Genomic DNA, 72,089 nt, shown 5'->3' with positions numbered 1-72,089 from the left:
CGAAATAATGGATCGTGAGGTTAAAAGACTTAAGCAAAACAAGATACCAATTGTTAAGGTTCGATGGAATGCTCGTAGAGGACCCGAGTTCACCTGGGAGCGTGAAGATCAGATGAAGAAGAAATACCCGCATCTATTTCCAGAAGATTCGTCAACTCCTTCAACAGCTTAAAATTTCGGGACGAAATTTATTTAACGGGTAGGTACTGTAGTGACCCGAATTTTTCCATGTTTATATATATTAATTGAGATTGATATTTACATGATTAAATGTTTCCAACATGTTAAGCAATCAAACTTGTTAAGACTTGATTAATTGAAATATGTTTCATATAGACAATTGACCACCCAAGTTGATCGACGATTCACGAACGTTAAAACTTGTAAAAACAACATGACGATATATATATGGATATACATATGGTTAACATTAGATTATGATAAGTAAGTATTTCCATAAGTATATTAACAATGAGTTATATACATATAAACAAGACTACTAACTTAAGGATTTCGAAACGAGACATATATGTAACGATTATCGTTGTAACGACATTTAAATGTATATATATCATATTAAGATATATTAATATATCATAATATCATGATAATATAATAATTTAACATCTCATTAGATATAATAAACAATGGGTTAACAACATTAATTGAGATCGTTAACTTAAAGGTTTCAAAACAACACTTACATGTAACGACTAACGATGACTTAACGACTCAGTTAAAATGTATATACATGTAGTGTATTTAGATGTATTAAAATACTTTTGGAAGACTTCAAGACATATATCAAAACACTCATACTTAACGAAAATGGTTACAGTTACTTTTCCATTCTTTTCTTTCATCAAGAATTCTAGTCGTATTCTTACCCATATTATACACAGCTTCAAAACGTACTTACTATGAGTATATACCAATAGGAACTAGCATGGGATTCCACTCTTGATTATGTCATGTATGACTAATCAATTTTAACTTCTACCATGAGCTAGTCAACTAACTAGAACTCCTTTTAACCCCACTCACCACTCACCAATTACCACTCATCATTCACTCCATTTCACTTCCAATGCTATTTCTAATTCTCTCTCAACACACACACACACACACTATTATGAACGTATTTTTCCAGTAGTTAATCATCATCTTCATCAAAAATCACTTCAAGAATCAAGCTATAATCATCATAGGAAGAACACTTCAAGAACACTTCAAAAATCCCTTCAAGTTTACTAATTTACTTCCAAGCTTTCTAATCCATTCCAAGTAATCATCTAAGATCAAGAAACCTTTGTTATATACATTAGGTTATCTTTCTTATTCAAGGTAATATTCATATTCAAACTTTGATTCAATTTCTATAACTATAAACTATCTTAATTCGAGTAAAAATCTTACTTGAACTTGTTTTTGTGTCATGATCCTACTTCAAGAACTTTCAAGCCATCCAAGATCCTTTGAAGCTAGATCATTTCTTGTCACTTCCAGTAGGTTTACCTACTAAACTTGAGGTAGTAATGATGTTCATAACATCATTCGATTCATATATATATAACTATCTTATTCGAAGGTTTAAACTCGTAATCACTAGAACATAGTTTAGTTAATTCTAAACTTGTTCGCAAACAAAAGTTAATCCTTCTAACTTGACTTTTAAAATTAACTACACACATGTTCTATATCTATATGATATGCTAACTTAATGATTTAAAACCTGGAAACACGAAAAACACCGTAAAACCGGATTTACGCCGTCGTAGTAACACCGCGGGCTGTTTTGGGTTAGTTAATTAAAAACTATGATAAACTTTGATTTAAAAGTTGTTATTCTGAGAAAATGATTTTTATTTTGAACATGAAACTATATCCAAAAATTATGGTTAAACTCAAAGTGGAAGTATGTTTTCTAAAATGGTCATCTAGACGTCGTTCTTTCGACTGAAATGACTACCTTTACAAAAATGACTTGTAACTTATTTTTCCGACTATAAACCTATACTTTTCTGTTTAGATTCATAAAATAGAGTTCAGTATGAAACCATAGCAATTTGATTCACTCAAAACGGATTTAAAATGAAGAAGTTATGGGTAAAACAAGATTGGATAATTTTTCTCATTTTAGCTACGTGAAAATTGGTAACAAATCTATTCCAACCATAACTTAATCAACTTGTATTGTATATTATGTAATCTTGAGATACCATAGACACGTATACAATGTTTCGACCTATCATGTCGACACATCTATATATATTTCGGAACAACCATAGACACTCTATATGTGAATGTTGGAGTTAGCTATACAGGGTTGAGGTTGATTCCAAAATATATATAGTTTGAGTTGTGATCAATACTGAGATACGTATACACTGGGTCGTGAATTGATTCAAGATAATATTTATCGATTTATTTCTGTACATCTAACTGTGGACAACTAGTTGTAGGTTACTAACGAGGACAGCTGACTTAATAAACTTAAAACATCAAAATATATTAAAAGTGTTGTAAATATATTTTAAACATACTTTGATATATATGTATATATTGTTATAGGTTCGTGAATCAACCAGTGGCCAAGTCTTACTTCCCGACGAAGTAAAAATCTGTGAAAGTGAGTTATAGTCCCACTTTTAAAATCTAATATTTTTGGGATGAGAATACATGCAGGTTTTATAAATGATTTACAAAATAGACACAAGTACGTGAAACTACATTCTATGGTTGAATTATCAAAATTGAATATGCCCCTTTTTATTAAGTCTGGTAATCTAAGAATTAGGGAACAGACACCTTAATTGACGCGAATCCTAAAGATAGATCTATTGGACCTAACAAACCCCATCCAAAGTACCGGATGCTTTAGTACTTCGAAATTTATATCATATCCGAAGGGTGTCCCGGAATGATGGGGATATTCTTATATATATGCATCTTGTTAATGTCGATTACCAGGTGTTCACCATATGAATGATTTTTTATCTCTATGTATGGGATGTGTATTGAAATATGAAATCTTGTGGTCTATTGTTACGATTTGATACATATAGGTTAAACCTATAACTCACCAACATTTTTGTTGACGTTTAAAGCATGTTTATTCTCAGGTGAATACAAAGAGCTTCCGCTGTTGCATACTAAAATAAAGACAAGATTTGGAGTCCATGTTTGTATGATATTGTGTAAAAACTGCATTCAAGAAACTGATTTCGATGTAACATATTTGTATTGTAAACCATTATGTAATGGTCGTGCGTAAACAGGATATTTTAGATTATCATTATTTGATAATCTACGTAAAGCTTTTTAAACCTTTATTTATGAAATAAAGGTTATGGTTTGTTTTAAAAATGAATGCAGTCTTTGAAAAACGTCTCATATAGAGGTCAAAACCTCGCAACGAAATCAATTAATATGGAACGTTTTTAATCAATAAGAACGGGACATTTCATACATATCACTAATTAATCTTGTTTTGTCTTAATGAAATACTTGCATAATAATGGGCTAATTAGTCCATTAAGAAAGTAGGGTGGGCTTCCAAGTTCATGTCCATTAATAAAAGCCCAAGTATGTAACAAATTAAATAAATAAGCCCAAGTAATTAACTACTAACATTAGTCAATTAAAAATGATTAATAATAACTAATCATGTACGTAAATAATATCCAAAATATTATTCGTGAAAAGTACGTGTGTCACAAAGTCAATTCGGAACATGTAAAGTCAATTACGATAACAAGTAAATGTATAAAAATACATTTATTAACACGCAAGTATTAATAATAAATATTAATAATAATAAGTCGGAAAATCCAGGGTCGTTACAATATGGATACAGCACTACCCGATTCATATCCGATCCATTGCAATTCCTGATATAACTTCATATGTTTTAAAGTAAAAAAATTATAAAATACAAAAATGCCATATAAACAATAGAAAAAAGACAACTGTTTTTGGCTCCTTGAGCTATTCTTTGTTATAGAAATAAATAGGTGGTAGTTAGTTTAATATTTTCTTTGTTATGTTAAAATTTGTGGATGGATTTATAGATGGTAGTTGGTACGGAGTATTTGTTAAAATATCATGTTTTTCTTGACCAACAAATTTTTTTATATATAAACTGTTGGAAAAATAGTGTTGAAAAGTGTGTTTTCACCAATATTTGGACACAATTTAATATATGATAGAGTGATATATATTAATGGCTAGTTAGTGGGTATTGTAGCCTCTAACGAGGGCTTTAAAACGAGCCAAAGCGTGTGTCCAAAACGGATTAAAAGTGAATGAGATATCGAATTTCAAAGTTGCTAGTTTGGTGCAAAATCTAGATAGTTTTTGCATTTGTCCCACATCGGAAGTGGGAGCAAACCTAAGACATTGGTCTCTACTATAAATAGAGGCCTTAAGGTTTGTAGAAAAATACACCAAAAACTAAGAGCACTGACTCAATTAGTTTTTCCTCTCAGCCACAACAAGGTCTTCTAGTTCCGATTACCTTTCAGGCAAGCGTTCAAGTCCGGCAGTACGCTGCTTCAGACCGGTATACCCTGGGAACAGACGTCAAATCTGTTTAAAGAAATTGTGTCAAACACAAGCCCGGTTCAACCTAATATCGGTTACATCGTTTTAACTTTCTCCTTTTGATTATTTATTAGCAATCCGATTATTACGTTTGGGATTACTTGTTTAGTTATTTCAGTTTTGTATACAATATTTGGTACAAACTTAAACAGATTCTTTATACGAAATTGATATGTTTATAACTAGATTAAGAACGGCCGCGCGATGTTGCGGCTCGTAGGATACAGCGTTTTGTTATGTAGAAAGGCATATTTACGTTGAATAAATAGTTCTAGTCATACTGAAGTAGTAGTGGGGCTTTGATATGTAGCATGACATATTTATGCTGAGAAAATAGTTAAAACAGTTGCAATGTTCGATTTGGTCATTGAAACAAAATGGGAAGTTTTTGTCGCGGTGGTGCTATTCCCTTTTTTCGTATCTTTGCTATCTTTACCTGTGCTGATGTACGTACGCATATGTTATTTGAGTATAAATGGAAAAAGTTTGAACCGTGCGTTGCGGCGGTTGCATTTGGATATACGTTGTTTGATACCCGTTTGTAGTATCAGCCGATATTTATGTAAAAAATGCCTACGTATTTTTACTACTTATTACATACATACAAAATGTTGTACATTCGTAAATTTTAAAAACACGATATTTAAAGAAAACACGATATTTATAAAAGTAACGTTCTTTTTACTAAATATTTCACTTCTTTATCTGTATCAAAACCAACTACTGGCACCAGCATGCATTATAGTGTTTGTTTTAACTCTTCTAAAAGAAAATAAAATATTTTAACGTCTTTTATGAAACTAATGTTGAGCGAAAACTGAGAAAAAAATTGCGGAAACAAAAGAAAAAAAAGGGCGGGCAAGAGGACTCGAACCAAGGTCTTTCCCTTACAAACTCATGAATTTACCATTTGCTCTAGCAATTTATTTGAACTGATTATATAGAAGGTTGAAAAAGATGAGAGACGGTAGAGAAATTAAATCGTCGCAACGGAAAAAACGGGGTCGAGACAGATGTTGACTAATGTTGACTTTTGATATATTTCAAACATAAACCGTTGCAACAGTAGCATGGTAAAACCATTGTGACGCCCGTTGCAACACCCGTTTCGTCCATTTTTTACAACACTAATTATATATAGAGTAACTTATCTAAAATGTTTCTCTTTAGAATTAAAAAAGCTCCGTTTCGAACGTAGTTAGTTGCGTTTTGTCCGTAAAATTATTTCGAGTTGAACGGTGATGACGGAGAAACCTAACTCGCAGGGAAAAAAGAGATAAATCCTGTCAAAATATTGGGTGGATTTTATTTAATTTTTATTATAATAAATTTGGAATTCACATTCTAGCCCTCAAGCTACAAATTTTACCCCACTCTGACCCTTGAAAACTTACATATTTTATCCTTTGAATATAGGTTGTTTGACAAAAATCTTCCTTGGAAAAAACTACATTGATCAATACATAATACGACCAAAAATTTTGTGACATTTAGTATATATGACATTTTGTGACATTTTGTGACATTTTTTACAACACTAATTATATATAGAGTAACTTATCTAAAATGTTTCTCTTTAGAATTAAAAAAGCTCCGTTTCGAACGTAGTTAGTTGCGTTTTGTCCGTAAAATTATTTCGAGTTGAACGGTGATGACGGAGAAACCTAACTCGCAGGGAAAAAAGAGATAAATCCTGTCAAAATATTGGGTGGATTTTATTTAATTTTTATTATAATAAATTTGGAATTCACATTCTAGCCCTCAAGCTACAAATTTTACCCCACTTTGACCCTTGAAAACTTACATGTTTTATCCTTTGAATATAGGTTGTTTGACAAAAATCTTCCTTGGGAAAACTACTTTGATCAATACATAATACGGTCAAAAAGTTTGTGACATTTAGTATATATGAAAATTAGATCACAAAACTATGATTAAAACGGACATGTTACAGATTTTGATCGATATTGAGCATACGATTTTATTTTCTTATAATAAGTGACTTTTAAACATACACGAAACTGATTGCTTTAAAAGATGGAGTATATGATATCCGCTACTTTATATCTCGCACTGTTGTTGATTAAATTTAAATCAATCTTGATTTAGTTTAAGTTTATTCTAATTACATGCTAATAATTTTGCAAATATGTGCATATTGTGAATGCTCCATTATCTATGATCGATCATAAATAGATCGAATATAGTTACGGTATGCGATATGAAAATTGTTGGTTTTTTATTCATATAAATTGTTATATAAATCTTTTTTCCAGCGGTTTTCAGTTTATATGAATTGTTTGGAATAATATATCACAATTGCTATTGATTTGTTAATATCTCATTGTAAGTTTAATTTTAAGAAGTGTATATGAGATAGAAGTTGTCGATTAACTTTGATGCAATTTGTTACACATATTAAATATTGATGATTTTATTTAATTATTGGATGAATCATAGTTACTATGCATCATAGATATGTATGTTTACCGGCTTTGTATTTTGCTTGGGACATTGAGTTATATATAACTTTATATATGATATGATGTAATCAATGGTGCTATAAAATGATACATCTTGTTCGCATATTAAATTGAACGCGAGCGTGCTTTTTGATCTATATAAAAAGACAATTATAGTGTTTTATGTTTTAAAAAATAATAATTATTATATAATGTTTTATGACTATATTGATTGGAATAAATTAGTAGATACTTTGAAATTAATATAAGCACGTTGATGAACGTTTATTCATCCACCTTTGATCTATTTTAGATATTGATTTACTATCTTGTATTTCTCGACGAATACACGTATGTTGTTATGATTTATTTATGTATACCAAATGAGTATTAATTTATGTAGATTTGCTACCCTGTACTGATGGACTGATATATGGAATAATTTTATTAAATTCATTTTATGCATAAATGTATAGATTTTGTGGTACACTTGTTGTGTGAAACGAGTATGTGTATGCAGTTCTCTCATGTTGAGAAACTAGAAAAGTTTACTTGTGTGAATTTTAAACGTTGGCAGCAAAAGATGTTCTTTTGCCTAACTACGTTGAACCTTGCGAGGTTCTTGACTAAAACTGCTTCTGAATGCGGTTCTTACTCATGCTAGAAAACCTGAGAATTTCATGTGTGTGAACTTTAAGCACTGGCAATAAAAGATGTTCTTTTATCTGACCACGCTGATCCTTGTGGGGTTCTTGATTGAACCGCTTTCTAAGTTAAATGTGGGAACATAATGCGGTTCATACTCAGGCTGAAAGACTCTAGAAGTTCACTTGTGTAAACTTTAAGCGTTGATAAAAAAAAAAAAGATGTTCTTTTATCTAAGCACGCTGAACCTTACGAGGTTCTTGACTAAAACCGCTTCCCAAGTTGCCAAAGGGGAACATGATGCTCAAATTGTGAGTGCGATTCAGGCTTGGAGTCATTCTGATTTCTTGTGCCGCAAGGTCTTGAATGACATGGTCGATTCATTCTATAACGTGTATTCAAACAATTTTCGAACCGTTTCTGAACTATTTTGAACAGGTTTTTCAAAATGTTTCCGGACTGATTTCGAAATGTTTTCGATATGTTTCCAGACAGTATTCGACACTGATTATAGACTGTCTCTGGGATAGTATTCGGGCAGTTTTAGACTGTTATTAAACCGGATTTAAACTTATTTGTTTAACAGTTGGGCTTAAACATGTTTGGTTGAAATGGTTTAGTTTAATCGTTTAGTATAAACCTTTTGGTTTTAACATGTTTGGTTTACATGTTTGTTTTTAAATATGCTTGGTTTAACTGTAGGATTGAAACCTCTTCGGTTTGACCAATTGAGTTGAAACGGTTTTAAGGTGATACCTGTTTAGTTACCCGTTTGAGTTTAAACCTGTTTGGTTTACTTGTTTGGGTCGAAGCCTATTTGGTTTACTCGATTGGGTTTAAACCTGTCTGGTTCACTTGTTTAGGTTGAACCTGCTCAGCTTACCTATTTGGTTGAAAAATGATTGGTTTAACCTAGTTGAGTTGAAACATGTTTGGTTTAACTTAGTTTGTTCACGGTAAAATGAAACTTTTATTTGGATTGAAAACTCAAATTAGTTTAGTTCACGTGGTATTTGTTGACTGAAATTTTATGTTTTGCTAAAACTATTTATTTTAGTTTATATTTCAGAGTGATGATCCTGGAAATTGACTTCTAGATAGGAACTCATATTGAATAATGTGTTGTATGTTCCCGAGATTCGTAAGGAATCTGGTGTTCGGATGTTTGTTGAACAAGTTTGGCGTTTAAAAAAAAAGTTGGAAAGTATGTTGACCAAGAGTTAATGTATATTTAAAAGGGTTGTGCCCTATAAATGTGAAACTTGTGTTGGAGCCAAATTAACGAGATCATCTTCGGTTAAACGAATAACCGATCCTTGGGATATGGTCCACACCGATGTGTGTGATTTGAAATCCATTCCAACGAGGAATGGTAACAAGTACTTCAATACGTTTATCTATGATACCACGAAGTATTGTTATGTTTACTTGTTGACAAGTAAAAATGAAGCAACTGGGAAGTTTATTGCTTATAAAAATGAAGTTGAAAATCAACTTGAACGGAAAATCAAGGTCGTTCGTGGTGATAGAGGTGGTGAATATGTCGCACATTTTGCTGAATTTTGTTCACAAAATAGCATTAGAAATGAATTCGCTGCTCCTTACTTACGTCAATCGAATGAGACTATTGAACGAAATAATAGAACCACTATTGAACGAAATAATAGAACCTTGAAAGAAATGGTGATTACTATGTTTATGTGTTCTGGTGTAAATTTGTGACAATCGTTCCAAATCCATATGGACGAACACGTCATTCATCGATTTCATTGCGAGGTATTTGACCTCTATATGATACGTTTTGTAAACATTGCATTCTTTTGAAAAGGCACACCATTAATGAATATTTAAATCAAAGGTTTTCCACATCTGATGATTTCTACATATAGACAATCACCGCAAATAATAGTTTATAATAGTACTTCCGTTGACAATGCAGTCAAAATAAGATACATGGTGATGATTTGGTGAATGCAACGTTTCCTTGAAAAATATGCCATGTAAGACTCCATGCACATAGCTTGTCTAACATATAAGCAAACAGCGGAAGACTTCTAGGGAACCTGAGAATAAACTTGCTAACAAGTGTCAACACAAAGGTTGGTGAGTTCATAGTTTTAATGTTTTGCATAATCTTTACATAAAGGTAGATCACAAGATTTCAGTTGTTTCATCCAGAAACGTTTATCAAAATATTCTAAAAAATTGAGCACCCTAGGGTAACTAAACTTAACGTATATATAATTTATACCCTTTGTATAATCATCTTAATAATACACGAAAACCAACGTGTACGCTTCTCAAATAGCATACGTCCGTTAAAAGGTTAGTGCTCTAGCTCGGACGGGAATATCAAGCCCTATGGATCCATATACTACTACTCGCGCCCACCAGTTCTTATAACTGGCAGTTACTAGTTACCAAAGCTAAGGGATTTTCGGTTCAAACTCAGTGTAGAATTTAGTATGTACTTGTATCCATTGCATTTAAAATAAAGTGCATGTATTCTCAGCCCAAAAATATAGATTGCAAAAGCAATTAAAAAGGGAGCAAATGAAACTCACCTTAACAGCACATAAAGTCGTTCACCGAAATGTGACCGAAACTCGGAATACCAAATAACCGTAGATCTCAACCTAGAGAACATATGTTGGTCAATAAATGTCTATCAAACTAGGTCAGGTCATAGTGTATGACAATCCTAATGCTCGAGATCGACATACAAAAGTTATCCAAAGTCGTTTCAAAAAGTCAATTTTGACAATAGTTCAACAAAACGAGACGTGCCTTATATAAGGATTCATTTACTCGGCTGGTAATATTCAAAAATCCAATTTATCAATCTTATAAACAAGTTGATTAAATATCAATTTGCAGATTCAAAAGCAATTTCAATTAATGTCAATCATAATTCAGTTGACCATATCTTTTAATTCGTTCATCGAAATTACGCGATTTCGAAATGAAAAGTTGTTGATTTTTCGCCAGCTTTCCAAAAACATGCATATCATATACCTTTTATCAGTAATCTATGTATTTAATTCGTGATTCATCATAAACTGTCTAACGACGAAATTTAGCATAAAAGCATGCATAAACATATATACTCGAGCACTAGACATTGATACACTATTAATATATAAAAATTAAGATATGAGTGCTCACGTATCAATATTGTGATTCAATATTGCAGGAAAGTACGTAGACGCAACAGAGATGATAAACACTAGGTTTGATTTGCGAACAGTACCCATGAATATTACCCATAACCTCCATAGCTATAACTCATAGTTTCCTTAGCTCTATCCCGCTTGAAAACCATTTTTGAAATCGTTTGGACAAAACCTCGTCGTAGTATTTTATGTATAATACTAATAATAATAATAATAAGATTAATAATAATAATAATATTAATCTTAATAATAATAATAATAATAATAATAATAATAATAATAATAATAATAATAATAATAATAATAATAATAATAATAATAATAATAATAATAATAATAATAATAATAATAAAAATATAAATATATAATACAGAGAGCAGAGATATATGTGTGAGTTTTGTGCCCGAGAATAAAACGCGTTTTATAGATGAGTCCTGAAATCTCCTGCCATGCGATCGCATGGCTTGAAGGGTTAAATCCCATGCGATCGCATGGGTGCCCATGACAGCTCACAATCGTTTAACTTTTTGTTTGTCGACATAATTTTATATAATATATATAATATATTTAATTTATATAATTATTTATATATTATATTATATTTACGTGCATAGTTAACTTGTAACTTTTGTTCCGATAAGTCGTACGTCATCACTCGACTTATGTCCCGGTTTCGGTTTTTCGAATTTCCCTTCGTACGCTGAGAAAACTCGCTCTTTACGTTTCGTGACTCGTACCTTTGTAAAAAGATAGTCTTAAATTATCAATAAACTATATCACTCAAAGTGTATCTTAAAATTTCGAGTGTTTTGGTCATTTACTTCTATAAATCATCGTCTCGTAGTATATACATATACATATATACATTTTCATTTTGAAATAGTGTTTTACTGTAGTGATTTTCGAAAATACTGTAGCTTTTTGGGTACTGTAGCAATTCGAAAATACTGTAGCAAATTAGTGTTTTACTGGTTCATCTTAAACGTTTTAGTTAACTTATCTAAATATCAATCGAATCAATAATCGAATGTTACTATCGTTTACTAAATAACTTGAAATCATATTTTAACGCCTAGAAACGAGTAAAAATTTTTTTTTTTTTTTTTTAAAAGTTAAGTCACTGCCCGGACAAGGCATTTGCCGCGGCGCGGCTTGCCTTGTCGCGGCGCGACACAACACAGGGAAAATCATACATCTTAACTCCATTTCTGTTACCCACATTAGACTATTGCCGCGGCGCGGAGCCTCTGGCCGCGGCGCGACATATCACGGGCCCAGGGTCTGACCTGCAACATTTTACTTAAACCAATTTCTACACATTTTCTCATTCTCAAACACCATCAAAACTGCATACATCGTACACAAACTTAAGAAATCAGTTTCTAATATCATTTAAACATTCACAAACATCTCTTAAACATCAAAACATGTTTTCATAATCTAAACCATCCTTTGGTCCCAAAATTTGACGATAACAAACATGACACATTCAAATTACTAGGCGTTGATAAGCGGTAACCGTAGAGCGTGTTTACAAAAGGGACTTGCAATACCACTTACACCAATGCCAATGCTCCACTAGTGCTTCAAACGGGCTCCTTACCTTCGCGATGAACTTTAGTCCCTAAAAACATAAAACACCATGGGGGTAAGCTTTTACACTTAGTGAGTTATAGGAAAGTAGTAAAACATAAAACGTAAGTCATTTGGGCATAAATCATAACACTTATCCTTCAACCCATCGGTTGCTTGCTTACTTTCGGATCCAATTCATTCATACCATAGACATGACTTACTAGGCCAACCCTAGTAATCATGCCTAAGCTAACCATAGGCATACTAAATATGCCTAAGCTATCATCATTTCATTTCATCATCATTTTATACATAGACACTTAATGTGTCTAAGCTAAAACAAACCATAGGCAAGATTACTAGCAATGTAATAACCTTGCCTAAGCTAAACATCAACCATAGATACAATTATTAGGCTAACCTAATAATTCTATCTAAGCTACATATCTAGTGCACTTAGTCGTTACTCTCTTGCACGGATGCAATCCGAGAACACTAAGCCACTCTTGACCCGCCCATATTACCCCCTATAAACTCACCTTGCTTACACAAAATTCCTCGATCACTTGCAACCTCTTTTCCTTGATTAGCACCTATACATGAGCTAATCCCATTAATCACATAACTCAATCAAAATCACAACTTTCATGAATCTTCATATCTTTCTATACTTATACATTCACTTAACCCCCTAATCACAACATACATACATCTAGCTTTGATCTCATCTTTTCTAAGATAAGAATATTACCAATTAGACTTCATAACTTTAATCATGTACATTACTTGTTTATCTCTTTTAGCAATACATGCAACTTTCCTTCAATCCTTTTATTATTCATCAAATGTGCATAATAATCCAATTTCATTACTAGCACCCTTAAATTATCAAATAATCAATTTCTATGACTTACAACATTAACAATAGCTCATACATGAACATCCTTCATCATAATTTCTAACTAGAACACATAAACTTCTCATTGAGACATTTTAACAAACACTTGGTGTGCATGACTAGAAATTTAACTAGAACATCACCAAATTCATCATATTCATACCATAAATCCATAATGCAAGTTCATACTTAATTCTTCTTCCAAAATCAATAACAATTTCATTCTAACTCAAACAATTGTGCACAATTCAACAAATAGCAACTTCTTAAGCATAAATCTCATCATTAACACACAATACAAGCAATACTTAGACATAAAATTCATACCTTGACTTTTAGAGTTCAAGAACCCTAATTTGTGCACAAGAAGAGAAATAAGAAGAATTGAGACTTGCTAGTGTGCTTAGAATATCTTAGATTTCACCAAATTGAGCTTGCATGAGTCTAATTTCAACAATTTGTGGTTCTCCTTCTTCTTCTCCCTCAAAGTCGACACACATACATATACAGGAAGCTTTTCTGTAATTTTTTTTTGTGAATAAACTCAATTTCCAGCATTTTATTCTTTTTATTAAAATAACTTTAGCTTATTTGCACTTTCTACCCTCCCCACCACAACTATGGTTAGAGAAGTCCTTAATCTTAACTTTGCACCCTTAGTCCTTCCTAACTTAACCAATAAACTTAACTTTTGTCCATTTAACATAAAATAACCTTTACCATTTAATTTCTTAGCAATAAAAATTCACATAAAATAATACCTTAAATAATTGGGATGTTACAACTCTCCCCCTCTTGGATCGTTCGCGTCCTCGCGAACCATTCTTGATGCAACGACGGATAATACTTCATGAGCCATTCTTCGGGTTCCCATGTACATTCGGAACCTTTTCTAAATTGCCATAACACCTTCAATAATATTACCGACTTATTTCTCAAGTGCTTAACCTTTTGATCCAAAATCTTTATTGGCTTTTCCGCATATCTTAACTTATCATCGACCTCAATTTCATTCAAAGGAACATAAGTTGATTCATCCGCCAAGCACTTTCTCAATTGTGACACGTGAAACGTGTCATGTATATTACTCAATTCATTGGGTAAAGCCAAATGGTAGGCTACCTTCCCAACCTTTGCCACTATCTCAAATGGTCCCACGAACCTTGGACCCAATTTTCCCCTCTTTCTAAAATGAATGATGCCTTTCCATGGAGAAACTTTTAGCATCACTTTATCACCTACTTGAAATTCTATTGGTTTTCTCCTTTTATCCACATAAGATTTTTGTCGATCTTGTGCCGCCTTCATTCTTTCACGAAATTGGTCAATCATCTCGGTGGTTTGTTGTACTATTTCCGTGCTTCCTAATTCTTGTTGACCCACTTCGCCCCAACAAATCGGGGTTCTACACCTCCTTCCATACAACATCTCATATGGTGCCATTCCAATTGTAGAGTGATAACTATTGTTGTATGAAAATTCAACTAAAGGTAAATGAGTATCCCAACTACCACCAAAATCGATGACACATGCTCTTAACATATCCTCAAGAGTTTGTATAGTTCGCTCACTTTGGCCATCCGTTTGCGGGTGAAATGCGGTGCTCACATGTAACTTAGTACCCATTTCCTCTTGACACTTTCTCCAATATCGCGATGTAAATTGGGTGTCTCGATCCGAAACAATGGAAACCGGCACTCCATGCCTTGCAACAACTTCTTTCATATACAACTTAGACATTGCTTCCGATGACGAAGCTTCTCTTATTGCCAAAAATAATGCACTCTTAGTCAATCTATCAACAATAACCCAAATTGCATCATGTTGTCGAGGGGTCTTAGGCAACTTGGTTACTAAATCCATTGTAATATGCTCCCATTTCCAAACCGGTACTTCTAAAGGTTGCATCTTACCGTAAGGCATTTGATGATCGGCTTTCACTTGAAGACAAGTAAGACACTTGTGCACATACTTAACTATATCTCTCTTCATTCCCGGCCACCAATAGTCTTTCCTTAAATCTCTATACATTTTCGTAGCACCGGGGTGAATTGAATACTTAGATTTGTGAGCTAAGTCAAGGAGCTCACTTCTAACACCACTTTGCAACGGTACCCAAATTCTCCCATATCTAAGCCTTAAACCACGAGAATCTACCACAAAATCATCAACGTGCCCCTTGATCCTTTCTTTTCTCACGTTTTCGGGCGATAATGCTTCACCTTATGCAACTCGAATATCTTCAAATATTTGAGGTGATATTACCATAGCCAAACTCGTTATCTTAATCGGTTGGTGACTCGACTTCCTACTAAGAGCATCCGCTACCACGTTCACTTTTCCGGGGTGATATAAGATCTCACAATCATAATCTTTCACCAAATCGAGACCTCTCCTTTGCCTATCATTCAAGTCCCTTGATCAAATAAATACTTTAAGTTCTTATGATCGGTATAAATGGAAAACTTTACACCATAAAGATAATTACGCCAAATCTTTCAAGCAAATACTACGGCCGTCAATTCTAAATCATGCGTGGGATAACGTTTCTCGTGTTCCTTCAATTGTCGGGAAGCATAAGCTATGACCTTCCCATTTTGCATCAATACACACCCTAAGCCTTTCTTAGAAGCATCACAATAAACCGTCATGTTCTCATTCCCTTCCGGTAAAACCAAAATAGGAGCTTGAACAAGTTTCTCCTTAAGGAGTTGAAACGCTTGTTCTTGCTTTTCTTCTCATTTCCATGGCACACTTTTACGGGTCAACTTGGTGAGTGGGGTGGCTATTCTAGAAAAATCTTGTATAAACCGTCGATAATACCCCGCTAAGCCTAGAAAACTCCTAACCTCGGTAGGATTCGTAGGTGGTTCCCATCTCATAATTGCCTCTATCTTTACCGGATCAACACAAATACCCTTCTTATTAATGACATGACCCAAAAATTGAACTTCACGAAGCCAAAACTCGCACTTAGAGAACTTAGCAAACAACCATTCTCTTCTTAAAGTCTCTAATACTTGTCTCAAATGCACCGCATGTTCCTCTTCACTCTTAGAATATACCAAAATATCATCAATGAATACAATTACAAACCTATCAAGCATCGGTCGACAAACTCTATTCATCAAATCCATAAACGCGGCCGGTGCATTCGTTAACCCAAACGGCATAACCACAAACTCATAATGACCATACCTTGTTTGAAAGGCCGTTTTAGGGACATCTTCTTCCCTCACTTTCAATTGATGGTAACCCGACCTTAAATCTATCTTTGAAAAGAAACTTGCACCTTGTAATCAAGGTTGCAAAAATAGGAAAAATCGGCCGAATCTCGGTCAAATCTCGATCAAATCTCGGGTATCATAAAGATTATCCCAAAAGTCAACGAAAGTCAACAGTCGAGAACTCCCCGAGTTCTCCGAGAACTCCCAGAAATGGTCTAGCCGAGAACACCCCGAGTTCCGATTTCTTCAACCTTGCTTGTAATTGATCAAACAAATCGTCTATCCTTGGCAACGGATACTTATTCTTAATAGTGACTTTATTCAATTCTCGATAATCAATACACATTCTCATAGTCCCATCCTTCTTTTTCACAAACAAAACCGGAGCTCCCCATGGTGAACTACTAGGACGTATAAAACCTTTATCTATCAAATCTTGTAATTGAGTCATCATTTCTCTCATTTCCGACGGGGCTAATCGATAGGGAGCTTTGGCAATTGGCGTGGCCCCGGGTATTAAATCTATTCTAAACTCTACCTCTTGCTCGGGAGGTACACCGGGCAATTCACTTGGAAACACATCCAGAAACTCGTTAACTATTGGTACATCATTTAATTCAACAACCTATTTCGAACTATCAACCACGTGTGCCAAAAACACACAACACCCATGAGACAAAAATCTTTTAGCCCTAGCATACGTGCATATAGGAATAGCACGCCTAGCTCGTTCCCCATAAATCCATATAACTTTTCCACTTGGTGATTGAACTAACACAATTTTCTTACGACACAAAATTATCCCTTCATTGTCATCTAACCAATCCATGCCCACAATTACTTGTAATTCCCCCATATGCATGGGTATTAAATCAATGACAAACTTTTCATCATCCAAAACAATTTCACACCCCTTAATGATACTATATACCATCACAGTTTTATTATCCGCTATTTCAACCTCTAATGGGTGTTCTAACATACTTGGAGTCATATTAAAATGCTTACAAAAAGAATACGATACAAACGACCGCGTAGCACCGGAATCAAACAAAACATGCGCAGGTAAAGAGTTTACAATAAAGGTACCTGACACCACATTTTGGGACTCCTTCGCTTCGAGTGCGGTAATCTGATGAGCTCGGGACCTTGGTCGGCTATCGCTAGCCTTCGGTTCCGTCTTAACCTCTTTCTTAACACTACCACTAGCTAAATCCTTCTTGTATTCCGAACATTCGGCTTGAAAGTGACCTTTCTCAAAACAATAATAACATTGCTTACCTTTCTTAGGACATTCGGCGGCCCTATGACCCGGCTTCCCGCAAGAGTAACAATCGGTGGTACCCGCTTTGCATTCACCCGTATGATTCTTACCACACCTACTACACGTCTTGGCTTCTTTCCCACCGCTCTTACCCGACACAAAACCCCCTTTTGACTTGTGCGGGGACTCGGAACCAAACTTACCCTTCTTCGGACTAACATTTTGCATCGCCTTAGAGTCTTGATCTAACTTTCGCTTAAACACCGCCTTCTTCCTAAGTTCATGTTCTCTAACAAGTGCTCTATTCATCATTTCGGCTAAAGTCTTATACGTGCTCTTGTCGATAAACTCACTTATCTCGGGATTCAACTTCTCATGATAATGATCCATCATCAACTTGGGACTTGACACAAAGTCCGGACAAAAATGAGACTTATCATTGAACTCGGCATTAAACTCGGTCACCGACTTACTTCCATGCTCTATATTCATAAACTCAGATTTCAACCTACTAACCTCGGCGGGTGGAGCAAATTGAGTCATAAACATTTCACGAAACTTATCCCACGAAAAACTTGTAGCCACGTCTCGCCCATGAGACTTAACTATGAAATTCCACCATTCATAACCACTACCCTTCATTTGATGAGCCTCATAAATTACCTTTAAATGCTCGGGGCATTCACACAACATAAAAGTTTCTTCAATCTCGTCTATCCACCTTTGACTAACGATTGGGTCAACCTTACCATGAAACTCGGGGGATGGCAATTTGCAAAGTTCTTAAATTCAAAACGATCATCCTTCTTCTTTGGGGCTTCTACCTCTTCTTGTCTTACCCCACTACCACCTTCACCTCTTAAGGTAGGGTTATTAGCAATAAGAGTCTTTAACTTCTCGTCTAGTTGGTCATTAATCAACGTCTTAATCTTTTCTAAGAGAGTCGGGGTGTATCGTATTAAAGCTTGCCCTATTTGCCCCGATATATCATTCGGCATATTAACTTCATCGGATTCATTTTGAGTTCCTTCATTAGATTCCATGGATGGAGTGTGGACGTATTCATCGTCCTCATCATTACTTCGGTTGGGTGACACAATAGCCATTCTGAAAATTACATTCAACCCATTAGTTCAAATACCGGTAACACCATTATCCATCAAAGCCAAACAATTCGAAAGAATTCCTAACTCGATTCACCATGACCATAGTAGACGTTCATGTGTACTAAAATGAAGTAATAACAATGGCCTGTTGTTATTACACCATTTTATTACACATTTAATCTACTACGTCATCATGGCTAACGAGTATCAAACTCCTTACATAAACCAATCATAATCTCAATCATTATACTACGGGTCTTGTCAATGACTCTACCCTATGGAGCATGGCACAACTATTCGACCTTAACACTTATGCAAGTCCTAAACCGCTTATCCTTTCACAACAATGGTTTAAGCCTAGATAATCCCTATCGTGGGTTATCCAAGTCCCTTAAACCACAGCTCTGATACCAACTTTTAACGCCTAGAAACGAGTAAAAAAAATTTTTTTTTTTTTTTTTAAAGTTAAGTCACTGCCCGGACAAGGCATTTGCCTCGGCGCGGCTTGCCTTGTCGCGGCGCGACACAACACAGGGAAAATCACACATCTTAACTCCATTTCTGTTACCCACATTAGACTATTGCCGCGGCGCGGAGCCTCTGGCCGCGGCGCGACATATCACGGGCCCAGGGTCTGACCTGCAACATTTTACTTAAACCAATTTCTACACATTTTCTCATTCTCAAACACCATCAAAACTGCATACATCGTACACAAACTTAAGAAATCAGTTTCTAATATCATTTAAACATTCACAAACATCTCTTAAACATCAAAACATGTTTTCATAATCTAAACCATCCTTTGGTCCCAAAATTTGACGATAACAAACATGACACATTCAAATTACTAGGCGTTGATAAGCGGTAACCGTAGAGCGTGTTTACAAAAGGGACTTGCAATACCACTTACACCAATGCCAATGCTCCACTAGTGCTTCAAACGGGCTCCTTACCTTCGCGATGAACTTTAGTCCCTAAAAACATAAAACACCATGGGGGTAAGCTTTTACACTTAGTGAGTTATAGGAAAGTAGTAAAACATAAAACGTAAGTCATTTGGGCATAAATCATAACACTTATCCTTCAACCCATCGGTTGCTTGCTTACTTTCGGATCCAATTCATTCATACCATAGACATGACTTACTAGGCCAACCCTAGTAATCATGCCTAAGCTAACCATAGGCATACTAAATATGCCTAAGCTATCATCATTTCATTTCATCATCATTTCATACATAGACACTTAATGTGTCTAAGCTAAAACAAACCATAGGCAAGATTACTAGCAATGTAATAACCTTGCCTAAGCTAAACATCAACCATAGATACAATTATTAGGCTAACCTAATAATTCTATCTAAGCTACATATCTAGTGCACTTAGTCGTTACTCTCTTGCACGGATGCAATCCGAGAACACTAAGCCACTCTTGACCCGCCCATATTACCCCCTATAAACTCACCTTGCTTACACAAAATTCCTCGATCACTTGCAACCTCTTTTCCTTGATTAGCACCTATACATGAGCTAATCCCATTAATCACATAACTCAATCAAAATCACAACTTTCATGAATCTTCATATCTTTCTATACTTATACATTCACTTAACCCCCTAATCACAACATACATACATCTAGCTTTGATCTCATCTTTTCTAAGATAAGAATATTACCAATTAGACTTCATAACTTTAATCATGTACATTACTTGTTTATCTCTTTTAGCAATACATGCAAATTTCCTTCAATCCTTTTATTATTCATCAAATGTGCATAATAATCCAATTTCATTACTAGCACCCTTAAATTATCAAATAATCAATTTCTATGACTTACAACAATAACAATAGCTCATACATGAACATCCTTCATCATAATTTCTAACTAGAACACATAAACTTCTCATTGAGACATTTTAACAAACACTTGGTGTGCATGACTAGAAATTTAACTAGAACATCACCAAATTCATCATATTCATACCATAAATCCATAATGCAAGTTCATACTTAATTCTTCTTCCAAAATCAATAACAATTTCATTCTAACTCAAACAATTGTGCACAATTCAACAAATAGCAACTTCTTAAGCATAAATCTCATCATTAACACACAATACAAGCAATACTTAGACATAAAATTCATACCTTGACTTTTAGAGTTCAAGAACCCTAATTTGTGCACAAGAAGAGAAATAAGAAGAATTGAGACTTGCTAGTGTGCTTAGAATATCTTAGATTTCACCAAATTGAGCTTGCATGAGTCTAATTTCAACAATTTGTGGTTCTCCTTCTTCTTCTCCCTCAAAGTCGACACACATACATATACAGGAAGCTTTTCTGTAATTTTTTTTTGTGAATAAACTCAATTTCCAGCATTTTATTCTTTTTATTAAAATAACTTTAGCTTATTTGCACTTTCTACCCTCCCCACCACAACTATGGTTAGAGAAGTCCTTAATCTTAACTTTGCACCCTTAGTCCTTCCTAACTTAACCAATAAACTTAACTTTTGTCCATTTAACATAAAATAACCTTTACCATTTAATTTCTTAGCAATAAAAATTCACATAAAATAATACCTTAAATAATTGGGATGTTACACACACACATATATATATATATATATATATATATATATATATATATATATATATATATATATATATTGTTCGTGAATCTTCGAGAACAGTCAAAGAATAATTTATTACATGAATATAGTTCCAAAACTTTGAGACTCAACATTACAGACTTTGCTTATCGTGTCGAAAACATTAAATCATTTAAAGATAAAGTTTAAATTTGGTCAGAAATTTCCGGGTCGTCACAGTACCTACCCGTAAAAGAAATTTCGTCCCGAAATTTGAGTGAGGTCGTCATGGCTAACAATAAAAATATTTTCATGACGAATATGAGTTGATAATTAGAGTTTCATCACCGTTGAATTATATGGATAAAACAATCCAATTACTCGAAGCGTATGAGAGAAATTATCGTAAAAGGGTGAAATGAAGGAATAGAGATTCGTCTTAATTTTTGACATAGTAACGATTGATTTCCGAAATTTAAGGAATATAAAATCTTCATATTCTAAATAAGATTTGATTCTTTGAGAATTAAGGAGATTAAGATCTTCTTTAATTAAATGCGTAATCTGCCTCGATTGCTATGTCTGATATTTCACTATAAATTGACCTCTTCCGTTTCATTTATTTTCACCACTCCTATAAGCTTCTTCCTTATTTCATACTTCCTAATAGATTGTGAAAATGCTTAATCCAGTTCTGATTCTTGATATTTTCTTGGCTATCGTATCCTTCATTCTTCTTTTTCATCTGCCACCAGAGGAGGTTATTTTCTTCTACTATTACCTTGGGGTTATAGTGTTTTTCATTCTCCTGTGTCTTTATATTACTATACGCATTGATATACACAGTTTGTAATTTCGGGTTTTTATCGGGCTTTTTATTCTCCATTATATTTCGGAACTTCATGCTTTAGTTTTCTCTTCCCGACCTTAAGTCAAGCGAATAATGGTCCAGAATTCGTAGGTATGGAGTTTCAGATGAACATAACTAATGTTATAAGAAAGAAATGGTAATAGCACGATCTTGAATTGTCAAATTACCAGAATATCCGGAAAAGACCGAATCATCAAGAAAAATATTTTCTTAATATGTTTAGAGGTTAAATAGAATGAAAGAGTTATGTAACATGGTTCATGATGAGGGTGTGATATGTGAACCTTTATCACGTTCCATTAGAAACTCAGCATGACTTGCTGTAATATAATCACGTTGATCAAGTGTCATTATATTATACTAACTCATGCTTCAGTTCCCAACACTGCTTCAAAATATTCATAATTTAAACTCGAAGGTTTACAGAATATAGAAACTAAACAGTTTCCTTTATGATGTAATACAGATAACTAGAGGATATAAATGATTTCAGATAAGGATAGTTATGAAAATATCTTCAGAAATATCGAGGATATTTATAATGAAATATACGATGATATCTTAAAATTTCTAATATCGAAGGATGATGAAGAATATTTGTCCGTAAAAGTTTAGAGTCAGGAGCAAGGTATTCGTTAATATCTTCAGCAGATACTGAATCATTTGGATTCTTTGAAGGCAGGTTTAGTCTTTGTGATTTGTCCACAGCATCCTTCATGATTTGCTCAATCCGTTTTTCAGTACCAAACTTTCTATTTTTCTGTGCTTTTCCAACACACTACTCTTTATTATCAAACTTTTGACTGTTAAAGTCATTTACAGTTTTTGCTGCTTCATCAGCATTTTTCCAAAATTTGGAGAACTAATTTCGCAGTTTGGGGTGTTTTTCAGAAACTTCACATTCGAAGTATGTAAGTCTATAAGATAGACATTATATGTATATATATAACTGTTGGCGTAGAATTGTTGTGAAATTCGAAATACTGATTGCTAATTCCTGGTAGTTGGTATGGCAATTACCGTTACAAGATGTGGATGAGTACATGATAGGGTTTCAATGAGTATAATGATTTTTCGGAAGGTCAGGGATCAATGAAGTTGTTGATAAATTTACTGCTAATGTGGTGGAACATGAAAGGTTCCCAAGTAACAAGAACGTATATGTCAAGGTTATAATAAAGCTAATCTGAAAAGTCGAAGCTGACTAGTTGGAAGTGTGATAAAACTGGATACTTTGAAAAGGAATTGCAAGATTATTTTCGGTAATAACAATGCTAAAGGATCTTTCACAGTTTTGAAGTCAAAGTATAGCTTTGAAAGACGTAGAGATCTAAAAATGATGTCACTTGTTAAATCTTGACTTGAATTCTGTTCTGTATTTGAATTTGAATAAGAATGGTTGTTCAGATTTCTATGAACGAATGTATAGCGTTGTAAAAGTAGTGGGTATAGTCAATAATTTTTGAATCAAATTGAAGAATGTACAGTGTAATATATTAATTGTGAACTTAAATATTTCCCCGAGTATTACCTACCCGTTAAAGATTTCACAATTAATACTTTGTACAAAAGAATTTTTATTACCGTCTTTATGAAAATATATGTATGTATATTTTCTTCAGATGTAATACAGATTTAATGAGTTAATATCATATTAAGCTCATTTGATTTTTGGCATAACTTAGAAATGATTAATCTCTAAAACATTAGAGATTACATAATTCTCGTGGAGTATTTCACTAATGAAATCAATACTTCATTATTTATTCTTATTGATATTTCTTGGTATCTATAGGGCGTATGACGTTGATGCTCGTGGGATAGATTGTGAAGTTAAGGTTTGCGGTGCGGTTTATGGTGGTAATGGTACTGTTGGTGTTGTTGTCGGTGGTATTATTGATGCCGGTGATGCTGCTGGTGCTTGTAACCTTTGCACCATATTCTCCAAAGCCACTACCCGAGCGCGAAGCTTGTTGACTTCTTCTATTACACCGGGATGATGGTTGGTTCGGACGAGCGAATGAATAAGATTTAGAATATTGGATATTACGTAATCGTTGCGAGCTGTTCTGGAAATGAGGGTGAAAATGGTGTTACGAACAGGTTCGCCGGTAAGTGCTTCAGGTTCTTCGCCAAGAGGTAAATGTGGTGGATGGAAGGGATCGTCTTCTTCCTGTCTCCAATGATTAAGTATATTACGAACCCATCCCCAATTCATCCAGAATAGATGATGGCTAATTGGTTGATCCATTCCGGTTACGCTGCTTTCGGAGCTCGAGTGGAAATCCATATCGGAATAGCTGTCGGAATCTAAGGAATTTGAACTAGATACAGGATCCATTTTGTGTAATCAAGGAAAAGATTTTTGGAATGAAATAGATTATAGGACTAATTTGGTACTCCTCAATACATAGTTTACATATGTATTTATAATACCAGAATCCCATAAGTTACGGAGGATTTTACGGAAGATGTCAGGTAAAGTTTTCTGTAATAGATATGCCAAGATATGAATTTTGTCTATACTATCTATGCAATCAATGCAATAAGACGCATTTAGACTTAAGATGATAGACATGTAATTTTTGACAATAAATGATAAACAAAACTTTTGACATGCAGACACGGTCGAAGTCCAGACTTACGAATGTATCCTAACAACTATCAGTTAGACACACTAATGCAAGACCTGGTTCACTAGGACCAACGCTCTGATACCAACTGTGACAATCGCTCCAAATCCATATGGACGAACACATCATTCATCGATTTCATTGCGAGGTATTTGACCTCTATATGATACGTTTTGTAAACATTGCATTCTTTTAAAAAGGTACACTATAAATGAATATTTAAATCAAAGGTTTTCGACATCTGATGATTTTTACATATAGACAATCACCGTAAATAATAGTTTACAATAGTACTTCAGTTGACAATGCAGTCAAAATAAGATACATGGTGATGATTTGGTGAATGCAACGTTTCCTTGAAAAATATGCCATGTAAGACTCCATGCACATAGCTTGTCTAACATATAAGCAAACAGCGAAAGACTTCTAGGGAACCTGAGAATAAACATGCTAACAAGTGTCAACACAAAGGTTGGTGAGTTCGTAGTTTTAATGTTTTGCATAATCTGTACATAAAGGTGGATCACAAGATTTCAGTTGTTTCATCCAGAAACGTTTATCAAAATATTCTACAAAATTGAGCACCCTGGTAACTAAACTTAACGTATATATAATTTATACCCTTTGTATAATCATCTTAATAATACACGAAAACCAACGTGTACGCTTCTCAAATAGCATACGTCCGTTAAAAGGCTAGTGCTATAGCTCGGACGGGGATATCAAGCCCTATGGATCCATATACTACTACTCGCGCCCACCAGTTCTTATAACTGGCAGTTACTAGTTACCAAAGCTAAGGGATTTTCGGTTCAAACTCAGTGTAGAATTTAGTATGTTCTTGTATCCATTGCGTTTAAAATAAAGTGCATGTATTCTCGGCCCAAAAATATAGATTGTAAAAGCAATTAAAAAGGGAGCAAATGAAACTCACCTTAGCAGCACATAAAGTCGTTCACCGAAATGTGACCGAAACTCGAAATACCAAATAACCGTAGATCTCAACCTAGAGAACATATGTTGGTCAATAAATGTCTATCAAGCTAGGTCAGGTCATAGTGTATCACAATCCTAATGCTCGAGATCGACATACAAAAGTTATCCAAAGTCGTTTCAAAAAGTCAATTTTGACAATAGTTCAACAAAACGAGACGTGCCTTATATAAGGATTCATTTACTCGGCTGGTAATATTCAAAAATCCAATTTATCAATCTTATAAACAAGTTGATTAAATATCAATTTGCAGATTCAAAAGCAATTTCAATTAATGTCAATCATAATTCAGTTGACCATATCTTTTAATTCGTTCATCGAAATTACGCGATTTCGAAATGAAAAGTTGTTGATTTTTCGCCAGCTTTCCAAAAACATGCATATCATATACCTTTTATCAGTAATCTATGTATTTAATTCGTGATTCTTCATAAACTGTCTAACGACGAAATTTAGCATAAAAGCATGCATAAACATATATACTCGAGCACTAGACATTGATACACTATTAATATATAAAAATTAAGATATGAATGCTCACGTATCAATATTGTGATTCAATATTGCAGGAAAGTACGTAGACGCAACAGAGATGATAAACACTAGGTTTGATTTGCGAACAGTACCCATGAATATTACCCATAACCTCCATAGCTATAACTCATAGTTTCCTTAGCTCTATCTCGCTTGAAAACCATTTTTGAAATCGTTTGGACAAAACCTCGTCGTAGTATTTTATGTATAATACTAATAATAATAATAATAATAAGATTAATAATAATAATAATAATAATAATAATAATAATAATAATAATAATAATAATAATAATAATAATAATAATAATAATAATAATAATAATAATATAAATATAAATATAAATATATAATACAGAGAGCAGAGATATATGTGTGAGTTTTGTACCTGAGAATAAAACGCGTTTTATAGATGAGTCCTGAAATCTCCTGCCATGCGATCGCATGGCTTGAAGGGGTAAATCCCATGCGATCGCATGGGTGCCCATGACAGCTCACAATTGTTTAACTTTTTGTTTGTCGACATAATTTTATATAATATATTTAATTTATATAATTATTTATATATTATATTATATTTACGTGCATAGTTAACTTGTAACTTTTGTTCTGATAAGTCGTACGCCGTCACTCGACTTATGTCCCGGTTCTGGTTTTTCGAATGTCCCTTCGTACGCTGAGAAAACTCGCTCTTTACGTTTCGTGACTCGTACCTTTGTAAAAAGATAGTCTTAAATTATCAATAAACTATATCACTCAAAGTGTATCTTAAACTTTCGAGTGTTTTGGTCATTTACTTATATAAATCATCGTCTCGTAGTATATACATATACATATATACATTTTCATTTTGAAATAGTGTTTACTGTAGTGATTTTCGAAAATACTATAGCATTTCGGGTACTGTAGCAATTCGAAAATACTGTAGCAAATTAGTGTTTTACTGGTTCATCTTAAACATTTTAGTTAACTTATCTAAATATCAATCGAATCAATAATCGAATGTTACTATCGTTTACTAAATAACTTGAAATCATATATATATATATATATATATATATATATATATATATATATATATATATATATATATATATATATATATATATATATATATATATATATATATATATATATGTATATATATATGTATGCACATTAAGTTATATATATATATATATATTGTTCGTGAATCTTCGAGAACAGTCAAAGAATAATTGATTACATGAATATAGTTCCAAAACTTTGAGACTCAACATTACAGACTTTGCTTATCGTGTTGAAAACATTAAATCATTTAAAGATAAAGTTTAAATTTGGTCAGAAATTTTCTGGTCGTCACAAAACTAGAACATGTGGGGGGATGTCATTCTATCGGCAAATTATCTTTTAAATAAGATACCCCAGAGTAATCGGAATGAAACCCCATACGAGTTATGGTGGAAAAAGAAACCATTATATGAATACTTCAAAGTGTGGGGGTACCTAGCAAAGGTAGTTGTTCCACTACCTACGGAACAAAAGATAGGATCAAAGACTATCGGATGTGCTAAACACAGTAGTGCTTATCGCTTCCTTGTGCATGAATCCAAGATTTCGAATATATTCAAAGGTTTGATAATAGAATCGAGAAACGTTTCATTCTTTGAAAATGTATTTCCATACATTAAAATTGAACTTGAAAGTTCGTCTAGGATAGATGAGAAGGTGTTCAAGATGAGACACCTAATGAAGTAGTTTAATAGGAATTAGAATAATTAAAGGAACTTCCTCGATAAATGGCATACACGTTATGCTTATAGAGGAACTAAAATTGAATGTATAAAAGATATACATGATATTTGAGACCCTTTTAAATTGTATATTTAGGACGGTATTTATGTGTGTGAAGTCGATTTTGTCATGATACAAGATATATGCTATGACATTCCTTGTGAGAAAAGCTATGGAGAATATGAATGATGCATCTTCTATTCTCATGTTTTGGACTTGAAGTCTATAGAATATTGGACTTAAACTTGTTAAAAATGATCATATGCATTGATCAATTAACAACTAATATTTCATTTTGTTGAATTTATTTAAGGACAAAATCACTGTCATTCAGTAATAGAAGGATTTGGTATATTGTGAACATCATTGATGGTGTGAATTATTCACATGTTATGTGAATTATGATATTGAAGATAATTATAAATATAAGGATGTCAATCTTTATTATTTTATTATCTTGAGACTTTGAATAACCTAATCAGTATTCAGATGCAAATATAATTTGAGTGCGAAACTTTTGTTAAGTTTTCTAAATTCGACGTCCCTAGGTCAAACCTAAAATATGACTAAGAATTGCTCAAATGTGCTAAAATATGGATCACAAAAGATGCAAATCTTATGTGTGGGCATTTGAACGCCTGATTGATTAGAATCATATTAGATATATATGATTATGAAATCAAGTTACAAGACATGTGGGGGAAGCTTTGAAACGATAAGCACTAACCATAGTTAGTTGTGTAAAATTAACACAATAGCTTGAAAATGTGAGGGTGTCTTGTATTTTGATATCAAGAACATGATTTATGATAACGCATTTTAATGTACTCAATCCGACTTAGCATGCTAAATAGATACATGAATAATCTAAGTACATCTCATTAGAGTTGTATGATTAGGTTACTTCGGTACTCGGGATTACGGGTAGCATTATAACAGATATCGTGCAGTGATCGATGACAACTTTGATGTGAAATGGATATCTGATACAAATGATTCTAGAGTGACAAGTGGATATGGATTCACACTAAGTGGTGATGCTATATCGTGGTTTTCGTTTAAATAAATGGTTATTGCAAGATCCACGATGGAATCATAATTCTTCGCTTTAGATAAAGTCGGTGAAGAGGAAGAATGGCTACGTCAATTCGTTGAGAATATACCAAGATGGCCTAAGCCGGTTTCGGCCATATGTATACATTGTAATAGCCAATCGGTGATTGGTAGAGCTCATACTATAATGTGTAATAGTAAGAATAAACATATGAGACGTAGACATAATAAAGTAAGACAACTAATCTCTACAGAAATTATCACTATTGACTATGTGAAGTCAAAGGATAATGTTGAGGATCCGCAGAAAAAAAGGCTTAAGCAGAGAGTTAGTATATGAATCATGCGTGGGAATGAGACTGAAGCCCATGAAAGGCTAAGTTTATAAAAAGGAAAACCTAACTCAACTGGAGATCCCAAGATTTGAGTTCAATAGGACAACCTACTTGTATGAACTGGCGAAGTCATTGTCGGGGATTTAATTACTAAACTATCAACCCCTAAAACTTTTAAAGGGATTTTACTTATTGAGAGTAGACTTCCTAGTCCATTCCTAAAAGTGACATGTAAGAGAATAAGCTCATGGCTTTTAATGATTCAACCGAAATAACCATGTGTGGTTAAGCAGTAGCCATTCGGTGGTGAATCACCAATGTGAAAGAGAAATGGGGTCGCTTCGAAGGGTATTGTTAAGGCGCAATACTTTATAAGCTCTCGCAGAACCAGGCTAATGTTCATGACCATAAAGAACATAACTATGAAGACTTGACGTTGTCAGAGAGAGTCTTGTGTGAAGCATATTGTCGCCTACACAAACGGCAGACGAGTTCAAAGACATCGCCGTCTACTCAGATCCAGTAGACTAAGTGCGTTTTCACAAGCGAAAGTTCAATGGGTAACACCTACTTATCGTATGCAAGATTCAACCGCTGAAACTTAATCGGAATATTGTTGTTTCTGAGATTGATCTCAATTCATGTGGAGGATTGTTGGAAAATAGTGTTGGAAAGTGTGTTTTCACCAATATTTGGATACAATTTAATATATGATAGAGCGATATATATTAATGGCTAGTTAGTGGGTTTTGTAGCCTCTAACGAGGCCTTTAAAACGAGCTAAAGCGTGTCCAAAACGGATTAAAGGTGAATGAGATATCGAATGTCTAAGTTGCTAGTTTGGTGCAAAATCTAGAAAGTTTTTGCATTTGTCCCACATCGGAAGTGGGAGCAAACCTAAGACATTGGTTTCTACTATAAATAGAGGCCTTACGGTTTGCAGAAAAATACACCAAAAACTAAGAGCACCAACTCAATTAGTTTTTTCTCTCAGCCACAACAAGGTCTTCCCGTTCCGATTACCTTTCAGGCAAGTGTTCAAATCCGGCAGTACGCTGCTTCAGACCGGTGTACCATGGGAACAGACGTCGAATCTGTTTAAGGGAATTGTGTTAAACACAAGCCCGGTTCAACCTAATATCGGTTAGATCGTTTTAACTTTCTCCTTTTGATTATTTATTAGCAATCTGATTATTACGCTTGTGATTACTTGTTTAGTTATTTCAGTTTCGTATACAATATTTTCTACATAAACACTCTCTAGCAAGATGGTAGAAGAGCTAACAAAATAATATTACAAAGGCTTAAAAAGTCTTTCGTTTCAAGATATTTCATAATAACATCGATATTTAAGCCAAAAAAAGAAGATAAGGTACGTATCAAATTAAATAATGAGCTTTTCTTTAATTGGCCAAGTTTAAAACAAAGTCATTCTGAAATCTTCAAATCTACCATAAAGTAGCATTTCTAAGTGTATAAATCTTTTCTTTATAACTCGAGTTGCCATGCAGATCGTCAATCCAAGAGCACCAGTCGTCCCATCAAGTACAAGCAGGCATATCGATGTCTAACCGTATTCGTACAGGTCTCCATAAGTTTGAAGCTAAACCACATGAAAAAATATGTTCGGCTATTCCTCATGCAATAAACAACCAACAAAATCAGTAGACGGAATATTTATACATGTTATCAACAAGTTTATTAGGATTTGAAGTGTTGATGATTTTAATGAAATTCGACATAACATTTTAGTGGATTGGACTTAGTAGATTGAAAGTGATAGCTATCTTTTAATGCTCTAGAACGGATTAAGGAAGTGAGAAGTACACGCCCGTTAAAGAGTCAAAGAGATGGCTTGAGTCGGAAAATATTTTGTACATAAACATAAAAAAGGTTGGCTGGACAGACACAGATGTTCCGCATCCGTATATGATGTGCCGCATCATATAGTGTAACGGGACCATGTGATTACCAGAAGATTTAGGATGCGCCGCATTACCCTTTTGGTGCGCTGCATTGGATGTTAATGACAGAGATGCGACACATCTCGGATGAGGTGCGCCACACCTCTCTACAGAATATGCGGAAATGTTGCAACTTTTCATAAACATTTTGCAACTTTCACAAATGGATTTAATTTTGTTATTGTTTATTGCTAGTATCTATCTTCTATCATCCATTCTATTAGTGCTATTATTATCCCTTTATCTAAATAAAGGGGGCTGAATAGTATTTTTTGTGCTTTAACCGTTTCTACCATAAGCTCAATTAATTTTAGCTATACCATTTTTTTGCTAACCTCCCTCAAACCTATTAAACTTTTACCCAATTATCTACACTACCACTAGCCACTTTTGGGCTAACTAACCTCAAGCCCACTAAACTTTCACCCAATTATCTATCTTTTTAATTTCTTATTATTAACCATGTGCTCCTTAATTAATTTGGTATTCGTAACAATAAAAGTTTTGTAACAATCGCTGATATTTGTTTCAAGAATATTTATAAATTGTCGTCTCATTAATTTTAGATAGCGATTAATTTAAATAAACATGAAGATTTAAATTATTGATGCGTATGCGAGTACTAACCTCAATTATTAAAACTTCAAAACAATGTCAATCTAAACACAAACTATCGACGATTCACATATCTAGCTCAACGCGGGGAGCCTGCACTAGTTATATCTATATCAGATATACGTACTTGGCGGAAGATAAGCTTGTAAAGGGGGAGAGGTTACCCTACCAACCAACTAAACACAGAAAAATTTGCACTATTTAGCTCTGAAAAATCAAGTATTTCTCAATTTATATCCCCTTAACATGGTTTAAATTTTAGGAATTGTTAGTATCTCAAATTCCGCCAGTGCGTACCCATAATCAAGAATCATATGCCCATGAATACTTAAAGTGAATGAAGTCACCACTCGTGCTTCTAATGGTGTTGAAACTATTAACTATTTAACCATGTTGTCAGGGGTGAAACTACTTGAGGCAGGGAGCCGCCCGCCCTAGTGGATTTTTTTTCAGTGTAAAATTTTAAATTTTCGACTTTGCTCAAAGTGGATTTTTTTTTCCCCCAAAAACTTACATATTTTGCTCTAAAACCTTCAAATGCCCAAAATTTTCCAACTTTTTCCTCAAAACCTTCAAATTTACACAAAAATCTTCACCTTTTGTTCAAATTCCTTTATAATTTGCTTAAAAACCTCAATTTTTTGCCCCTAAAACCTCTATATTTTTTTCCAAAAAAATTGCTACGGTTTTAAATTTTTTTTGCCCATGGTGAAAAAAACCTAATTCCACCACTGCTTGTTCTGCGTGTTCGGTTCTTAAGCAAGTTAGTTGGTTGGAGAGAAACACTTGAAAAGGCCATTCTCAGAAAACCGTCTATTACTATTCGTTAGCATTATACGTATGGATGGGGTGTCCGATATTTATATGATATATAATCGCCTCTAGAATCGATTTGAAGACCGAGACCCACTAGCTGGTTCAATATGTTGTTCCGAGCATTAACACGGTTGTTCATTTTTTCTTTGCTCCAAATTAACATGTAAGGTTTCTTTTTCGAATATTTAAAAGCATCTATATCTATATCTATATCTATCAATATGACTATATCTATATTCTATATCTATCTATCCATATCTATATCTATATCTATGTATATTCTATATCTATATCTATCTATATCTATATTCTATATCTATCTATATATTCTATATAATAAGAAAGTCACTTTTAACCAAGGTTGCAAAAGTCGCGAGTCGGGGACGCATCGGTCGAGACCTAAAAAGGACGCGTCGGCCGAGTCGAGGGACGAGTCGTGGACGCATTGATCGTTGACCAACGTTGACTTTATTAATATTTTCTTAAATATATATTTATAAATATATATAAAATAGTTGATTATGTACCATAAATTTCTTAAATAAGAACTTGAATTTAAAAACAATCAAACTTAAGACTCTTTTAATGATACCGAGTGCATAATCAGTAAAGACACAGAGAAAAGAGCGGCAAAAAAATGAAAACGAACCCTAAGTTTAAAATATATCAGATCTTAACGAAAATTTGATTGACTTTTACCGTTTTTGACCAATTTTGACCGTCTTTGAAAGACTTTGACTAAACTTTTAGCTTTGACCGTCTTTTAGCTTTGACCGTCTTTTAAGTCGTTTTCAGAAGAAAAAAAACGGGACGGAGAACCCAAAAACGACGCATCGGCCGACGCATCGGCCAAGTCGGCCGACTTTTACAACACTTCTTTTAACTAATCATTATTTCAAACAGCTTAGTTGGCAAAATAGTGACCATTAGATTCAACTAGTTGTGGAGCCCTCGCTTCGCGCCGGAGCTCTGTTTTGAATGCGAGTTAAAAAAAAAAAGTCTTGATCTATAATTTTTTTCGACATCTAACATTCAAGGGTTGTTCATTTTATGAAAGTTGCCTCTTTTATCGTTGAGGAAGAAAAGAGAGGGAAAAAAAAGGTTAGTTGATTTTTTTGTAAAAAATAATTTTTTCGACATCTTTTGGTAACATTGAAGGGTTGGGTCTTTTACGAAAGTTGGTTATGTTATCGTTGGGGACCCAAAAAAAAAGAAAAAAAAAAGTGAAATGATGAAAATACCCTTGGTTATTATTGATAAATAGTGAAACAATGTTTTGTCTTATTAGTATATGTATAAATAAATAATAAATAAATAAATATAAATTAGATTCAATATGGTCTTTTAATCTCTGCCCTTAAAAGCTTGATTAGCAAACATTTATCTCTCTTCTAAATTAATTATATATTGACTACAATACCCTTTATTATTCCAGTCCCAAATCAAATTTAGGGGTCGACGGTTTAGTTTTCATTATTCAATAGACAAAATTTTCACGTATCAAAGCATTCGACAGATGGAATTAGGGTTCGTAAATAACAGGCGATGCAAACAACAGGCGACGTTGAAACATTGTTGGTTAAACCTATTTTGATCGAAGCATTCAACATATGGAATTAGGGTTCGAAAACAACATGGCGGTGCAAACATTAACTGGCGATGAAGGGATTGTCGATTCAGAGTTTTAAGGTATGATAATAGTAATATCAAGTTACGTAATATGTACTCTTCTTATTCGTTCTGGTTCAAATTCTTATGAGAGATGATCAACTATCATTAATAGTAACAATGACACCATAATGTGATTATAATATTACGTATAGCTTTGCTCCATAAGCATATAAACCCTAATTAGTAATTATTATCTAAATTAGGGTTTTTGTTGTTTTTTTTTTTTTTTTTTTTTTTTTTTTTTTTTTTGAATTTGTATATGTATATATTGTGTATAGAACTGAATTTGGAAAGTTTACTATGATTCTTGTACGCATTTTTATAATCAAATTGTTCCTTGTTTGTTTCAAAAACATGTGTATCGGCAGGGACATGTTAGCCCTGTGTTGACTTTGTCAACCCATCCAGCAGTCCCCGGTAGCCCACTGGAGCCTGGCGAAACACCATCACCCATTTCCCCACAGCATGTCAGGCCCGATAATCGAACCTGCATTGTCATTGTTTCAATCTTCGCATGCGTGGGACCAAGGGATCATTTGGACCCGGTAAGAATGGTTTTTGATCCAATTATTTGGAAAATCCTCACCTAGTGGGAATCGAACCCTCACCTCCCTTAAGGGAGAGTGAGTCATTCGCCACTAGGCTATTGGCCCATTCTTAATCAATTGGTTCCTTGTAACGGTTATAACCACTGAGGTTGGATTTTGAAACCTGACAGCCATGAAGTGACATGAAGGAGTGATCAACATTCGTTTGGTATGGCAGTGGATATTGCCAGTAGAAGGAATTTGATTAATTTAGTCTTAACAGGTACACACCTTAAGTCCGATTGAAATAATGTTTATCAAAATCAAATCTACAAAATCCGGTTTAAAATGCTTCTTTTATCCTCTCTCTATATATATATATATATATATATATATATATATATATATATATATATATATATATATATATATATATATATATATATATATTAAAGCAAAGTGCATATTAATTAATACTTTAAAAAAAAAACCCTTTAATATTTAATCCCCACCCTTAAAAAAATAGATCTAACGCATAGGATTTCTCTTAACTAATACTTTAATATCTTAACTAAGGATTTTGTTAACTTAACTATTTTTTTTTTTTTTTGGCGAAAACTAAGAAATATATTAATTTTGGAGAACATACAAGGCTGGACATACCCAAGCCCAAAAACAAAATACAACCACACACCAAACTAATACAGAAACAGAGAACACAAAAACAAAAAACTAAACAATTCTAAATCCCATATCTTGCCACTGGAGGTCCCACATCTTGGCTGCTTTCAACACAGCAGCAGACTTTTTAACTTTGAATGTTATCAATTCCAACCTAACATACTCCTTGATATCTCCACACAAAACTGCAGCATCTTTCTCCTTTTGAGCAAAAAGTCTACAATTCCTCTCATTCCAAATGAAATACACCCCTGCTGCAATAACAATCCTATTGATAATACACCAAATATTATTTGAAAATGGGTACTGTGCCATATCCTGCAAAATCCCTGGCAAATGATTTGGCAGGCCTCTAAACACTAATTTGCTTTTCAAAAAATTCCAAACACTTGCACTATAATCACATTGGAAGAACAAGTGCTTAACAGAATCATTAGTCTTCCCACACAAAGCACAACTGAACATTTTATGAGGATACCAAACTTGCATTCTGTCTTGAGTGCTTAACCTATTGAGAACAGCAAGCCACAAAACAAATGCATGCTTAGGGTTAAAATATTTAAACCATACCACATGATGCCAAAGAACTTCACTTTTGTTGCTTTTGAAATCCCTCCAGACTTGATGTGTAGAAAATACCACTTTCCTACCTTCATTAGTAAGCTATAAAATCTCTTCTCTACCATTCCTTCTATCAACACAAACATGTGGCTTGACTTTTTCTCTCAATGCTAATAAAAATTTCCAACCACAGCTATCATTAGAACCTGGTTGAATATCCCAAAAACTTCTCCCATTAAGTTTGACCACATTGACCCATTTTCCCCAAAGAGACTCTTTTTGAGTGAAAATCCTCCAAATTTGCTTAACCAGTAATGTTTCATTCCATTCTTTTAGAGATTTTAAACCTAAGCCACCTTGATCTTTAGGGTAACAAACAGATTTCCATGCCACTTTAGCTTTCCCTTTTGAACTTTCTGATTGACTCCACAGAAAACCTTTAAGAAGCTTTTCAATATCATCAATCACACCTTGTGGAAGCACATAAACAGAGGCCCAATACAGCTGCATAGCACTTAAAACAGAAGCTACTAATTGTAACCTCCCAGCATAAGATAGCTTCCTACTTCTCCAGTTATTCACCTTACACCTCACTTTATCAATCAAGCTACTACAGTCTGCAATGCTCAATTTTTTAGCCAAAAGAGGGACCCCCAAATACTTCAAAGGCAAATGCCCTTCTGCAAATGGCATGATCTCCAATATCCTAGCCTTGATATGACTTGGTACACTACCAAAAAAGATCATGCTTTTACTAAAATTAGGCAGAAGCCCAGACACTTTCCCAAAATCATCTAAAACCTTCTTTATCACCTTAATTGAGCTCTCATCCCCATGACTCAAAATTAAAAGGTCATCTGCAAAACAAATATGAGCAAGCTGCATCTTCTTACACTTATGATGAAACTTAAACTCCTTATTACCTTTAATATTCTTCATCAATATCAGGTTAAATGTGTAGGTTTTCCGTATGCCCGAGAGATATATATCAAATTAATGTGGCTGACATGTTATGATCCAAGTCGGGTCATACCCAATAACAAGCTTACCGACACCTTATACGATTTAAACTTAACGATTGGTTCGTTAAATAAATTCGCGACACTTGGATTTTAGAAAATCGGGTTTCTGAAATATTATCACTTGGGATAAATTATTTGGATAATTTATATTTAATTATTTATTGGTTTAAATAATTAAGTTGTGTTATATTTTATAAAATGGTTTATAAAATAAAAGAAACTTAACAAAAGCATTATATTTATAACAAGTTTTATATAACTTTGAATAAGTTTTATAAATTTATTTTAAATATAAGTAATGGGCAGTTTTTTTTGGGACTCCAAGGACTTCACCCATGCTTGTTTCTTTGATGCTTTCAATTACACAATCCCATATGTGCATGCTAGATACTTGTACCAAGGCTTGACCACTTTCTTCCAAGTGAAAAATATAGATGCAATAGCTTAAAAAAACTGCTCAAAACAGTCTCATTTGCTCAGCTGCTGGCCGTGGCCCTTTTGCTCAAAAGAGGAGTTCAAATTTTGTTTTTGCAAGCTTGCATCTAGTGTCAATTAAATCCTAACTAATTACAAAGGTGTTGGGGTTATTGCTTGGGGTATGCAACACTTGAGACTTCAAGTTAGAGGCTAAGTTCATCAATAAGTTCATCAACTTTCTGCTCAAATCAGTGTTGCTGCTGATTGGTTTATTCAAGTGCAAAAGAAGTGGTTTCAAGCTTGGATAGCAAGGTTATAAAGGCTTAAAGGTTCAACCAACTCAAGGGTGTGTTGAAGCATTATTTCTTCATCATCTTCTTGCATCAAAACAGCCCTTAAACTTAGTTTAAGGAGGTATAAAACACTCTCCCTTCTCTTGTTAATATGTAAGCATAATGTTCACAACTTGATCCATGGGATTTAGCTTTAAATTGGTTAAAGTTTAACAAATAAAACTTGATAATTACACGCTTCCGATTATAATGATTCTTAAAAGGTTTTAAGACTTATGAAACTTGTTAAAATCCAACAATGGTATCAGAGCCGAAGTTGTTGAAATATGCTTCGAATTGTTGTTTTAAAACCCATCCACTTTGCATTCTAAGTACATGCATGAAAGAAGAATGCAAAAATCATGGGTTTTGGGAGGGTGTTTGATGAATGCCGAATTGTTAGGGCTCCAAAATTGGGTTTGGGCTCTTGCATTTTGGTCACAATTGGTTGCATGTTGATGTTCACAATCCTAGCCTTGACCGTGTGTTGATTGCATGCTATATTTGGTTGATTTATGATTCATTTGGTTTGTAATTATAATTATTCAATGGCATGTGATAATTGTTCAATTGGTTTGTAATAATTATTTCATTTGGTTATGTAATTCATTTTATATTTGGTATGTAAAATAGAATAGGTTGTAATTTCATTTTCTAGATAAAATGTATTAGGATACATATTTTGTAAAAATGAAGATACAAGGTGATGAAGACTTGAAGAACACAAGGAGCATATGGATGCAAGATTAAGTGGGAGATTTGAAATCTCCTACTTTGTATGATTAGCCCTTACCCGGTGACATTTGTTTTCGGCTAAACAAATGTCCACCAAAATGGCTAGATTGTGAACATACTTATTTTGCATGTGTAGTTGTTTGTATGTTTATGGATTGTATGTTTGATTGCAACAAATTAATCACACAAATTAACAACAAACAAAACGAAAATTTAATTGGTTAAATTAGACGTATTAACGACATGCAAAACGGCAATTTAAATGGTTAAATTGAAAAAGGCAACCAAAAACCTTAATAAATGGTTATTAAGAACAAGAAAAGGATAACGTATATAAAATGGTTTATATCAAGTAATTGGCTCAATTACAAGACATGAAATTGGTTTTTCATAAGTACCATACACTAAATGCATGTTGGTGTATGGCATAAAAGTTTTTCTCAAACTAGAATTAACGAAAACTTAAAATCCCTTTTACAAACAAGGTAAACAAGTTTAACGCCATCCTATTGTGTGACACTTAAAAGTATTAGGGAACTCATGATGGGATAAAGGTCACCTAACCGTTATGAGCAAACTAATATGATTAAGGTAAATTTCGCATGCTTGTGGGATAAAGGTCACCTAACCACTTGTATGTTAAATTTACAAGTCTATACAAATAGGACGACTTGATTTGGGAATCATGAACTTAGGGTCACCGAAGCATGAGGAACAAATAGGCGTTGATGGGATAAATATGTCATGCAAAAGGATTGCATGATCCCATACTCTAGAAGTTGCAAAAGGATTGCAATTGTCATTTATTGACTACCTAGCTAAATCAAATTGCGGGATAAAGGTCACCTAACCGAAATTTGGTTTACCGTTGGATTCTAGAATTTAATAATTCAATTTGATTTAAAGGGTATTGAATGTTAAATTAAAATCGATACTTAAACGAACTTTGTTAATTTTGTAGATGGCCGCCAATAACAACAACAACATTCCAAACGCACCTATTAACTTGAACAACCTATCATTAAGGTCTCTCCTCGAGAAAGACAAACTCAACCATACGAACTTTATGGATTGGTTCCGCAATCTTAGAATCGTCCTCAAACTTGAGGATAAGGCGTATGTGTTGGAAGACCCCATTCCCGATCAACCCGACGAGGATGATACGGAAGGCATGGCTTATTGGGATAAGTATTGCGCCGATTCGGTGCAAGTCGCTTGCCTAATGCTTGGGACTATGATACCCGAACTCCAAAAGGATTTCGAACATCATAGTGCATATGACATGATTACGCAATTGAAGGAGATGTTCCTTCAACAAGCACGTGTCGAGCGCTTCGAAACGGTTCGAGCGTTACATGCATGTCGTATGGATGACACCCAATCCGTATCCTCTTATGTCCTCAAAATGAAAAGCATTATTGATCGCGCAAACCGTCTTAATCTCAACATATCTAATGTGCTAGCCACTGATCTTATCCTAAACTCCCTGTCAAAGAGGTTTGACCAATTTGTAATTAATTACAATATGAATGGGATGGATAAGACCATTGGTGAACTTCATGGCATGTTAAGGACGGCGGAAACTAGCATGGGTAAGAGGGCTTCACCCGTGCTAATGATCAATGATGGTGGGTCCAAAGGTAACAGAACCTCTAAGCCAAAGGCGGCTAAGAGGAAAGGACCCGCCCATCAAGGCAAGGGAAAGGGGAGGATGGTTACCCCAACCAAAAACAAGAACAAGAAGCAAAAGGTTGCCGGACAAGCAAACCCCAAGGAAGACCCGTGCTTCGGTTGCGGTGAAATGGGTCACTGGAAACGCAATTGCCCGGTCTACCTTAAGGAGTTGAAGGAAAAGAGGGATGCGGGGCAATCCTCAGGTAACATATATATGGTATATATAGAGCTTAGTATTACTTCTTCTAATACATGGGTATTAGACACTGGATGTGGAACTCACATTTGCAATTCTTTGCAGGGGTTCAAAAGAAGTAGCAAGCAAACGGGAACATCAAGTCTCTTTATGGGTAATGGAGTCAAAGTGCAAGTGAAGGCTCAAGGAGACTTTGTATTAAAGCTTCCAAGTGGTTTGGAACTTATTTTGAACAATGTTTTGTATGCACTGGATTTATGTCGAAACATTATTTCAGTTTCCCGTTTAAAACAATGTGGTTTTTATCTTAATTTTGTTAATGATGATATCCACGTTTATTTAGATAATGTATTTTATTTTAAGGCTTCGCCTTCAAATGGAATTTATGAATTGGTTCATGATGACACATCATCTAGTAGCTCAATATACCATACTAGCACCAAGAAACTCAAAAGGGATTTGAGTGATTCCTACTTATGGCATTGTCGCCTTGGTCACATAAACAAGAATCGAATGCATACACTCCAAAAGAATGGTCTTTTGAAATCAAATGAACTAGACTCGTTTGATGTATGTGAATCTTGTTTACAAGGCAAAATGACTAAAGCACCTTTCAAAGGGACCTACGAAAGGGCTAAGGACTTATTGGGATTAATACATTCGGATGTATATGGACCCTTTAAGCCCATAGCTAGGAATGGTGAAAGATACTTCGTTACTTTCATTGATGACTTCAGTCATTTCGAATATGTCTACTTGTTAAGACATAAAGACGAAACTTTTGAAGCATTCAAAGAGTATCAAAACGAAGTACAAAATCAACTCAATAAGACAATTAAGGTACTTCGAACCGATAGAGGAGGTGAATACCTAAGCGATGCCTTCCAAGATCATCTTAGAAGTTGTGGGATTATCTCGCAACTTACTCCACCCGGGACACCACAGCTTAATGGTGTGTCCGAAAGGAGGAACCGAACCCTAATGGATATGGTTCGATCTATGATGGCTAGAAGCTCGTTACCTCTATCATTCTGGGGTTATTGTCTATGCTCAGCGGCTCGTATTTTAAATATGGCCCCAACCAAGAAAGTGGAACGAACACCTCATGAGATGTGGTTTGGAAAACCTCCATCTCTATCATACTTAAAGGTATGGGGATGTGAAGCTTACCCTAAGCGTTACGTCCCTAATAAGTTGAATGCTCGATCCACGAAGTGTATCTTCATAGGATATCCCAAGGATGATATGGGATACTATTTCTATGATCCTTCCGAGCAGAATGTATTTGTTGCTCGGAAGGCTGAATTCCTTGAAACTAAGTTCCTAATGGAAGGCAAAAGTGAAAGGAAGATAGATCTTGAAGAGGTTCAAGATCAAGTAGATGATACACAATTGGCTGACACTAGCACTCAACATGAAAATGTTGAGAATGATCAGATGGATGATCAAAATACACAAGACGTTCGCAGATCTGGTAGGATTAGTAATCCTCCTGAGAGATATGGGTTTCTCATGGATGGTTGCTATGTGGTTGATTTGGATGAACCAATAAACTACCAAGATGCTTTATCAAGGATTGATAAAGATAAATGGCAGGAAGCCATGAACGCTGAGATGCAATCCATGTATGACAACCAAGTTTGGGAACTTGTTGCGCAACCTCCTGGCTCTAGGCTAGTTGATTGTAAATGGCTGTTCAAAATGAAAACTGACATACATGGAAACTTGGATACATATAAAGCTAGACTTGTAGCAAAAGGTTTCACTCAAACTCAAGGGGTTGACTATGATGAAACTTTTTCGCCTGTGGTGATGCTAAAGTCTATTAGGATATTACTTGCCATTGCTGCTCATTATGATTATGAAATATGGCAGATGGATGTCAAGACCGCTTTCCTAAACGGACATCTTGAGGAAGATGTCTATATGGTTCAGCCTGAGGGTTTTGTTGATCCGAAATATCCTAAAAAGGTATGCAAGTTAAAGAAGTCAATCTACGGATTGAAACAAGCATCTAGAATGTGGAATCATCGTTTTAATGAGGAGGCCAAGAAATTTGGCTTCATTAAAAATGGTGATGAAGCTTGTGTATACAAGAAAGCTAGTGGGAGCACTATCATGTTCCTTGTACTATATGTGGATGATATATTGTTATTTGGAAATGATATTCCGGCAATGCAAGGTGTTAAAACTTGGTTAAGCAAATGCTTCTCCATTAAGGATCTTGGAGAAGCACAATACGTTTTGGGGATTGGGATCTACAGGGATAGATCCAAGAAACTGATAGGTTTAAATCAAAGTGCATACATTGAAAAGATCTTGAAAAGGTTCAAGATGGAGAACTCTAAGAAAGGTTTGGTACCTATTCAAAAGGGAACACTTCTCAGTTCATCTCAGTGCCCCACCACGAAAGATGAACAGGAGAGAATGAAGAAAGTCCCATATGCTTCTGCCATTGGGTCAATCATGTATGCAATGATATGCACTAGACCGGATGTGTCATGCGCTCTTAGCCTGACAAGTAGATACCAGAATAACCCAGGAAACAGTCATTGGATTGCTGTTAAAAGTATATTGAAATACCTTAGGAGGACTAAGGATATGTTTCTGATATATGGGTCTGGTGAGGAGGAACTCGCTGTAAAGGGTTATGTAGACGCGAGTTTCCAAACTGATCGAGATGATTCTCGATCACAATCCGGTTATGTCTTCACATTAAATGGAGGTGCGGTCTCTTGGAAGAGTTCAAAACAGGATGTTGTTGCTCTATCCACTACAGAGTCGGAGTACATCGCCGCATCATTGGCAGCTCAGGAAGCTGCATGGATGAAGAAATTCATCGATGACTTAGGAGTAGTCCCTTCCATTCAGGACCCTCTTGAGATCTTTTGTGACAACGAGGGTGCGATTGCTCAAATCAAAGAACCTCGTGCTCACCAAAAGACCCGTCACATTGAGCGGAGATTCAACTACATAAGGGATGAAGTTGAAAAGGGAAAGATATGTATTCGCAAAGTTCACACAGATCTAAATATAGCGGATCCACTCACGAAGCTCTTACATGGTGCAAAACATCAAGGGCATGTTAGTGCATTAGGACTTCGATATTCTAGTGATTGGTCATGATCTGTTTTAAGTATTGTAACAGAACGAAATTGTTCAAACTCATTAATATAATTATGGTATTAATTTATTTTGAGTTATGTTCCTATTTTGCATATTTTATCCATGAATAAGTAATTATTCTAAATTTCGTAGTCGATCACAGTTGTGGGAACAAGTGTGAGGTTTAGACTATTATGAACTTGGATTGGTATACATTCATAGGTTGAATGTGGGGCAAGTTTGCTACCAAGGTTCATAGATATTTGTGGGATACAAATATTGGAAGACCCGCTCTTAAGATTTACTGTATAGAGCCTTTGTGGTTGATCACATGTAATCTTGAGTAAAGGCGAATATCATTGTATCCTCTGACCTGAGATACATATTGGGTTCGGATATTCACCAAGTATTGTGCCTTGATTCTTTCCTTCGCTATTCTGAAATATGGTAGTACATAAGGGAGAACTCAGGTATAATGTAAAGTGTATATCTTGGACGTATGTAGTCAAGATGGAATTTGTCCCTCTTATTCGTTGAGAGTCAGATGTCTAAGGCCTGATAAAGTTAAATCTAGAAGAGAGTGATCACTCTGTATCTCTTGGATTTAACATGACATCTAGGATGAAAGGATATAATGAAAGATTCACCTATTCATATTCGAGATGGGACTCGAAAGGGATGATGTTATTAAATGGCACAAAGTCATAACATGTTGGGGGTGATGGACGGTAGTTAGGTGGTATCCATCACTTACATTAATTTCTTATGTTTCTCGTGCAAGTGGGAGATTGTAGGTTTTCCGTATGCCCGAGAGATATATATCAAATTAATGTGGCTGACATGTTATGATCCAAGTCGGGTCATACCCAATAACAAGCTTACCGACACCTTATACGATTTAAACTTAACGATTGGTTCGTTAAATAAATTCGCGACACTTGGATTTTAGAAAATCGGGTTTCTGAAATATTATCACTTGGGATAAATTATTTGGATAATTTATATTTAATTATTTATTGGTTTAAATAATTAAATTGTGTTATATTTTATAAAATGGTTTATAAAATAAAAGAAACTTAACAAAAGCATTATATTTATAACAAGTTTTATATAACTTTGAATAAGTTTTATAAATTTATTTTAAATATAAGTAATGGGCAGTTTTTTTTGGGACTCCAAGGACTTCACCCATGCTTGTTTCTTTGATGCTTTCAATTACACAATCCCATATGTGCATGCTAGATACTTGTACCAAGGCTTGACCACTTTCTTCCAAGTGAAAAATATAGATGCAATAGCTTAAAAAAACTGCTCAAAACAGTCTCCTTTGCTCAGCTGCTGGCCGTGGCCCTTTTGCTCAAAAGAGGAGTTCAAATTTTGTTTTTGCAAGCTTGCATCTAGTGTCAATTAAATCCTAACTAATTACAAAGGTGTTGGGGTTATTGCTTGGGGTATGCAACACTTGAGGCTTCAAGTTAGAGGCTAAGTTCATCAATAAGTTCATCAACTTTCTGCTCAAATCAGTGTTGCTGCTGATTGGTTTATTCAAGTGCAAAAGAAGTGGTTTCAAGCTTGGATAGCAAGGTTATAAAGGCTTAAAGGTTCAACCAACTCAAGGGTGTGTTGAAGCATTATTTCTTCATCATCTTCTTGCATCAAAACAGCCCTTAAACTTAGTTTAAGGAGGTATAAAACACTCTCCCTTCTCTTGTTAATATGTAAGCATAATGTTCACAACTTGATCCATGGGATTTAGCTTTAAATTGGTTAAAGTTTAACAAGTAAAACTTGATAATTACACGCTTCCGATTATAATGATTCTTAAAAGGTTTTAAGACTTATGAAACTTGTTAAAATCCAACAAAATGCTTCCATAACCAATGTAAAAAGATACGGAGACATGGGGTCTCCCTGTCTAAGGCCTCTACCACCTTTAAAAAACCCTTGAACCTCCCCATTAATGCAAATTGAAAAAGAAGTTGTTGTAACACAGGCCATGATCCATCTCACCATCTTTTCATTAAAGCTAAACATAATCAGAATGTCTTTCAAGAAACCCCAATCTATTGTATCATAGGCTTTTTGAATATCTATCTTCAATGCACATCTCTTTGGACCATTAACCCTATTATAACCTTTTAAGATTTCTTGTGCAACCATTATGTTATCATGAATAGCCCTACCAGGAACAAAGGCACTCTGATTGCAACTCACCAATTTATCTAACCCCTGTTTGAGCCTGTTTGTAATGACTTTACTAATACACTTGTAAAGAACATTACAACATGCTATTGGCCAAAAATCAGTAACTTTATCAGGAGTATCTACTTTAGGAATGAGAGCTATAAGAGTAGAATTTACCTCTTTCAACAATTTACCATGATGGAAAAAGTCCTGTACAGTACTACACACATCAGGACCCACTATACTCCAGGCTTTTTTAAAGAAAAGAGATGAGTAACCATCTGGCCCAGAGGCTTTGTTCTCATCTATATCAAATAAGGCATCTTTTATTTCCTCATTAGTCACCTGCATAACCATAGCTTGAGCTTCCACCTCATTTAGCTTATTACTAAAAATATCACCCATATCTAAAATAGACTGACATTGTCTCTTTTCCCCCAGAAAATTTTGAAAATACTTAACAAATTGATGACCAACTTGATCTCCATTATTTCTCACCCCATTAACATCACAAATATGATCAACCCTGCTTCTTTGCATTCTGCTTTTAAGAACACTATGAAAGAATTTGGTATTCCTATCACCCTCAGACAACCATTGAATTTTAACCTTTTGTTTCAAAACTATCAATTCATCCTGTTTGGCAGCTTCATATTCCATAAGAACATTAGTAGCACTTTGTCTAAGACTTATATTATGAGGATCTAAATCAATGGAAACTTGACTTTGCTTTAGCTTGTCTCTTAACTCTTTCACCTTGGTAAACACATTACCATTAGCCCAGTTTAGCTTATTCAACTCCTTTTTTAAAATTTTGAGTTTAGAGACCACTTGAAACATCTTATGGCCACTAATCTTAGTATCCCAAACCTTTGCCACAATATTCAAGAACTCTTCTTTACCAGCCAGATGATTCATAAACCTAAAGGCTTTCTTTTTCTTCTGCATACCATTAGGAATAACCAATATAGAGGGACTATGATCAGAAACAAGATAAGGCATAAAAATACCACTAGCTTGAGGATAATTGGATAGAAAAGCTTCATTACACATTATTCTGTCCAGCTTTTTTAATGTACCACAGGTAGGGTTTTTTAAAGATTTTGTCCATGTGAAGTGAAAACCAACACTGCCCAGATCATCTATATCAATCTCATTAACACAATCATTTAGCATCTTCATATCTTCAGTCACAAAAGAACTACCTGAACTATGCTCAGTAATATATCTGGTAACATTAAAATCCCCCATTAAAATCCATGGCAATTTATTAACCACAGAAGCTTGTCTATTCAATTCCCTCCATAAATGCTGTCTGATCCTACTACAATTGCTAGCATATATGAAACTGCAAAAATACTTAGTCTTTCCATCCTTAGATTCAATAAGGCAGAAAATAACTTGTCTGTCCATATGCAAAACCATAACATCCACAACATTCCTATTCCACCCAATAGCAATCCTACAACTATTTATACTAAGATGAACATTAGATTGCCAGCTCCAACCCTCAAACACATTATTACAACACTTAGTAATATTATATGGCTTTAGATGAGTTTCTAATATAGCACAAACATTAATCCTTTCCTCCATAATAAACTTTTTCAATTCTTTTTGCTTATCCACCGTACACATACCCCTAATATTCCAACTAGTAGCTCTAAATTCCATTGTAACCATTAAAACACTTTTTCCAGGACATCAGGATCATTGCCCTGCAACTCATTCTCCCCAACATTACTATGCTTTCTAGAGCTTGCATACACTTCCCCTTGATCATTGTGATCACTATCATTAGATGCATCATCATCAGTCAAAACTGCATACTTATTCATACTAACTTTTATTTCATCAATCTTGTGCTTATCAACTTTCCATATCTTAGGAGTGACTTTCACAAACTCCTGTCCCCCCTTAGGAACATACATTTTCCTACCATTATCTAGATTTATACCCTTCCCTTTATCAGTTTGTATAACCTTCTTATGGTTCACCAACACAAAACCATCAGAATCCTTAACCTCTTTGGCTTTTTCACTTTCTACTTCTGCACTTGTTCTAGGCCTTTGCTTACACACATCATGATTGTGTCCAAATACAGAGCAATGTGAACATAAAGCAGGTTTCCAATCATAATTCACTTGCACCTTTTTGATACCTTTTGTTATATTCTGCTTATCTTTATAGTGAATATCCACATGATCCAAGAAACCTTTTGATGCCTCAATCTCAACCATTACTCTAGCAAAGCCTGCCCTTCCCACTCCCTTATTACACATATTTGCAGTCATATGGTCCATAACTATGGGCTTACCAAGCTTACTAGCAACAGCACTAATACCTTTTGAATTCCATGCTTCAAGTGGTAAATTAGATAATTTGACCCAAACATGTAGTTTACTAGGTTCAACCTTCTCAATATCAAGGTCAGGAGACTATTTAGCAACAAACAGTGGTTTACCTTGCACTATCCATGGTCCTTGCTCAATTACCTTGTTCATACCATCAATATCCTTAAACTTGAAATAGCATACCTGCTTATTATCCATTATTCTCTCCTTAATTCCAAATTTGTTCCACATCTTCCTTAAGTTGAATTGAAGCATACCATATGGCATAGTACCACCAATTACATATCCATATGTAGTAGTGTTCCATTTTAAACTACTTTCCTCTACATACTCTTCATCAAAAATAACAATTTCAGAACCATCTTCATCAACAGCTAAAGGCACATAGCATAATTTTCTATCATCACTATTATCAATAGCCCTAGCATATGATTTACCAGTATTCACAATTGGAACAACATTATCCTTAACATATTTCATATTATCAGTAACTACCACAGAATCAACCACTGGATCCTTACCTTGAATATTGATCTGAGGCTGACCTAGAGGAGGAAACTGTTCTTGTGAATCATCAAAATCCTTCTCACTTGTAAATTCATTTGGTTTATCTTCAGATCTGGCTGCTTCCCCTCCTTTCAAATCCTTTGAACGATCATATTCATCCGATTCCTTGCTCAGTACACTATCCGCATCCTTTGATTTCAAGTTATGAATTGAATTCAAAAATTTAATCGGAATCCTAATTTTTCTTTTTGTAGCTCTACGATTGGGAGACATGATTACAACACAATCAGATCTCTAATTATGTACAAGAGTAAATCGAAAACAAAAATAGACGAAAATTGAAACAGAATCGACGAAATTAGGGTTACGAAGCTTGAATCTAGGGCAAAAATGGTGGAAATCCATTTTCTCGCCTAAATCGCCAAACGGCCAGGACAGAATCCATTTTTTTTATAACTTAACTATTTTAACCTTGCTTTATTCAATCACTTTAGAGTCTCTCTCCACGATCAAATACAGATTAATAAAAACATACACCGTATTATTCAACCGTCAATATAACCTCCATCAAAAATAATCTCCATTAGTTTCTTCATCAGTTTCTGCAGAATTACAATCTCACATGCGAAACATTCAAGAGTGTTTATTTGTTTTCCGTCTTCAAGAGTGTTTCTTTTTTTTCTTTTCTTTCAGTTTTTCTCTTTTACTGACCCTAATTTTTTAGGGTTCATATGATTATATCTGATATGCAAATTCGAAACCAGTGAAGATCGACCGAAACTTGGTATCATAGATCTACCAATTGAAGATCAAATCGTTAAAAAAATGAAGGCCTCATGCTGATTATATATATTCCAGAAACAACTTCTTATCATCAGGTTCCTCATTAACCTTGAATTATTTTCTCAAACCTTTATAAGAGGCGTTTGGTACTCCTGTATATTACAATTGAAATTAGGATAATTAATTATTAACTAATTAATAATTAATACCTTCTTTTGTGTTTAATTGATGCATCATGTTGATTAACTTGTATATGATGGCAGGTTGTCTGTTGAATCTACGTTGTCTTTTGAAAAAAAAATATCGATGTTAAAGAAGGAATTGAGGTATGTATTCTGATCTTGAATCTTTTTTCAACTATTTTGTTATAGTTATGATGTTGCAAAATATATGTGCCATTATGTAATGCATTAGTAAATGAAGTTTTACATAAAGCATTTCAAAAGGTTGTGTATGATGGTAGGTTGTCAATTGTATTTTTAAGGGATATTATGTAAGTCACAGCTAATTCTTAAATGGGTTTGGTATTTCGTTTACAATAGTACAAGGCCGGACGAAAACTCAACTTTTGACCGACGTTGACCAACTTTTTCTGAATTTGACCTGACTTTTAGTGATGACTGACTAATTTAGTCTGAAGGTTTTATAATTCATTAGAAATGGAGCATCCATCTCTAATAAACTGAGTTTTTTTTTTTTTTTTTTTTGATTTACAATATATAAACGAAATACCAAACCCATTTAAGAATTAGCGGTGACTTACATAATATCCCTTAAAAATACAATTGACAACCTACCATCATACACAACCTTTTGAAATGCTTTATGTAAAACCTCATTTACTAATGCATTACAGAATGGCACATATGGTAATTGTAATATTTTGCAACATCATAACTATAACAAAATAGTTGAAAAAAGATTCAAGATCAGAATACATACCTCAATTCCTTCTTCAACATCGATATTTTTTTTCAAAAGACAACGAAGATTCAATAGACAGCCTGCCATCATATACAACTTAATCAACATGATGCATCAATTAAACACAAAAGAAGGTATTAATTATTAATTAGTTAATAATTAATTATCCTATTTCCAATTAATTATTAATTGAAAATATATATTTTCAATTAATTAGTTAATAATTAATTATCCTATTTTCAATTAATTATTAATTAGTTAATAATTAATTATCCTATTTTCAATTAATTTTTGAAAATATATTTTCAATTAATTATTAATTAGTTAATAATATATATTTTTGTGAGCGTGCTAATTCCGATGTGTGAACCTTGACTAATGATTTCAGGTACCAATGTTAACTGGCTCAAAATTTTAAAGTAATGGAGATGGATTTGACTGGTTATCGTTATTTATTTCCTTTATGCTATATTTCACTTGATCATGAAGCTCGCTCAATATAGAGGTGACAACATGTGCGGGCTCGATACAATGTTATAATGAGTAATATATTGTAGAGATTGAAATGTGTTTCGTTGGACAACATCAGTGGGTTGGATAACATATTAAAACGAGTAATGTTTGATCATCTCCTTTTTCAAATTTAATTTTACCTATTAAATTTGTATGGTTCAGCGTAGTAGTTTATTAGTAATAATGATACCTGTTTGTTAACACTTATGTTTTAATAACAAATACAGTCTGAATCAATCAATAAATATTTGTGACTCAGAGCATTACATAGAGGTGGTTAGTTTACTCATAGTACTTGAACTTAGGTTCTAATGAAGATGATGTATATACATAATTTGATTGTTATGATGTGCAGGAGAAACTATGGATACAAGTTGTTGTGCCTAAAACTGGGACAATTAAGTTACAAAATTATAGGTACATTTGAACTACTCTATATATGTATTTTACGTTTGAGCTATATGAACTATGAAACTATAAAAGAAATTTCTCTAATAATATTTCAGTTGGAATAAGCAAATGTATTCCACGTAACAAGAACTTATTGTGATGATGGACATCTTGTGCCTTTCTTTTAGACTTCTGTTGTGAGTTGCAAGGTTTTTCTGGAACCTACAAGTATGGGATGTAATGTTTTTTCTATTCTTTTGTGTGTTTGTGTTTTTTAGATTTTACTATCATTGCTGTCAAGAATCGTATGAACTAAAACAACTAACCAGCTACTTTCATTTCATTTGCATCACATAGTACTTTTTTTATGGTACACATTGTTTGAATTTATTAATATATAGGTGTCAATATGGGTTTTTTTTATTTGGTAAATGTTGAAAAATGTATTGAAGGATTGGATAACCTTAGTTTTAAATTGACTTACATATATCATTTGTTCTTTTTTTTTTCTTTTCTGTATTCGACTTTAAATGACAAATTGCAATAAAGACAATTGTACTTGGTCCACAAATTTTGATAAGGGTAGCAGGTGTATCATACTTGGTTTGGGTCATTCAAAGCTTTTACTAGGAACTGTTAAGGAAAGCATCTTGTAGTCTTAGTGGATCATTTTGTTATGATTATGAAAGTAATTTAAATATTATTTTCAATTTCAATGATGAAGAGAAAGAGACTGGTTATTGACTCTTTATGTGTGTAGACGTTTTTGTATCAACTGTATAGCATATCAGAGTTTGATTCGTTTTTGTTTTTAAACCCAAAAAAACTTATTATATCTTACATTCATCTCTTTTTCAGGTATTACCAAGTGAAGATCCTCATTTTTCAAACATGCATGTAGCATTGATATGTTATTGGCTGTGAAGGTTTACTTGAATGTCACTGATGATACCGAATCATCTTGATCATGTAAGACTTGTCCAGAACATATTAGTTGTTTGCAGCCATTCGAACTTTCATGAATAATGGAGTTATTCAGAACCTTTTATTGGTCAAAACTATGTACGTACTTTGACCAATCCTCTCTTCATATTAAAGCAAAGTCAATATTAGCTTGGATTTCAAAATTATGGATGTTGTGTGTTGTAACATGTTTGCTTACACTATATCCCTTCGACTCTTTTAGTTATATACTTATAGTACACCATCCTTAATATTTATCTGGAACACATAATTTGGTAGATGAGGGAGGCTACTCTTTTTGCTTTATCCTCTGTGTCACAACAATTGCTTGAAGTTGAGGTTATGACTATCCTTAATACTGTTACCATTACTTTACATTACTATATAAATTAATTGCAAATGGTATAAGTATGATAATTTGAGTTTTTTCATTTTGCAAATCACAATGTCTTCTCTACATTTGTTTTTAGGTTTCCGCATTTTCTGGAGTCAATGTGAGGAATCTCTTGGAGCAAATTTTTGCTGAATACATGGCAACAGGTAGCGTTAATAATATTCCTAATATCTTCTTAAACATTAAGTATTAACCGATTGTTATATGTTGTGCATGTGTACGTGATTTTCCCTTTCTTTATGCTCATATGTTTTCGTCAATTGCTAAGTTCTCATCTGTGGTAATAATCAATAATAATAATAATAATGCTTTATATTTCACAAAGAAACTATTCGCATCTTTGCTTCTTTTGTATACAGATCAACCAAGGTGTTATTGATCATTTCCTCTATGCTGCTATCCAGGCAATCGGGATGGATGTGTAAGCTCCTATCGTTCTTTTTATATTTACATTTATCATTTCATTCATATGTTAGTTCATACCCATATATTAAATATGAAGTATAGACCTCCACCTATCAAAGTTGGTGCGTGTCGTACACTTTCTCAACTTTACCTGACACAAATAGAGGAATACCGCAGTCGCATATATTGGTCCTGTTCTCATCACTTACAGAACTTCTTGAGCAGGTACTATAAAACTATATTTACTATCTATTAACTAACCGTGTATTAGGTCTTTATCTTAATCTGCAATACTTTGCATGCTTCTGATGAGACAATGCATCTGGTACTTGAAACACTGCAAGCAGCTGTGATATCAGGTTAGTCGTTATATTTAGCGTTTTAAAAAAAAAAAAAAAAAAAACACCGCCAACCTTACCCTCTAAATGTGGAGAGACTATGCGCTTCACTTCCACCGGTAATCTTTTGAAACAATATTTTTTCCTTTTCTTTAACATTTTGATTTTGATTCATCATTTGGAAAAAATGATTAATGATGGTTCTTTCGTTATAAAATTGTACCTTATAGGGTCAAATGGGTAGTTTTTAAGGAGACTCCTGTCTTTTTAATTTAATGTAACAATGTTTTAATGGGTGGCCATTGGGTGATAAACTGACGGCTCAAATTGAAATTCTTATGTGGAGACCCGAAACACTTTTGATTCAAATAAGTATTAATATTCTCATGGATAATACCATGATGGGATGTGACATTTATTTCATTATACGAGTTAAGTTTTATTATGCGTCTCAAAATACACTTTGTGTAATAATACGTGCCAGGATATATTAATCCGGTTTAAACACTTTTGTTTTAGAAGAGAGTGATTAGCGTGATTTTGTTGTATATATAAGTATTAACCTTACGAAAATTGCTTTTGTTTTGACTCTTAGTTTTGACCTTCATGATTAATCATTGAGTTTATTGATTTGAATAATTCTGAATTGTGTGTCATTACTTCTGAATTGCTACACAACAATTTATGAGGATCTAAGTAAACATCAGAGGTAGCACAAAACTAGCATTGTAGTTAAACACCTATAATACCATCAAATTACCTAAAATACAAGGTGTTCCATTCATGACCGTTCTTAGCTTTTATACTAAGATACATAAGATCAACCAAACAGTTTATTTATATTTTGGAATGTTTAAATAACAATGTTGCATTCATTGGAGGAATGGAGTTCAACCCCACTTCTGCGGGTCACTTTATTTTGGATCACTTTCTTTTATTAGTACTACTATTACATATGCTATGATCTTATTGAGTTATTATTTACTATCAGCTTAGCTTCTTTTGATTTCATGTATCCTGGAATTGCAGTTACCCCCGCCCACATGCCTCGAGATATCTCGAACACTTGCAATTCTGTGAACTATTTCTTGCGAGATATCACAAACACTTGATATTCGGTGAAGTATATCTTCACATTACACAAGGGACAATTTTATTCCATTCCAAGTAATGTGATGTCTTATCTTTTGAGTTTATTATATTAATTTCTTGTATTATCATGAGATGAAATGTACTACTTCTAAATGATTAATTTATATGTACGTTTAGTCATATTATTTGGTTAAAATAATATTTGATATTTAATATGGAGTACTAACAAAATGTTGCTTTACCACAAATTTGCAGAGTACGAAAAATTCTTATATAATACCGCGAATTCGCGGGTATTAAACTAGTTTAGTTTATATTTTAATCTATCAAACGTTAAAAGTTTTATCGATTTTGCAGAATCGAGGATGTGCAAGAAGTAATTAGTTGCAAGGAGTTACTATATTATGTATCTATAAAAGTTCATTTTAAACATTTTTGTTTCTGTAGTACATTTGACATTCCACCATCAATTAATACTTGTTGCTTTTTATTGTTTCTAGATAGTTACATCCAGAACATCAGAATTCCATGTTTGCTCACAAACAATTGATGGCAACAAAATCTATCATAACAACAATGATAACAAATGTTGCATTTCCCAGGTTCAGAACAATCAACACCGCCTCCAGTGATCAGACAACTCAGCCAACAAGACAGTTCGAAATTCACCGTTCCTAGTTGTCAACCTAAAGAACACTCTTCTAGGAAAAAGGTAAACTCATATTAATAGTACTACTATTACCACGTAGCTACTACCCACTCTAACTATCGTTTAAAAAGAATATAAACAGGTAAAGAAGAGCATGGAACCAAATAGAAGGATTGAAAGATCCATTGATGAGAACATTTTGAAGCAACACCTGCTACTTTCCAAAATACCGATTGTGTAATTGCAAACTCTATGAAGCATGTACTCTTCAACATAATTGATAACATGCTATAAATGGAAAATGACTAAATTGAAGAAGAGTTAGAGGCCTACATGGTGCAAGATGTCATTGAAGACCATCCACTTACGTTTGAATAAGCTGTCAAGCATGAGAAGGGGAGAAAATCCATGGATGGTCAAATATCATTGAAGAGTACAAAACATGGTGCTCATGGATCTGAAAAGATTTATGATAATTGAAAAAAGATCGAACTTTGAAAAGCATGGTTACAAAAGATTTATGATAATTGTCTATGAAAAAAATATTAATTTTTTGGTCAATTGTAGCATTATGAATTATATTTCACCATATTTATCTTTTATCTTTATGTTGTTAATGGCTGATTTTTGGGTCAATTGTATGAGTGTAGATATAACATTTATTATGAATTATATTTCACCATTTTTATTTATTTTGTTTTTCAATAATTATACATTCCAATATTTTTCTAATAAGTTTCAAAAGAATATTCATATTCTCTTATTATAAAAATTCGTAAAACCGCGAGTTATAAACTAGTAAAGCTTCATCCAAAAGCCTCAAAACAAGGAGATTCAGATTTCCTAAGATTTCCTAAGTTTAAGTATTATAATATGTACATAAATAAAATATAATATAACATTAGTTTGAAGGTTAAGATATATGCCGTTATAGATAAAAGTATTGTACTTTCTGTCAATTATCATAACTAACACACAATTTAAGAAAATATCATAAAAGTATTGTACTTTCTGTTTATTTTCCAGTTTTACTTTTACATTTTCTTTCTACTTTAATCTTATCCTCATACATGGGTATAAGCACTTAAACTTCTTATTCTTTATATTTATGAAAGTAGACTATTAATATGAGATGGAAAGAGTATCTAAACCAGTGGCGATTCCAAGATTATAACTCAATGGGGTCCAGAATTTTTTTTCAGTACCAATTATATTTGAATATTATTGTTACCTTAAAAATACTATGAATTCGACAAATATATCAAGTCCGAGTAGTTAAATTTAGCAGTGTCCTATACATTTTAAAAGAAAAGATATAAATCTGAAAATTTTATGGGGTCATTCATTTAAATTTAAATTTAGTGGTGTCCTATAAAATTTAAAGAGTAGTTTTTATTAAAAAATTTCAAACTAGTGGTGTCCCGTGACTTTACGGGTATATACATAAACTCGGCCACTGATCTAAACTAAACATCATATGTATAGATGTACTTTTGTATTGCTGTATAACCGCACCGGTATAAAAACTAAAATATTATATGTACAAATAAATCGTAAAAAGCTAATTATACAAGGTATAGATATTTTGTTTAGTTCTAATATCCACCACTTTGTTTCTCTATATTTTGTGCATAAGCGAAACTATGAAGAACTTGAAGAGGTACGTGGCCCTTTAAACAGTCAAAAAGACATATTTATGAGTAGGTATAATACACCTCTTTACATTAATATTAAGTGTGTGTTTGTTTACCTCTTAATTAAATTCATTGGTGAATGTTGAACCATTCAACATTTAACGTGTTTGCTTCTAACCTCTGAATGACATATGATTCTAAACGATTCAGCGTTTAATGTTGAACCATTCATAGTTGAAACACTCTGTTTATGCCCCTAACGCGAAGTCAAAATTGACTCTCCGGGGCGTCAATTAGAATTTGGCGGAAGAAAAAGATGTGTCAAATTATTTTCAGCCAATCAGATTTCGCCAGGTATTTTTATATATTAGTAATATATTTTATATCAAACTATCATTAATATTTTGCCATATCATCCACTACAAAATTTAACACTCTTTTTAAAAACTTCACCTCTTGACATTTTCACGTTACCAAAAATTACATCACTTGTTTTTGACATCACAGTCAAAGTTAGAAATAGTTGGCATATAAGAAAGTAGGGTCATAGTGTAATTATTTTGCAGTTCATGGCTTATTATTCGAACGCTAGAGGTAATTGTCGTATATATCGGCCCTTCAAACTTTTGAACATTGCCTCTTCAAGTTTTATCTACTACCTACATTTCCTGAAATTATATTACTCCGTATTTGGTTATTGCCTTTTTTACGTTTCATACTTCCACATGATAATATACGAAGAGCAATACTACCGAACTATTGGTTGAGTGGTAAAAAGTTCCAGTTGGTTATGGGCCTGTATCCTTGAAAAAATAGGTGCAGGTTCAAATCCTGGGGGGGGAAGTTTTCTCCAAGGTTGTGCCTCTGGTATCATTCACTCTGTGCGGGCCAAGCAGTTAACCTAAAACATTTCGGGTACGCTTTGCGCGATGGATGCGAGGAGTTTCTTCCTAACGGGTGCGTGTGTGGCAAATGAAAGGATTCGATGCCGAAATTGCCATTAAAAAAAATATATATACGAAGAGCAATTTTGTTGGTTGATTAGTAATTCCTATTCCTAATACACGTACTAGCCATACTCGATGAACGGTATACGTGCGTATGTCATGCTGACGTCAGCACACGTCAGCTAATCCTGTGACATTTTTTTTTCGTAATTGGATTAAAGATGCTTGTCGTTCATACAATGTCCAGTTCCTATGCATTCAAGAGACAAAAATGAGGCGCCTTAATCTTTTTCGTCTCAAATCTTTATGGGGTAACTTCTCTTTTGATTATGCTTGTAGTTTGTCGCGTAGCATGTCTGGTGGAATTGTTTCTATTTGGGATCCTTCTTCTTTCCAAAGAACAATTTTGGTGTGATGAAAATTACATAATCATAAAAGGTAAATGGTGGTTCTCGGATCATACATTCTTTATGATAAATGTATATGGTCTGCAAACTCCCAAGGGCTAAAGCTAGATTATGGAATAAATTATTGGAGTTCGTAAACAATAATGAAGGTCACTTTGTTATTATGGGGGATTTGAATGAGGTAAGAAGTGAAAACGATCGATTTGGGTCTGTTTTTAACATGAGTGAAGCTGACATATTCAACTCATTTATATCGTCGGCTACTTTGAATGACCTTCCATTATGTGGGAGCACGTATACATGGATGAATAAACAAGGTTCGAAAATGAGTTACATTGATCGTTCATTGGTTTCAAACAATGTTCTTGACATGTTCCAGATTTGAGGTTGACGGCCTTAAAACGAGGATGGTCGGATCATACTCCTATCCTCTTACATAATTTCAAAGCCGACTTCGGCCCAACACCTTTCAAATTTTTCCTCTCTTGGTTCCATTTCGATGGCCTTGATGATAGTGTCAATTCCGTTTTTCAGTCGAGCGAATTCAACTATATGATGTTCTGAAAAAACTTCAATCCAACAGCAATAAAGTACACAAAGATTGTATACTCAAGAACACAGAAAACAAAGAAATGCTTCTTCAATAAATCGAATCAATAACCAAATACAGAACTATTAAATCTCAATCTCTCACTTGCAATACACAATAACTATTATTCACCAAAAAGATGAATAATATGAACAGATGAATAAGAAACCCTAATTTTGGGTATACAGATCGAAAATAAGAGCAGCTCTCCAGAATATGAGAATGAAAATAGAATTACTGAAACAGTAAACCCTAGCTGCCTTATATACGCGTATTTGGCCAAATAAACATCAAAGCCCTTGAAGAATCATCAAAATACAATCTGGCCCTTCAAACTCTTTATCCAGCAATAAGCTCCAAAATAAACTTTCATAATCTACAGGTTCAGTCCTTGAGCTTTTAATCCAGTATCCTTTTCTCAAATACATTTACAAATCTGCACTTAAACATTTTAAGTTAGAATCACATTATGATCAAGAAAGCTTGGAACAGATATGTTACCTTTATCTTTTAATACTCCCCCACAAGCTTTTCTTGAGAACACATCAAACATCTTCAATTCTCTGCATAAATTGTAATGTTGACTAGTAGTCAACCCTTTGGTGAATATATCAGCAATGTTAGCAGCAGAATTAACTTTCACAACTGTAGCGACCCGACAAAATCGTCATTGACGGCGCCGTCTACTTAGGTCCCGTTACGTGGTCATAAGTCTTTAAAACAACGTTTGACCAAAAGATATGTCGCATTCATTTCAAATGTAAAGATTGTTCAAAGTTTACGAGAATAGTTCCACCACAAGTTACGTTACAAAGTTATAAGTACAAATGAAACTTATGCGACACAATTTAAAAGTAGCCAAAAGACGCTCCGTGTATGCATATATATACTCGACATCCAATGCAAGTATCAAAATAATGAGCGGAAGCATGTAACACATATCGTTCAAAGACCTGAGAAAAACATAGAAATCTGTCAACGAAAACGTTGGTGAAATCATAGGTTTAAGTAAGTAAGTACAAGTGAACCACAAGATTTGCATCAATGAAATAATAGTAATACATTCCAAAAGTTTGTTTCACGAGCACCCAATTATCAATGCTTAACATTTCTCCCATTGAACCCCATCACTTAGTGCTAGAACATACACTGTTTCTCGAAAATATATTTCATTCGTAAACGGTAGCGAACCGTTTGAATGAGGGTTTGTCAAACCCATATGGATCCATACAACATAAGTTCTCGCTTACACCCGGCAAGTGTAACTAATGATAATCGAATTGAGGATTTTGTTCTAAACTCGTATGTAGAACGTTTGTTTTCCTGTACTTGTGTTCACTTAGTAAAGAAATGTTTATGTTTTCTCATCCCAAATGTAAGTTCAAAAAGAGTAAAAGTGGGACTATGATCTCACCTTGAGTGCACGAGTAGTAAAGTACTTAGACAAGTAAACGTGTGCAAAGAACAATGCTAGTCTTGACCTAAACAATAGGTTTGTATCAATAACGGTAAACACGATAGGTCAAAGATGTTCAATTAATCCTATGGCTCGTTACGACTCAATAATGTAGCATGTGAATCAAGTTGTCATGTTTCATGCAAGATACAAGTATAAAAGCATGTTAGAACGATTGCACAACCATTTGGTTAAGTTTGATTAAAAGTCAAACTTGGTCAAAGTCAAAGTCAACGGGGTCGGGTCGGGTATCCGACAATTTTTCTAAGTTATATAATCATATATGAGCATGTTGGCCAAGTTTCATGTTAATCGGAGGTCCGTAGCATAGCAAACATTTTACGTCAAAAGACAACCCAAACAGCCATTTTTAGTACAATGGGACGGCGTCCCAAATGGCTAGACGGCGTCCCACAATTAAGGGTGGGACGGCGTCCTGATATCCTAGACGGCGTCTAGGTTCAAAAGGTGGGACGGCGTCCCCAGTATCTGGACGGCGTCCTGATCGGTTTCCAGGCCCTGTTTGCTGTATTCCTCAAATGGACGAACCAAAACACAAACAATCACATTTTATGATCCGCAAACAATTAGAACATGTATTTTATATCATCGGAAAGCTCTTTCGACAAGGAACGCAACTAAGCACTTTTCATCAAGCAAAAACATCATATACTATAACCGAAATCCCGTCAAGTGATCAATAGAGGTTCATTTTCAAGTTTCAAGTTTATCAATTGCAATTTAAGTTTCGGGAATCCAATTTATACATATGATATGCCGTTTTGAAGGTAATGAAACATGTAATACAACTAAACACTTATCAATAACATTAACAAGCATTCAACGCATCAAAAGTTCGTTTTAAGAGTTGTCAACCCTAACCAAAAGTTCACAAAATCAATAATCGCGTTTATGAAGTTTCTTTAATCAATCTATACATCAAAATGAAGCTAATGATACTAGTAACACTTTTAAAACATGCACATTAACAATCTAATAACATTTGATCATCCAAAATCAAGGATTTAGCAAGTAATTTTCATAATGAACTAGTTACACCAAAAACAACAAATCAAGCATACAAATTACATACACGACATCACAATGAGCCATAGACACTAATTAACATACTTTTAAGTCAAGAACACAAATTTAAAGAAAACTAGTGTTTTAGAAATGTTACCCAAACGAGATGAAGTTGGTACCAAAATGAAGAGGATGAAGAGAGGATCACGAATATGTAATTTATTTTGTTGTAAGCCTCCTAGATCGAATTTAGATGATGATTGAATGAATTTGGAAATTGGGTGTGTTCTTGCTAGAGAGAAAGAGAGAGAGAGAGAGAGATGGTTGAATGGTGGTGATTGGGGTGGACTAGGTGACCTAGTCAACTAGTTTACCCCGTGTCAATTTTAGTCCCTCGAGTTTGTAGTCGGGTGCGGAAAATACCTAAACGGAATATTTTAAAACGCGTATTAACGGGAGATGTTATAAACATATAACGGAGTTTAAATTAGTATAACGGAAAAGAAAACGGAAAAAGGCGGGATGTTACATTACCTACTCCTTAAAAGAAATTTCGTCCCGAAATTTAAGTAGGCGTAGTAGTCGTTGTTTCTTCCTCGAGATCTTGCGTTTCCGAATTCACGAATAGATGAGGATACTTCCTTTGCATTTGATCTTGTCTTTCCCAAGTAAACTCGGGTCCCCTTTTGGCGTTCCAACGGACTTTAACAATCGGGATTCGGCTTTGTTTCAATGTCTTGACGGAGGTGTCCACAATTTCAACCGGTTCCTCCACAAAATGAAGTTTGTCATCAATAGTAAGTTCCTCGAGAGGGATGATGATATCGGGTTCGGCAAGACACTTTTTCAAGTTAGATACATGGAAGGTAGGATGAACGGAGTTCAATTGAGGCGGAAGATCTAAACGATAAGCAACGGTTCCAATACGCTCCAAGATTTCGAAAGGACCAATATACCGCGGATTTAGCTTCCCGCGTTTCCCAAAACGGATTACACCCTTTCAAGGTGCGACTTTTAACATTACTCGGTCCCCGACTTGAAATTCAAGATCGTTGCGTCGTTTGTCGGTATAGCTCTTTTGACGACTTCGGGCCGTCCTAAGCCTATCTCGGATTTGAATGATTTTCTCGGTGGTTTCGTGAATGAGTTCGGGTCCGGTGATTTGCACGTCGCCTACCTCGGCCCAACAAAGAGGTGAACGACATGTGCGGCCATATAGCGCTTCAAAAGGTGCGGCTTTAATACTCGCGTGATAACTATTGTTATAAGAGAACTCGGCGAGAGGTAAGTGCTTGTCCCAAGCTTTTCCGAAATCAACCACGCAAGCTCGTAACATGTCTTCCAAGGTTTGAATTGTACGTTCGCTTTGTCCATCGGTTTGAGGATGATATGCGGTGCTCATGTCTAAACGCGTTCCCAACGCTTCTTGCAATGTACGCCAAAATCTAGAAACGAAACGGCCATCTCGGTCGGAGATAATCGATAAAGGTACACCGTGTCGGGCTACGATCTCCTTAATGTAAAGTTGTGCAAGTTTCTCCATTTTGTCCGTTTCTTTCATGGCAAGGAAGTGTGCGGATTTGGTGAGACGGTCAACAATAACCCAAATGGTATTATAACCGCCCGTCGTTTTTGGTAGTTTGGTGATAAAATCCATCGTTATTCTTTCCCACTTCCATTGCGGGATCTCGGGTTGTTGAAGTAGTCTGGACGGTCTTTGGTGTTCGGCTTTGACTTTGGAACATGTCAAACACTTGGAAACATAAGTAGCTACGTCCCTTTTGATGTTCGGCCACCAATATAGTTGTTTAAGGTCGTGGTACATCTTATTGGCACCGGGGTGAATCGAGTATCATGACTTATGGGCTTCATCTAAAATAAGGCTTCGTAGGTCTCCATAACTAGGCACCCAAATCCTTCCGGCGTAATATTGGAGTCCGGTCTCCCTAATTTCGAATCGAGAGACGAGAATGTTCAAGAGCTCGTGTGAAAGGTTTTCATCCTTGAGGGCCTCATCTTGGGCTACCCGAATTTGGCTATTAAGGTTTGTGTGGATGGTGATGTTTAAGGCTCGGACACGAAGAGGCACCGCTCTTTCTTTTCGACTTAAGGCATCGGCTACTACGTTTGCCTTCCCGGGATGGTAACGAAGCTCGCAATCGTAATCGTTCAAAGTTTCAATCCACCGTCGTTGTCTCATGTTTAGTTGCTTTTGATCGAAGATGTGTTGAAGGCTTTTGTGATCGATGAAGATAGTACTCTTGGTTCCATAAAGATAGTGTCTCCACATTTTAAGTGCAAAGACAACGGCTCCGAGTTCGAGATCATGCGTCGTGTAGTTTCGTTCATGAATTTTGAGTTGTCGAGAAGCATAAGCAATGACTTTTGTTCGTTGCATCAATACACACCTAAAACCATGTTTCGAGGCATCGCAATATACAACAAAGTCATCATTGCCTTCGGGAAGTGACAAGATAGGAGCGGTGGTTAGCTTCGTTTTCAAGATTTGAAACGCGGATTCTTGCTCGGTCGCCCAAATGAATTTCTTTCCCTTGTGAGTTAATGCGGTTAGAGGACGTGCAACCAAAGAGAAGTTTTCGATGAATCTACGATAGTACCCGGCGAGACCCAAGAATTGACGAATGTGAGTAGGAGTAGTAGGAGTCTCCCATTTACTAATGGCTTCGATCTTCGTGGGATCGACTTTAATACCTTGATCACTTACAACATGACCAAGAAATTGAAGTTCCTTCAACCAAAATTCACACTTGGAGAATTTGGCATAAAGTCGTTCTTGTCTCAAGAGTTCAAGCACAAGTCGGAGATGTTGTTCGTGCTCTTCTTCATTTTTAGAATAGATCAATATATCATCGATGAACACAATAACGAATTTATCGAGATACGGTTTGCACACGCGGTTCATAAGATCCATGAACACCGCCGGTGCGTTAGTGAGACCAAATGGCATGACAAGGAATTCATAACTACCATAACGAGTCCGGAAAGCGGTTTTGGAGACATCTTCCCCCTTAACCCTTAATTGATGATAACCCGAGCGGAGATCGATTTTCGAATATACACAAGACCCTTGTAGTTGATCAAAGAGGTCATCGATGCGAGGAAGAGGATATCGGTTCTTAACCGTCAATTTATTTAGTTCACGATAATCAATGCACATTCGTAGGGATCCGTCTTTCTTTTTAACAAACAAAATCGGAGCGCCCCAAGGTGAATGGCTAGGTTGGATAAAACCACGATCAAGTAGTTCTTGGATTTGACTTTGCAATTCTTGCATTTCGGATGGAGCGAGTCCATATGGTGCACGTGCTACGGGTGCGGCTCCCGGAATAAGATCGATTTTGAATTCAACCGGTCGATGAGGTGGAAGACCCGGCAATTCGTCGAGAAATACATCGGAAAAGTCACTAACAATTGGCACATCATCGATATGCTTATCATCGGACTCGACTTTCTTAACGTGGGCAAGGATCGCAAAACAACCCTTACGGAGCAGTTTTCTAACTTTAAGGCACGAAACGAGGTTGAGTCTGGTGCAACTCTTATCGCCATAAACAATCAAAGGTTCACCATTCTCGATAGGAATTCGGATTGCGTTAAGATCACAAAGGATGTGAGATTTCGTTTTGACTAACCAATTCATACCGATTATTACATCAAAGCTTCCTAGTTCCATGGGTATCAAGTCAATTTCAAATTCCTTACCCAAAATGTTTAACGTACACCCCCGGTAATATGTGTCGGCACTTAATAGTTTCCCGTTAGCCACTTCAATGGTATAAGTGGTATCTAATGGAAGAGGTGGAGTGCTAAAAGAATGAGTCAAAGTCTTGGATGCAAAGCATTTATCGGCACCCGAATCGAATAAGCAAGAGACATAAGAATTGTTGAGAAGAAACGTACCCGTGACTAGTTCAGTGTCATCCCGGGCTTCCTCGGTGTTGATGTTGAAAGCTCGGCCGCGCGTATTGAGGTTATCTTTCCTCTTCGGGCATGCATTTTTATAATGACCCGTTTGGCCACATTCGTAACAAGTGCCCGTCTTTGGTGCATTGGGCCACTTTCGAGTGACGGGAGTGGCACTTTTACAATCGTTGGCCTTATGACCAATTCCTTGACACCGATGGCAAATTAGCTTACTACATTCGCCAAAGTGATGTTTGTTGCATTTGTTGCAAAAAGGTAGATTCCCGGCATAACCCTTCTTGCCGTCGGAGGTGAAAGATTTCTTGGCAAAGTTGTTGTTGCTTGATTGGGGAGCTTCCCATTTTCTTTTGTTGCCGCCCGATTTATCCTCGGCCTTAGGTGCCGGAACTACGATTTCGTCAACCGTTTCTATCAATTTGCGGGCCATGTTCAAGGCCTCTTGATAATTAGTGGGTTTGGATGACATTACTCCGTGTTTGATACTCTTTGGAAGACCATCCATGTAAAGTTCAACCCTTAAAGCTTCGGGGTTCACAAGATTTGGGCACATCAAGGCTAGTTCGGAAAATCGTTGATTATAAGCCTTGAGATCATTTCCGATCGCCTTTAAATTTCTTAGCTCTTGTTCGAGCCTTCGGGTTTCTTCACGAGGGAAATATTCGACAATCATCTTTTCCCTCAAGTCTGCCCAAGAGAGGGCGTGAGCTTCATCGGTACCCACCGATTGTACATAAGTATTCCACCATGTAAGAGCGACACCTGCGAAGGTGTGAGTGGAGTATTTGACCTTGTCTTGGTCCCGACAACCGCTTATGCTAAAGACGGCTTCCGTTTGCTCAAACCATCGGGTGAGCACGACCGGTCCCCCGGTTCCATCAAAAGTGTGAGGTTTGCACCCCATGAAAGCTTTATAGGAGCATCCCTCATTTGAGTTTCCGGCTCCATTGTTGTTGTTGTTGTTGTTGTTGTGGTTGTTATTATTATTGTTGTTGTTGGATGAGTGACCGGCCATGGCCGCATCTACGGCGGTGGCTATCATCCGTTCGAGAGCTTGTTCGGGAGTTTCATTGCGGCGTACACGACGAGGAGCCATTGTTCCTTCAAGACACAAGAATATCATTGATTAGTATTCTCAATAATACTAACCGTGATATAGAATAAAGATAAAGAGAAGTTTTTCCTCGACTCGCCTTAAATTCTTTATGTCATAATGTCGGAACGTTCATATGAGTCACCGTAATATAATCCCGGAAATTATATTACCCTGATTCATATGTGCATTCGACATCATTTCATATAGTCAAGGTGGCGTGTCAATCAAATTAAACAACGTGAGATTAAGATGAACTAAGAGTAGATATGAGTAGAAGCGTTCGAGTATAAATGCACAAGTAGTCAAGTAATTCCTACTTCAAGTCTATATGCCGGTTGTAGTCTAGACTCACCAATGTACCCTATGACTCGGGGTTGACACTAATGAACTCTAAATCCCTACAACCAACGCTCTGATACCATCTGTAGCGACCCGACAAAATCGTCATTGACGGCGCCGTCTACTTAGGTCCCGTTACGTGGTCATAAGTCTTTAAAACAACGTTTGACCAAAAGATATGTCGCATTCATTTCAAATGTAAAGATTGTTCAAAGTTTACGAGAATAGTTCCACCACAAGTTACGTTACAAAGTTATAAGTACAAATGAAACTTATGCGACACAATTTAAAAGTAGCCAAAAGACGCTCCGTGTATGCATATATATACTCGACATCCAATGCAAGTATCAAAATAATGAGCGGAAGCATGTAACACATATCGTTCAAAGACCTGAGAAAAACATAGAAATCTGTCAACGAAAACGTTGGTGAAATCATAGGTTTAAGTAAGTAAGTACAAGTGAACCACAAGATTTGCATCAATGAAATAATAGTAATACATTCCAAAAGTTTGTTTCACGAGCACCCAATTATCAATGCTTAACATTTCTCCCATTGAACCCCATCACTTAGTGCTAGAACATACACTGTTTCTCGAAAATATATTTCATTCGTAAACGGTAGCGAACCGTTTGAATGAGGGTTTGTCAAACCCATATGGATCCATACAACATAAGTTCTCGCTTACACCCGGCAAGTGTAACTAATGATAATCGAATTGAGGATTTTGTTCTAAACTCGTATGTAGAACGTTTGTTTTCCTGTACTTGTGTTCACTTAGTAAAGAAATGTTTATGTTTTCTCATCCCAAATGTAAGTTCAAAAAGAGTAAAAGTGGGACTATGATCTCACCTTGAGTGCACGAGTAGTAAAGTACTTCGACAAGTAAACGTGTGCAAAGAACAATGCTAGTCTTGACCTAAACAATAGGTTTGTATCAATAACGGTAAACACGATAGGTCAAAGATGTTCAATTAGTCCTATGGCTCATTACGACTCAATAATGTAGCATGTGAATCAAGTTGTCATGTTTCATGCAAGATACAAGTATAAAAGCATGTTAGAACGATTGCACAACCATTTGGTTAAGTTTGATTAAAAGTCAAACTTGGTCAAAGTCAAAGTCAACGGGGTCGGGTCGGGTATCCGACAATTTTTCTAAGTTATATAATCATATATGAGCATGTTGGCCAAGTTTCATGTTAATCGGAGGTCCGTAGCATAGCAAACATTTTACGTCAAAAGACAACCCAAACAGCCATTTTTAGTACAATGGGACGGCGTCCCAAATGGCTAGACGGCGTCCCACAATGAAGGGTGGGACGGCGTCCTGATATCCTAGACGGCTTCTAGGTTCAAAAGGTGGGACGGCGTCCCCAGTATCTGGACGGCGTCCTGATCGGTTTCCAGGCCCTGTTTGCTGTATTCCTCAAATGGACGAACCAAAACACAAACAATCACATTTTATGATCCGCAAACAATTAGAACATGTATTTTATATCATCGGAAAGCTCTTTCGACAAGGAACGCAACTAAGCACTTTTCATCAAGCAAAAACATCATATACTATAACCGAAATCCCGTCAAGTGATCAATAGAGGTTCATTTTCAAGTTTCAAGTTTATCAATTGCAATTTAAGTTTCGGGAATCCAATTTATACATATGATATGCCGTTTTGAAGGTAATGAAACATGTAATACAACTAAACACTTATCAATAACATTAACAAGCATTCAACGCATCAAAAGTTCGTTTTAAGAGTTGTCAACCCTAACCAAAAGTTCACAAAATCAATAATCGCGTTTATGAAGTTTCTTTAATCAATCTATACATCAAAATGAAGCTAATGATACTAGTAACACTTTTAAAACATGCACATTAACAATCTAATAACATTTGATCATCCAAAATCAAGGATTTAGCAAGTAATTTTCATAATGAACTAGTTACACCAAAAACAACAAATCGAGCATACAAATTACATACACGACATCACAATGAGCCATAGACACTAATTAACATACTTTTAAGTCAAGAACACAAATTTAAAGAAAACTAGTGTTTTAGAAATGTTACCCAAACGAGATGAAGTTGGTACCAAAATGAAGAGGATGAAGAGAGGATCACGAATATGTAATTTATTTTGTTGTAAGCCTCCTAGATCGAATTTAGATGATGATTGAATGAATTTGGAAATTGGGTGTGTTCTTGCTAGAGAGAAAGAGAGAGAGAGAGAGAGAGATGGTTGAATGGTGGTGATTGGGGTGGACTAGGTGACCTAGTCAACTAGTTTACCCCGTGTCAATTTTAGTCCCTCGAGTTTGTAGTCGGGTGCGGAAAATACCTAAACGGAATATTTTAAAACGCGTATTAACGGGAGATGTTATAAACATATAACGGAGTTTAAATTAGTATAACGGAAAAGAAAACGGAAAAAGGCGGGATGTTACAACAACTCTGATCAAACCACTTTCAACTTTCTCTCTCACAATATGCCAATCAATATCAAAATGCTTAGTTCTCTCATGTAGAACAGGATTACCAGCAATTTGAATAGCTGGTTCATTATCACAACACACTTTGACAGGAATCAAATCTTTCACATTCAGACTAGTCAAAAGATTAACAATCCAAACCAACTCACAAGTAACAGCTGCCATTGCTCTATATTCTGCTTCAGCAGAAGATCTAGAGATGGTAGGCTGTTTTTTACTTTTCCAAGAGATCAAACTTTCACCAAGAAAAATACAGAAACCAGTAATAGATTTCCTTTCTAATAAATTTTTGCCCCAATCAGCATCCACAAAAGCATTAAGCTTCAAAGATGCACTTCTAATAATATGAATACCCATTCCTGAACAACTTTTAAGATACCTTAAAACCCTAAAAGCAAGTTTAAGATGCACAGGTGCAGGAGAATGCATATATTGACTCAAAATGTGAACAGCATAACTGATATCAGGTCTGGTAACAGTAATATAAATCAATTTTCCCACTAACTGCTGATATACAGTAATATTCTTAATGAGAGAATCTTTTGAACAATCCTTATAAGAAGTAACATTTACTTCTATAGGAGTTTTAACAGGTTTGCAACCCAACAATCCAAAATCATTTATCAACTCAAGACAATATTTTCTTTGACTTAGACAGAGCCCTTGATCAGTATCAAGTACCTCAATGCCTAAGAAATATTTAAGATTACCAAGATCTTTAATCTTAAACATATTGCTCAAGTACTTTTTAACACTATTAATTTCAAAAAAATCATTTCCAGTAAGAACAATATCATCAACATACACCAATAAGATAACAATTTTGTTATCTTTATTCTTGGTATATAAAGAATAATCACATTTATTTTGAACAAAACCATTTTGAAGCAAACAATTAGAAAGTTTCTCATTCCATTTTCTAGGAGCTTGTTTAAGCCCATATAAAGATTTAATGAGTTTAAAAACTTTTGTTTCATTCTTATCATGATAACCTTGAGGTAAGGTCATGTAAACATCCTCAACTAAATCACCATATAAAAAGGCAATATTAATATCAAGTTGGTAAAGAGACCAACCATAATTAATAGCCATGCACAGAATGCATCTAACAGTTGTCATTTTGACAACTGGTGAGAATGTCTCACCATAATCAATCCCCTCTTTCTGACTATAGCCTTTGGCAACAAGCCTGACTTTGTACCTTTCAATCTCTCCAGATGCTTTATACTTAATTTTATATACCCATTTGTTGCCTATAGGAACCCTATCAGGGGGTAAATCTGTAAGAACCCAAGTATTATTTCTATGAAGAGCTTCCATTTCAGCATTCATAGCATCAACCCATTTGGGATTAGTAGAAGCTTGAAAATAATTTTTTGGTTCAAAAGTTTTGTTTAAAGAAGAGGTAAAGCATAAATTTTGTTTATTTAGAGAAGAATAATCAATATAATTATGTAAACTATATTTGTGAGAAGCATTAAGTATAAAATCATCAAATCTTTTAGGGATTGACACATCTCTGGTAGATCTTCTTAAAGAAGATGCAGGAGGTTCAAAGAACACATTCCCCTCAGAATTGTCATCAACACTAAGTTGATTATCAGTCTCAGACTGATTATCATCATGTGTAGCTGTTTCTTGTTCTATTCTGGTAGCTGTGCCTTCACTCTCACTACTAATATTAATAGTCTCATTACCATTATTAGACTTATTAGTAGGAGAATGTGCTCTGCTGCCTGAAATAGAACTTCCACTACCATCACTATGATCAGTAATAGTGTCATCATTGGGCTGCAGAGATGTGTCAGAAAATAAGTTGTCATTGAAGAAGTTCAGATGATCCACACCTGGATAGAAACATTTTTCAGTTTTAATAGTCATTCTGAAAGGAAAAACATGTTCATAAAATTTAACATCCCTAGACACAGTCATAAGTTTAGAATCCAGACCATATAGTTTATATCCTTTTTGAGTATTACTATACCCCATAAACACACATTTTTCAGACCTACTAGCAAACTTATCAGTATTATTCAAAACTTTAGCAAAACATAAACATCCAAAAACTCTCAAATGGTTTAAATTTGGTTCTCTACCATACACAATCTCATAAGGAGATTTACCACCCAAAACAGAAGCAGGAGTTCTGTTAATAAGGTATGTGGCAGTAAGTACACATTCAGTCCACATGTTGAGTGGTATTCCCCCTTGAAACAAAAGTGACCTAGCAACATTCAAGAGATGTCTATGTTTTCTTTCAACCACACCATTTTGTTGTGGTGTGTAAGCACAAGATGTTTGATGAACAACACCTTTTTGTTTTAAAAAAGAACTTAAATGATTATTAAGAAATTCAGTCCCATTATCACTTCTTACAACTTTAATAGTTTTATTAAATTGATTTTGAAACATGTTGATAAAATCAATGACATTTTCAGAACAATCACTTTTAGATTTTAGCAAGTAAACCCAAACAGCTCTTGAATGATCATCAACAATAGTTAAGAAAAACTTGTAACCATCTCTACTAGTCACCCTATATGGACCCCATAAGTCTAAATGTATAAGTTCACCAATATGTAGAGTTTTATGATCACTTAAGGGA

General features: G+C 34.7%; 1 protein-coding gene across 1 annotated transcript; it reads right to left on the bottom strand.

Annotated features, from left to right (window-relative positions):
* Window positions 1-36,065: 36,065 nt before the first annotated feature.
* On the bottom strand, window positions 36,066-36,670 carry LOC139901349 (uncharacterized). The gene is made up of 2 exons (XM_071884076.1): window positions 36,585-36,670; window positions 36,066-36,522 (listed from the first exon to the last, which is right to left on the bottom strand). Exons 1-2 carry the CDS (start codon window positions 36,668-36,670, stop codon window positions 36,066-36,068), a joined length of 543 nt encoding a protein of 180 aa, XP_071740177.1.
* Between the last annotated feature and the right edge of the window lie 35,419 nt (window positions 36,671-72,089).

This window comes from Rutidosis leptorrhynchoides, chromosome 3, assembly GCF_046630445.1.
Source record: "Rutidosis leptorrhynchoides isolate AG116_Rl617_1_P2 chromosome 3, CSIRO_AGI_Rlap_v1, whole genome shotgun sequence".
Taxonomy (NCBI): domain Eukaryota; kingdom Viridiplantae; phylum Streptophyta; class Magnoliopsida; order Asterales; family Asteraceae; genus Rutidosis; species Rutidosis leptorrhynchoides.
The sequence above is the reverse complement of the archived record's forward strand: the minus strand, read 5'-3'. Positions and strand labels throughout refer to the sequence as shown.

Coding starts and splice junctions, on each gene's coding strand:
- LOC139901349 (XM_071884076.1), bottom strand. CDS start 36,670: ATGAAGGTAGGAAAGTGGTATTTTCTACACATCAAGTCTGGAGGGATT. Junction 36,523..36,584: donor AAGTTCTTTGGCATCATGTG/GTATGGTTTAAA, acceptor TGTTCTCAATAG/GTTAAGCACTCAAGACAGAA.